The 72,089-nt window shown below is 37.7% G+C and overlaps 3 protein-coding genes and 1 long non-coding RNA gene across 4 annotated transcripts; 2 read left to right on the top strand and 2 right to left on the bottom strand.

The window, feature by feature from the left end:
• Nucleotides 1-6,580: 6,580 nt before the first annotated feature.
• Nucleotides 6,581-8,189, bottom strand: LOC114539734. Its single transcript, XR_003688932.1, has 3 exons — nucleotides 8,134-8,189; nucleotides 7,219-7,553; nucleotides 6,581-6,638 (listed from the first exon to the last, which is right to left on the bottom strand). It is a non-coding gene; the product is annotated as an uncharacterized LOC114539734 (long non-coding RNA).
• Nucleotides 8,190-8,349: 160 nt separating this feature from the next.
• Nucleotides 8,350-11,082, bottom strand: LOC114539736 (protein mono-ADP-ribosyltransferase PARP14-like). Its single transcript, XM_028560342.1, has 5 exons — nucleotides 10,607-11,082; nucleotides 9,946-10,354; nucleotides 9,625-9,858; nucleotides 9,212-9,521; nucleotides 8,350-8,567 (listed from the first exon to the last, which is right to left on the bottom strand). Exons 1-5 carry the CDS (start codon nucleotides 11,080-11,082, stop codon nucleotides 8,350-8,352), a joined length of 1,647 nt encoding a protein of 548 aa, XP_028416143.1.
• A 14,167-nt stretch (nucleotides 11,083-25,249) lies between these two features.
• On the top strand, nucleotides 25,250-28,161 carry LOC114539737 (focadhesin-like). Its single transcript, XM_028560343.1, has 6 exons — nucleotides 25,250-25,312; nucleotides 25,892-25,963; nucleotides 26,121-26,284; nucleotides 26,375-26,461; nucleotides 27,084-27,185; nucleotides 27,957-28,161. The coding sequence occupies exons 1-6, from the start codon at nucleotides 25,274-25,276 to the stop codon at nucleotides 28,159-28,161; spliced, it is 669 nt and encodes a 222-aa protein (XP_028416144.1). The 5' UTR covers nucleotides 25,250-25,273.
• Nucleotides 28,162-37,468: 9,307 nt separating this feature from the next.
• LOC114539723 (focadhesin-like) lies at nucleotides 37,469-57,947 on the top strand. Its single transcript, XM_028560332.1, has 32 exons — nucleotides 37,469-37,505; nucleotides 37,874-38,008; nucleotides 39,037-39,087; nucleotides 39,353-39,436; nucleotides 40,446-40,614; nucleotides 40,901-41,083; nucleotides 41,990-42,108; nucleotides 42,233-42,325; nucleotides 43,247-43,335; nucleotides 43,505-43,546; nucleotides 44,358-44,589; nucleotides 45,342-45,481; nucleotides 45,774-45,857; nucleotides 46,213-46,231; nucleotides 46,845-46,915; nucleotides 47,247-47,403; nucleotides 48,062-48,181; nucleotides 48,273-48,395; nucleotides 49,331-49,396; nucleotides 49,600-49,653; nucleotides 49,741-49,843; nucleotides 50,113-50,193; nucleotides 50,269-50,391; nucleotides 50,713-50,825; nucleotides 51,519-51,632; nucleotides 52,525-52,656; nucleotides 53,320-53,397; nucleotides 53,513-53,618; nucleotides 54,034-54,170; nucleotides 55,895-56,092; nucleotides 56,830-56,893; nucleotides 57,233-57,947. Exons 2-32 carry the CDS (start codon nucleotides 37,937-37,939, stop codon nucleotides 57,307-57,309), a joined length of 3,294 nt encoding a protein of 1,097 aa, XP_028416133.1. The 5' UTR covers nucleotides 37,469-37,505; nucleotides 37,874-37,936; the 3' UTR covers nucleotides 57,310-57,947.
• The last annotated feature ends 14,142 nt before the right edge of the window (nucleotides 57,948-72,089 follow it).

Genomic DNA, 72,089 nt, shown 5'->3' on the forward strand with positions numbered 1-72,089 from the left:
CTACAGAAATTGCTAACTGTCCCACAACCGAGATTGCTTAATAATTACAGGACATCTGTCTCTCTTCCCTGGAAGTCGTGCTGGGTTTTTTAACTTTGCTGACCGATCATAAAATTTACTTTGTCACAGTAGCTTAGTATGTTTTTTTATTTGCATATTCTTTATAAACATCAGTGTAGTTTTCTTGTAATTTTTGTCTCGCATATTCAACCCGGGATGCCGAAGCAGTTGGGGCAGGAGGGGCAGCTGCCCCCTTGCCTTTTGCTAGCAGGGACAAGGGGAACAAAGGTGTTTACCATTTACATGGGAAACCTATCCGGTTTGAAATTGTGCTAATGGTAAGCAAAATATTTGTTAAAAATCCCATTCGGATTATGCGCTTTCCATTTATACCGGAATCCATTGAGTATTTAACAATTCCAAGATAACGGCTTTAATTTTTGACATCTTTATTTTAAGTCAATGGTGTCATTTCTGTTGTAAAAGGAAGCAACTTAAAAACAAATTCGTTAGAATTACTTTACTTACCACGTTCATTGCCACGCAATCGTATTGTACCAGTAAAGGAAGGTCTCCAGTGCTGAAGAGGTATGAATTGCACTGAAACGATACATTGATTTTTTAAATTACCGCGTAAATTTAATCGTGAGGAGCCTGGAAGTGGTAAAAAAAATTGAGACGGACAGAATTAACCGCTTGAAACTTCCCAATCGGTATGAGAGGACAACCTTTTCAAACAAGCCGTTTATTCCGGAAAATTTCTGGTTGAGCCTTCGAAATATGCTTTTTCCATTTATTTTCCATATGGAATCACCGGAATTTCCATGTAAATGGTAAACAACCAAAGTTGCCCTTTCATTTTAACGAACCTTTCATTTTAATGAACAGTTGCAGGGAAAAACGCGTCAACTACAGTTCTTCCGGCAGGAATCAAATTTACGCATTTGCGATGCCGGTGCGATGCTCTTGCCACTAGGGAGTTCACGATCTACGACGCGGTTAGCTCGACGACGCTAGTCAATTAATTTGCTGGAAAAAGGCTACGAGAAATTAATTATGCTGCCAGGGCTTTAAAATATTCATACAAACATCTCAATAATGCTCAGAACCTCTGATGTCTAGCTGATATTGCAGTTTCATATAAGCTATCAAACAGCTAACACGTTGCAGCTGCTTTATGTCGTCGAGAGGCCGTGAAATTGCCTTATTTCAAGGCGTCGCTGGGATGGCAACGCTATCGTGGGACCACAAATTATGCATACCTATTTTCTCGCGTGTTGAGTTTCTCTGTTTCGCAAGCGCGTCGTCGAGCTGGCAACGTCGTGAATCGTAGACTACCTACTGAGCTGCAGAGGTAGATGGCAAGAGCAAGCGTGTTTATTTAATGCATGTGTAGGATGGTAATGCCGGGAATGGTTAAGGGTAAATCGATTATGATTTTTGGCATTCACTCGATGTAAGTAAATTCTAGAGGTTTTAAAGGGTGTTATTATATGACAAGCGTCACTTCAGGTGAAATGGAGCTCAGTGATTAGCAGTGTCAACTATATGTCCTCCGGCAGTAATCGTACGTACGCTTTTGCAATGCCGGTGCAATGCTCTTGCCACTGAGCTACAGAGGTAGCTGACAAGAGCATTGCACCGGCACTTGAATTTGCCCTCCATTATCGCGCTCCCTTTTTCGACTGATGTTTTCGATACCAATGCCTCCTCTAGTGTTATTTATAATCTCTATGCTTGGAACACTACCGCAGAGAAAGGAAACGATACAGAGCTGTTTTGTACCTGCTTTTTTTAGTGCACGTGAGTTAAAAGTGACCAATTGCGCATGCTCGAGTTTTACAATATCGTCATCTATATTGCATTTTACACACTTAAGATGAATTGCAGAATTGTTTCTACTTTAAATCTATGGCACTTGCCAAGCATGCGCATAAAAATGTGAGTACACTGGTTCCAGTTCTGTATCTATTGTTTAGTCTCTGACACTACCTTGTTGTTATTTTATAAACAATTACTTAATGGCTTCTGCATGTGTTCGGATGGCCTGGTCCAAACACTTGGGAATGTTGGGAGAATTAGGAAAAGCTCGCAAAATCACTCACTTTCGGCTCCTGTTTCGCGCACTTTTCTGAACTCTTGAAATTCCATGCAAGAATATGGTTTACGAGCTAATTAATACATTTCTTAAGTGCGCAATATTTGATAAAAAAATAACAATGTATTAAACTAGACTAACATATGGACATGTATACCTTATTATTATTCTAACCTGTGGGCAATAAAATAGATAAATATACAATGATTTAAGGTTTTGGACTTTTGGAAGGAGATTTTTGCTAAAAGAGAAGAAACGTGCCACATATATTAACCAATTCTCAGAAATATGACGTCATTACCGCTATTATCCATCAATTCACACATTTTACTCAAGACAAATCTCGTTAGCCCAATTGTTTGCCTATCTCCGAAGTGTTGGGAGCTACGGCTCTCTAAACGGCTGAATTGGGCGTGCTCTAATTATAATAGGAACTAAGGTCTAGGTCAAACGTCCCTCTTTTCATGCACCGAATTCGAACCTAATGAAAATGAACTAAAGTCTTTGGTTGAGCTCCTTTGCATTAGGTTCGGCGCATGAAAAGAGCGACGTTTTTCCTAAGTTTCAAATTGTTTTCTTCTAGAAACTAAGAACGCTATTTGCTTTATTTTTAAAAGCTACGTATATAGGTCGAGCACAACAATGTGAGTTGTTTTTAAAACACCTGAAGTTTGAAAGAAGCTGTATATTTGACTCGATATTTTCAATAATCTCTGAAGTTAGGAGCTCCTATTATTACCGGCTATTAGCACAATCTTTAAAACACGCTGCTTCTAAAAGCTCAAGTTTCTCCAATGCAGTGTATAATGGTAAACAGATATATAACCCATTTTTCTCCTCTTGGAACACAATTCCTCCGTCATCGCTGTCTTCACTCCAAGGGCTACTGCTGCCGCTTTCACAATCACTGGAACTAATTGTTTGTTCTTGGGAGGTATGATCGGGCGCGGTAGAAATCTTTGTTCCGTTATGCCTCGGCGAGGCTTGTTCCAGTGATGTCGAGGGTACTGTGATGTGCTGTTTTGAAACGGCATGCTCCCGCGATGTCGTGACTGCTGGGTTGAGTTGTTCGGAACACACCTCTTCCTGTTGTTGGCTGAAACTTGTTTCTTCCGCCTGTTTTTTTGAAGCAAGTTCTTGCGATGGGAAGGCGAAACCTTTCTTTGGTAATAAGTCAGCACTCACTTCGCAAACACCATAAGCAAATACTTGCTTCGCATTTTTTTCATCACGAAAGAACACAAGAGAACCTGAATCACCGTTTTTCAGGAAAGGAGCACCACCGTATCCTTCGACAACAAATCCATCCTCAAAAAGCGGTTCCTGTCCTATGCTGTAGCTGAAATCATAAGGAACGATATATCCTTTCGTTAAGGCTGAAGAAAAACCGTTTTTTTCTACATGAACTGGACTCGTTTTCTTTTCAATAACTCGCTCATACAGTTCGTCATCAATCGTATCCCAATCCGGTGAGGTTACACCCGAAATTGTACAAAAAAGTTGAACGTCATTCGGAATCTTTAGGGACAATATATCACATTCTGTATTAAAATGCGCGTTTTCAAAGTCACCAAGTCGCAAGTAGTTGCTCCCATCCCCAAACGAAATGGCCTCGTTGTTGGTTTCTCCTTTGCTTTCGGTAAAAAAGTATTCTTTTTTTACGGCTTGAGCTTGCAAATATGCCAGTTTGCTGCGCATTTGTTGGATACCTTCTGCTTTATTGATTGCAGCATTCAAACGAGCTTCATCAGATGCACAAGCAACGTGAAAGCAAGTAAGTGCGTAATGCTGTCCGTTTTTGCAACAAAACATAGTTAGCGTTCCTGTTCCTTCCACATCAGGTAAGTCTCTCTCGCCTTCAGGTACATGACATGGGTTATGATTACTTTGTCCACTGCAAGCTAATACACCACCACCTGGTGCTGGAAGGACTGGTGTAGCGGACGATGAAGTTTCGACTCCAACACTCGAAGTATTTTGATCCCGAACCAAGAATTTGATATTCGGATTTTCTTTAGGCTCTTGCAGAAGCTCAAAATATTGCTTTGCGTCAACATTGAATTTTTCTTCAAGGTCGCGTCGTACATCGGATTTTTTCATTCCTCTTTTAATTGTGAGGTAAATACGTGGGCGACAAATCTTCTCGTTTGGGCCAGAAAGGCCATATGCTCCACACAACCACGGGAAACTATATATAAAATATCAAATATACATTATGCATGGAGAAGTAACTTTAAAGCTTTAGAGAAGAGCCAACCTCGTATAAGTAAACTATAGCAAAGTTAGTTGTACGGAACACTAAATACCTCCTTAAAGCTTCGTGAATTTCTTTTTTTAGCTTGCGTTTTGAATTAAGAAAAGTGTCTTTAAACCAGGTGTTACTTTCGTTTGGGCCAGGAGGGCTATGTGCTCCGCATAACCGCGGGAATCTATAAAGTATAAAGAATATTAATTTATGTGGAAGCAAACACCACTTTAAAATGCGTTTAAATAGAGAAATGTGTACAAATTGTTGTTAAGAGAGTTAGGCGGAAAAAGCATAATTACTCGTACCTGGGAGCTTTAGCCCCGCTGGACGGCCCAGGTTGCGAAGGAGATTTAAGAGGAACGCTATAATTTGTATAATATTATATAATTTTGAAATTCACTCTCGAAAAGTGTAATTTTGTGTACAAAAATGTGATAAAGAATCATGACAGAAACTGTAACAAAGCTTTTCAGCTTCCGTTTCACATTAACAATAACTTTTTCAAACCTGGAGTTTATATTTTCTTGAGACATCTCCGCATGCGCTGGCTTGGTATCTGTTTTTGTAGAACATGAAATTAAAACATATTTTAATTAGTCAAAAATGTCAAATCTTAGAAATATCCCCCATCGCCCCTTCGTTATTGTTGGTTCAACTAGAATTTTGATCTCTCATAAACTTTGTCGCTGTGGTAAACCCCAGAAGTGTTCGGAATTATTTCATTTACATACGAGGTTTTCTCGACTTACACGAGACTCTGCAGTGTTGCGGTAACTCATTCCTTGGTTTTTCCTTAAATGTAATTAAGTACTCAGGGTAGTGCTGATAGTCGTAAAAAACAACGTGGATCAGTGGATTTCTGACATTGTCAACAACAGAGTCGTAACTATTTGGATTGCTAGCGTCAATTTGTGGTGGGGCAATCAGACCTTCTTTTCCTTTTGTGTATTTACCGACTAAGACCTTGGCTATATACATATACTGAAGGCTCTCGTTATCAGGAACAGCATATTGCCTTCTGCAGAAGTACCAAGCTTTGTTGGAAAAACACACACCATTTCCAAACTTTAAAGCTGTAATATAAATAAGAACTATATCATTACAACCGTAATCTGTAATTTTCTCCTTCAGTTAGGGTTTCATGGATGTGGAAGATTGTTTTGATTAAAATAGGTGGATAACGTTGTTTTTGAGAATGGATGTGGATAAATGAAGAGGTATAGGTGGTGTTGAATTGATAAAGGGCAGTAATGAGTTAAGGAATGCTATTTGGGAGCGAGGCATTAATTAGTGATGGTGCTTGAGTGTGAATAAATAATGCTTTAAAGTTCAATAACTCATTTTCTTCAAAAGGCAGTCGTACAGTCACAAGTTGCCCAGATTGTTTCTTTGTAGGTAGAAACAGGAATAAATAAACTACGTTGTGGCGCACCCAACGAACATGGTTGTTCACAAAGTTGCCATTACAGTTGTTAACTTAACAAGATGTTGCAACTTGCTGGCATAGTTACTGCTACGGTTCATCCTATTCTCCTCAAATGAGAACAATTTGAGCGTTTTATTGTTGTATAGAGGACCATTTGTACAAATATCAGAAGTTAAATTTGTCGAGAATTTGGTCAAGTTACCGTTAAATTTTCCAGAACAATATCTGTTAAAACCAGTGCAGTTAATTCTTTCCATAGCGTCTTTTGTTGTTCCATGATACAGCGACATTTCATTTCCACCATTGCTCATTTTCTGCTTTTTCGCCTGGTACAATTGATACAATCCTGGATTTTGAATTCTTTCAATCTTTACAACCTCCGTTTTACGTATGTTTGCCCCTAGTGAGAGCGATGCTTGAAACATGTCGTGGAGTTGGTTGTATTCTGTGTCTTTATTTGCAATATTGAATCGAAACACTTGAAGTTCCTGCCCAGTGGAACCATCTATTGGCTGATATTCCCAATTTGAAGGGAGTGGAAATGCTTAAAAGATGTAAATTAATATGTATCTGTATCAATCAATGCTTCGGTATTTTTAAGTATGATTAGGTTAAATGTCTTCAAAAATATTATCAAATAACAATACCTTCACACGGGCGTCTGAAAACTTTCATTGGATCTTCGCTTGAAGTCAAACATGTCTCTGTCATGGTTTTGAAATCTATTTTATATTTCGACTCAACGTCATCAAATTCGACAGTTCCTAAATGATTTCTTGTACCCGTCTCTATCTTGCGCTTATTTCCTTTGCGTACTTTTCAGGAATAACAACGCCTCTATTGCCCTCGTAATAGAACCATTCAACCTAAAACAAAGTGCATTAAGAATATTTTTACATGTGATGTTTGAATTCCTAAAGATTTGCTCTTTGGGAATTACTGATAGTTAGGTGAGGAAAACGCTACTAAATGAGATGCTACTAAAGTAAAGCCTGTTTTCCGCTCTTTGGCGGTTTGCCCCTAATAAAACCCAACAAAAAGCGTTTTAATTTTATGAAAGCACTCGCAGCAAACTTGCGAGTTGACCCGGGGTTGGGATATGTGAGTTAGAGAATATGCAAAGCAAAAGAGCATACCGTATTTACTCGTTTGAGCGCCGCAACGCTCTTTAAATTTTTAGAACTTTAATCGAGGGCTCTGCTCGATCGGGGGCGGCGCTCCTTGAATAATACTTTTTGTGAATTGTAACAAGAACTTTGAACAAAAATAATTGAAAGTTAGATGCAGCCAGATGTCCCCATTTTGACAGAGTCAGCGTTTTACGCTTTTATTATCCCATCAGTCCATGCATTCGGAAAGTGGAACAAGCCTCATTGGTTGGTCATGTTTTTTGAAAGTCAATATAACCCTTTAATATGTATAAGTAAATAAGAAAGTAAGTCCAACCTCTCGGACAGTCACATCCGTGTGGTGTCTCTCTCGTTCCCAGTCGTGGATTATTTTGTGAGTCTTCCCCACAGCAATCGCTACATTCCTTGCCAACCCGGTGATTCTGATGTATCCAAGAGCGGGTTCACACTCAATACGAACTTCGTGGAGGTCTTGTATTTCCATAATTTTTTCCAGTTGTCTCAAATCAATCTCCTGTTGTGTTTCGATGGTCTCAGTATGACATTGTTCTGTCTCGACCCGTTTCAGTTCTTCTTTGATCGTTGCGATATCGTTCGAACTTTCTGCTGCAATTTCCAGAGTAACTTGCTGTCTCGTCTTACCTGTGTTACCTATTGGAGAAAACACTGGTTCGGTAACTGTGGTATAAAAAGATTGATCAAGAATCCTCAAAACAAGTAATATTGTTTGTGTTTTATTGGCATTTTCCGTGCTAAGGAACGAACTTCGGTCCTCGGATCGTGAAATTCCTTTACGAACTTATTCTAAAGGCATCATAACATTGATTAGTGAGCCCCTTTAACTGAACTCAACATTTTGCGACTTCTTATAGGAGACCCCCTGAAGCTCGGAGGCCCAGTTACGCCACTGGAAGAAACAGTTTAGAACTAAACGAGCTATCAATCAAAACGGGAAAATGTATTCGTTTGTAGTCACACGAAATCAATGCGATTATCTTCGCTATATATATCCACGAGGAAAAGGTAATTGGGACTGATAAAACTATCCAGTATATATGCTTAAGGTTACTTCTATTGTAAGGTATTCCGTTGGAATAATTCGATCAATACGAGATGGCTTTTTAATGGAGCAAACAGAACAGAACCTATACAATTACTTAGTATGGGAAAACTTTTCAAACACCCTTAACTATCCATTTACGAGTCAACGATAAAAAGGTCTCTTTGTTACCTTGAAATGCCTCTTTGCGTGCGAAAGTTCTACTGAATTCCTCAAAAACCTTTTCTTGCAAAATAACAAATACGAATGAGCTTCAAGGACTTGTTATCTCTCTTTACGATATTCCCTAATGCAGTGGTGCAAAATCTCGGCTGATTGCTTGCCATCTTTCTGCAAACGACACCGGTTCCGATCGCGGGAAGAGACAACGAGGTGAAGCCGTTCATGTCAGCGTCGATTAAACACTTTTGTCACCACGTTTTGAATCATGAATTTGTCGGTTTCAAGAGCGCGCACATTTATAACCATGTGAAGCAATCTGCGAACCTTCAAATTTCCTGCCATTGTCATGACTACCGCTCCAGGATAAATCCTGCTCAATCCAATGTATTCTTGTCTTAAAGCTTCACCAGCCTCTTTATAAACCGCCGTTCCAACTTGCCCTCCTTATTAATAAAAATATCACTATCATTTTGATTCTGGTCTCACCCATGGACGCCGGAACGATGCGAGAGCAAAGTGGGCAGATTTTGGTAAAAGGGCACTCCTGTAGCGGCGCATTAATAACAATTAATTATATGAGGTGAGTGTGTGTCGGAAGAAAATATCCAAGCGGAAGTTTGCATTAATATTCGCTGAACATAAGCTGAGGCGGATAACGCAAACTGTCTAGACGATTATGTTATTCTTGATAGCACTCCTGCTTCGGATATAGAATGTAATTAATCTTTTAAAATGAAAGCGCATTTTTGCCCCTCTTTCCCCTGCTGGTAAAAGGCAAGGGAGCAGTTGCCCGCCCCTGTTCCGACATCCCAGGTCTTACCGTCAAAGGAGCTCAGTATTTGTATGCACCCCTGATGCACCCATGCATCTTCTCTCTGAAATACTGTTAATGTCTTGCTATTATTAACCACACAGCTAATATACTTGTGTATTTTTTTCTGAAACCAGAAATCCGATGCATCAGTGGACTCCTCAACAATATTTCCTTGAACGATTTTCACCTCAATTCCGTGTGTTTTATCCTTTTCCTGGCTCAAACTTCTATCGAGGGCACTCGAAGACTTTTTACGTGTTGTCTTAAAAATACCTGCATCACTCTCCGAACATCGTTTTGTTTTTCGTGTATTTGCATCGGCAGTTGGTGAATAAACTTGAAATTGTTCTTTGAATGCACTAACAGCCTTCGAATTTCCCTTGTAAACGACTACGTTAAACATTTTGACTTTTGAGGAAGGCTTGTCATTTGAACTGAATTTCATGGCCTCTTCAAACAAGATTTTTGCGACCAATTTTTCCGAGAATCCGAGAATCCCGGTACCGAGAGCAGGGATTGAGATGGAGGTGAGCGAGAGAGCTTCGGTTTTGCATAACAGTTTTCGCACAACCTCACGGAGTTTCTACAGAAACGTAATGCAATATGTTTCGATATTATACACGGATAAACCGCACAGTTGTTTCTGGTTGATGCAAACAGGATTTGATAGAATTCTATCTATTTACCTTCTCTCCTTGATCAGTTGTCCACCTGGGGCATGAAACATGAAAGACTTTCTTACATTTCAACTTGGCGCCATCTGTGATTGCAAAGTCTCCTTCGTTAACCTGGCCCTTTTCTTTTATCCATTTCTCGCAAAAAATTTTCATTACGCTTCCAGCTGCATCAAGAATTGCTTTTGAGCAAGGATTCTTCCTAAGGTTCAGATCACTTCCAACCGTGTTCACAATAACATCGGTCTAGGGAATGATTAATGTTTCAAATTAGCTTGATCTCATTTAGGATGCTTGCAAAATCTCGCAGGTTATATGTCATAATTTACTCACCGTGGATTTTGCAATGTTTCCAACAATTAGACGTATTACCATTCCCGCGGGAGTTTTAAATGTCAAACCATCACTTGCTGTGGGGGTATACGGTAGCGAAACTCCACTAGTTGCGCCTAGCAGCGGTCTCCATCTATCTCGAACCGGCTCATTGATATGTAAGTTTGAGTCATTTCTAAACCTTCTCGCTATTTCTTTCATTAATGCCTCTATTGCCAAGGGATCATTATCGACAAAATGAACTTGTTGTAAACTGTGGAAAGGTTTTTCTTGTAAGAATTCACAAGTCGCTGTTACCAAACTTTTTGCGCTGATATCGTGGGGTGTCCTGCAGACTCCTGTGCCGAGCGCTGGAATTGCAATAGTCTGACCATTAGTGGCCTTCTCCAAGACATTAGTACAACAATGTCTACAAAGGAAGTGTAGGTAAATTTAGCTGACACCATCATTAACAAGCACAGTCATCAACACTTCTAAAAACACCCTCGTCCTTACCATGACTAAGCAGCACAGTCTCTGATCACTATCCTAACATTTACCATAATTAACCATCATAGTCACAACTCTGTCTTCACCACCATTAACCAGCAAGCTCACTGCTAATTAATCACACATCATTTTACTCGTTCTTCCCATGCACGATAAAATAACATTGACCCACCTTAAATACTTCCCTCTCCTTGTTTCGACCTCATCATGAGCACTAGACGGACTGTACGTTGGCACCACTACATGAAGTATTTCTTTACACATCAATTTCCCTCCGTCAGTAGGGACAACTTTTCCAGGTAAAAGTTTTGCCGTTCCCATATCATTTAAGGCACGATAACTGTCCTCCTGGATTTTACGCCCTCCTTTTTCAACTATCGCCCCGGCAAGTCCGCCAGAGTGCTTGAGCTCGTCGTTCGCAGAGTTCACCAAGTAGTCTACGGCATGGTCGAGGATGTCACCTTGATGTACCTCAATGATCTTACCATTTGGGAAGGTGTATCGACATTGCATTGTACGCTTTCTGTCCTCCTTGATACTAACAGTGCTTGCATTTTGTAATTGGAATGAACTGTGTCTTCCTGGCTGATCGTTGAGTGTGACTGCAATCCCACATCGATGTTTTCTTTCGATGCTCTCAATTGCCATGTATGCCATTCCTTTTATACTCGACGCTGTTTCCGGTGTTCCGTAATTTATCTTGTGCACCTTTAGATCTGAAAACATGTTTTTATTGTTGGTACGTCATTTGCGTAAAATTAGCGCGGCGTAGCCAGCATTTAGGATATACCCTTTCTCCAAATAGCAAGCATTGCATGCTTATGCGAAAACCCGACTTCCAAACCTTGTCACGCGCAATTTGCAGTTGACTAGTTAAAATCTTATTCTCTAGTCAGAATAGTGCTTTGAGAATGGCTAAACGATACCCGAGGAATTTTGTTGGTATTCCTTAGTATACTAAATGCTTCGCGAGATAAATATTACATATGCATGAGAGTTCATGTATATAACTCAGAGTTTCAGCCTGAGCCTGTTGTTGTGCAAGTGATTTATCAGATCAGCACCACCTGTACTAAAAAAAATGTATTACAAACCTTTTGTAAGATCTTGTATGCTAGTACAACAATTCTCGACTACCAGCTCTCACCAGATAGCACCAAGGCTTCGCTTTCAAACTCTATCTTCAAGTGAGGTGATGAAAGCCGCAAGCCTTCTAAGGTAGTTCGCCCGTAAAACCAGAGATAGCGTAGAACTGCCTTTTGAAGTGGAACTCTTTGTTCTACTGTTTTCTTTTGTTCTTTAAAATCGTCGATTTTCTCGTTCAGGTTTCCCAAATGCTTTTTAAAACAGATGATTCGTGGAACGCTATCTTCTCTTTGTAATGTGAGCGGAGTCGATGTTCCCAACTCGTTGAGCAATTCATCCTGGGATGATTTCGTTCTCAAACCTGAAACAAAAGGTATAGAATTGAGGAGGTGGGAAGCGTGATTGGACTCATTAGTTTATGTTGAAAGATTCATAAGCGAAGATTCACAATAAACATTACAGAACTACACGCTACTTTCAGGGAGTTTTATTTCAACCATGGCGTTCACAATAATATCGTAGGCTCCGTCCACGTGTGTCTTTTGCATACCATACAGTGTTACCATTCCTTGTTTATCGACTACAACTTCCACCGTGACATTCTCCGCGGTCAACAACGACTTTACGTGTGAGATAGCTTTGTTTGCCTACAACAAGGAAAATCTGTTTTCATTCAAGGAACGTTGTTCAAAAAGATCAACAATTTCTTGCATTTCAATTTTAAAATTTTCTATTTGGATTTGTGAGCCTTTCACGGTTATTCTTTCCGTTTTTTCGTCTTTTATTATTTCCAAGCCCTCTCGCTTTGACGAGGTTTCCAAGCTAAACAAATAAGGCGGAAAAAGTCTCAGTCAATGGACGAATTGCGCTTTAGACTAATTTCTTACGTCGGTGAAAAAAGGATATTTTCTGAAAGAGCTTACTAAAATTAGTAAAACTGCCAACTTTGGCTGCGAATTGTTGTAAATTACGGAAAATATAGGCTTGTATAGCCATGCAAAGTTCACGAATTTTGTATACTTTTGTATTACAGCCGGAAGTGTGTAACTAATTTAATTACACGTTTCCGCACATAGGATGCAAAAGTATACAAAATTTGCTAACTTCGTATAGGGCTACATTTTTCGTATTTTACAAAATTTCGCAGCCAAACTTTACATTTGCGTGCGCTAATCTAAGTAAGATCTTTCTAGCTGGTGACTTTTTTTTCTAGTTACTTCAATCAAAAGTTAGGCTAAAGCTGAAGTCGTCAATTGTTATATTTTATAATATGACATTAATTTATAGTACGCGCGTGCTGATTGGTCGAGAAGCGTGTTTCTATTTAAAATTAGACAACGAGTCTGAGTTGTCTATGAGCGAATAGTCAAAAAGGCGACGCCTGAGTTGACTATTCGCTCATAGACAACGAAGGCGAGTTGTGTAATTGTCTTAGTATACACCATGTACCTAGATATATTAATTTCGAGAAAATAATCGATACACCGCATATAAAACCGAAAAATAATTTAATTAATTCAATTTTATATGGTCGCGCAACCGAATTTTTGCCAAAAGTTCACCATCACGAATAGACAATGGTTGAGTAGCCAATCAGAATGTAGGATTTGTAATAGACAATAGTCGGGTGTATACTAAAACTGTATAGAAACACGGAGAATGTTTTCTATTTCTTAAATACCGCATGCGCGAGGTCTTTAACGAGAAGTATTGGACCGAGGTCTTTTTGAACAGACCGAGCTAGAAGAGCGAAGTTTGTACAAAAATGTCTGATATCCGATATTTCTCGGTAATGACCGAGCAAGCGAGGCTAATAAAAAGTTTATTATATGGCATAAGGAATGTATTTGCATGCACTTGAAACAAACAAGAAATGCATGAATTCGTATTAGTAGCCTGGTACGCATTTGATAAAAAACAAAAACATAATATCAGTGAATTATTTATAGTCTACCTAAACCGTCTGGAGACTGTCTGGAGATTATTAATTTCACAGTAAATTAAATTTTCCCTTGAACATTTATTTGTGCCTTTTTCATTCAGAATTTCTCTGTTTTTCATCTCGGAATGGAACGCCGGTAACGCCGGCGGGAAAGTAATAGACAACTGAAAATTCTTCTCAGCCAATTACTGAGCTCCATTTCACCTGAAATGACGCTTGCCATATAATAACTAATTTTTTACCGAGAGTTAGGTCTGTGCTGCGAAATATCAGACCGAGGCTCTTTAGTATGCAAAAAGCCTCGGTCTGATATTTCGCAGTCCAGACAAGCGAGGTAAATAATCTGTTTATTATATGGGTGCATGAGACATCTGGGATACTGGTCCATATACAGGGGGTCCGGATATTGGTTTTACGGACGGCTCGTCAACCAATCAGAATATAGAATTTTGAAAAGCCATATAATAGATTAAGTCAGTTATTTATAATGCTACTTACTGTATATAGGTAAATACTTGCCTTTGAAATTTAGTCGAGCGTTGAAGCAACTTCAGATGAACAGCTAATAATTCTATCGTATCTTCGTGTCGAATCGTTCGTTCTTCGATTTTGGCAACACACTTTTTCACCTCTTCGTGGGCCGTAATAAACACAGACATTGCTCTTCCGACAAGCTTTAGGAAACCTTCATCATATCTCTCGATGAAGGAAACTGATTTAGCATTGTTGAACTCTAAGAATACTTTCTGTAATAATTTCTTTAACCCTTGCTCGAGCAGAGCAGGCTTAATCGGTACGATTTCGTATTTGTATTTTTTGAGACAAGTTAGAAAGTGTTCTTTTGTTTCCTCGCTGGAAAATGAGAAATGTACCGAATCTCCTCTCATTTCGATGCTCGGCTGTGGTTCTCTCAAGGCATAGGATAGCTGGGCAGCATGATTTTGTTTCAGGTAGTCATATAAGTCACTGTCAATCGCTGTAACGAAACCTGTCGTGTTTGGACGCTCTTCTTTACCTGAGAAAATGTTTAGATAACACTATATATAATACTGTACGCTTATTTAAGTTTTTGACATAGAGCCCATGCATCAGCTGATCAGCGCATGCATACACAGTTAGCCAGGGCCGCAACTGCTTGTGATCCTCTGAATTTACCAGAGGATACAGAGTTTTTTAATCCCGCGAAATGGGAATTTGATGATTATCCATATTCAAAATTTTCTAACTGTGTAATACAAGATTCTTTTCACAAAAGACCTTATATTTGTGTAGATTATTCACTCTATCTATATTTTTTACATATACGGCTTTTGTTTTCTGATCCGGTTCGTTTAACTTTGCCAACTCACCTTTTTGAATCTGATGTACTTCGTTTACATTCGTTTCAGCCAGTCTCAACGTCTCAACGACTTCCCTGTCCATTAATTCTTCTTTTTGTACAACTTTACTTTTGCCAATCTGTGAGTCTCGATCATGTTCGTCCGCCGTACTTGTTAATCGTTGAACAACGACATTCCCCGCAGTTAAAATACCGTCCATTGCATCTTCTTTTACAATTTTACCGAGGACAAGATCTTTGTTTAGTGCAGCTGTCATGTTGCAGACGAAATGACTTCTTCTCAGGTCGGCGACATGTTTGTCCGGATCGAGTGTGAACATCTCTCGACAATTTGGACACGGAAAGTCTCGAATAGTTTTTCCTTGGGGTGCTTCCTGACGACATGTTTGCACAACGCCTTCTAAACAATCTTTACAAAATGAGTGGAAGCAAGGAAGAGTTCTCGGGTCTTTTAGCGGTTCCAGACATATGGTACATTGTAGTTCTTTTTTCATTTCAATAATTGGGTCAGTTTCCAAAGCACCATGGCCAGCCATTCAGAAATAAACTTTGTTATTCAGGAAACCAAAACCTGGGGATTAATACTGCTATAAACACAACTCCAAACCTCAATGTGTCTGTGACGGTATCTCTTATATTCTCTCATAAATTATGTTGCCATAAAATCTGTGCGGTCGTATGAGTAAAATAGTAAAATCTTTACCTTCTATATTAATAGGTAAAGAAGTAAAAAACTTCTTTCAATATAATTATTATTATACTATATAGGCCAGATTTAAGCCAGTCTATTTATAAACGCATGACTGAACTTTCGTTTTTTACCTCATTGAAATAGATGATACGTTGGCAAACTCATCTAACGAAATTACAATTGTAAATTAAATGCCACATAAAAAAATCTTGACTTTAGTTCCCTGATTGTTTTCTATTCACAATACTCTTAATGATATGCAAAGACTGATAAAGGTATAATAGGCCGGAAATGCGTTAGGAGAAGCTGTCACGTGCCTAATAGAATGGGAGGATTGTTATAAATAAGGCAGCATGGTTAGAACACTCCCTTCTTACTCAGTTACACTGGCAGTGTAAGGTTCAGCTTTGTGATTTCTTCGTACGATCCCGCGAATTTTTTTTTCTACGTTGGGAGAATGGATAACGAGCCGGAGATACAATACGTGGCGCCCGTGAATCAACAACAAGAGCAAGCTGTACAACAGGAACCTCAACAAGCCGGGGATAATCCTGCAGCGCTAGCACCCGTTCGAAATGACGATCAACAACATGAATTGGAGGTAGGAAGTTTTGTCCTTTGTTGCTCTAACGCCACGATTGTTAGTGCCGTAGATTACTCTGGGTTGTTTAACTAAACTAGTTCTTTTACTTGTGTTAATTTTGTTCTCGTCACTTAGATTTTGTATCAAAATGCATAGTCGACCTTCCCGCATTGTTTATCTATTCTATCGTCTTTTGTTGTTGTTTTTATATCCCATCATAGTTTACCGAAGTGCCGAACGGGCCGTGTCCGTGACAATTAAGCCACTTCGGTCTCTGTCGTTACGCATTACATGTACGCATTACATTTATTGTACGTATTATCTCCAATTTATTTTTTTACTTAACACACATTCACGGCGTTTTGGATTCTACTGCTGAATACATAGCTGTTTGTCTCACACGTATTCATGCCCGTGTAGTTAGGAGGTATACTATTGTCTTTAATCGCTGGGAAAGGACAATCGCGCCCTTTGTTCTTCCAGGGGGAGTCAACAGTAGTTCCACTTGCATGTTATTGTCTTGTTTTTATTAATGATCTAAATAGTCATGTAGTCCCATTCTTCTTTGATATGGAAATCGGTTATAAAATAGCCTAGCTTTCAATGGGCTGTCAACATTTAAGATGAAGGATGGGTGATACTTCACCTTGAATTATGGGTGACAATTCTCCGCAAAGTATGGTTGAGAATTCACCTCAGAATATGAGTGAGCATTCACCATAAAATGGGGGTGAGAATTCACCACGGAGTATGGGTGAGAATTCACCGCAAAATATGGGTGAGAATTCACCACAAAATATGGGTGAGAATTCACCACAAAATATGGGTGAGAATTCACCACAAAATATGGGTGAGAATTCACCACAAAATATGGGTGAGAATTCACCACAAAATATGGGTGAGAATTCACCACAAAATATGGGTGAGAATTCACCACAGAATATGGGTGAGAATTCACCAAAAAATATGGGTGAGGATTCACCACAGAATATGGGTGAGAATTCACCACAAATATTATGAGTGAGAATTCACCGCAGAAGACAGGTGAGAATTCGCCATAATTTATGATGCGCATTCTTCATACAATGGGCACCTGATTAGTCGCATGCAACCCCGGTGTGGGGGCAACTATTTATTATTCATAATGTTACCCATAATTACTTGGATAACTGCCATGTGAAAAAAAAAAAAAAAAAAAAAAAAAGAGAAGTAGTTAATATTAAGTGTAATGGAAATGGTCACTCATAATCGTTAGAGGTTGCCCATTTAGGGTATAAACCCAATGTTAACGGGTCATTATTTGTCACTTATAGAGATTACGACAGGATTTGGCCAAGTTGCAACAGTCGATCAATGACCTATCTGCCTTGTCGGTTCCCGTATTATCCAAGAAAGCTCTGGACTATGCCATGCGCCCTGCTTCTGAATTTAACAAGTATGACGCTTTGGAAATTCTTGACACGCTACAAAACTCTGCGAGGGATAGTAAACATGAGCGGGCCGAATATTTCAGACTGGCCTTCCAGATGGCTAGATCCAAGATTGACTTCCCGCATCAACACTTCCAATCCCTTGTTTTACGACTTCTTGGTGATAAGGACCAGCAGAAGGTTTTTGATGCACTCACCAAGGTCGAGAAATCTATGCTCAAAATACCGGCCACATCACGGACGTCCTATGCTCGGGGCAACGCTGCCCCTTATAGGGTGTCTCCTAGGGAAAGCACAACCAGGAACATCCGCTGTTTTCATTGCAATAAATATGGACATGTCTGGTCGAAATGTATGATGAGAAAATCTGAGTTAACTCAGTCTATATCCACTCAGAACACGCCGGAAAGACAGCCAAAATAGACGCGCCTATGTTTAGTAAGGCACCGTTTGGTGTATACTTGCTGTTGTTTCCTATGTTTGAATGAACTGTTCAGGATATTTATTGTATGTTGTGTGTGAATAAATTCTTCTAATATTTATGATGTCAATCCATTATAGATGTTGGTATATATAGTTGTGCTTCTTTATTGTGGGTTTTCCTCTTATATCGAAACGGAAGGGACCGACTCTGCCGTCTGTGGAAGTTGGCACTTTGAAAACGGGGCATCTAAATCAACCCTCCCAGTCAAACTGGGTCAAAGCTTCTTTCTCTCTGCTGGCGGTCATGGGTATCCCCTTGGTGAGACCCTCTGTTTTTTTGTAGAATACACCTTATTGGCATTGGGAAAGATCCGAATCGTTCGATTGCCAGGTTCGAACGGTCTCATCTGTGAATCATACGCAGTGGGTCAACATCCGGGGGGAGCCTGTGTCTGCCGCAGGAGGGAGGGCAGCGAATGACCATCTCCTCCAACACATTCGTTCTGTCGAATCAAATAAGGAGATTGGCGATGCCCAATCCTTAGTGTTCCCAGATCCAAATAATTTCCAAGCGGGTGAGTTGCACCGCAACATAAACGCATGGGAGGACTTAGCCAACCGTTTCCCAGCACAAGAACAACAGGAAGTTTTATCCTGGATACGTAATAAATTTCTGTTACCGGTTATTTTCGGCCCTTTAAGGGACAGTTTAAGGGTCAACATTATGATTCGGAGCGTCCACCCCAGAGACAGTTTAAAAATAGCACCTGTTGTAAGTCCTTTGTGACTTTTATTCAACAAACACTTTTGCAACGCCTACGGAATGGAGCAATATCGCTGCTGGGCGTGTGGGAGAAGTCGATCCCCCATATCTTGTATTACCTTTGACGGTTGAGCCGACAAAGCCCAGGTTATGCCATGATGCGAGATTTCTTAATCTTTGGATACAGGACAGACCTTTCACCCTCGATAAATTGGCTGATTTACCAAGATACGTTTTCAAGGATTCTTACCAGACTGTTTTAGACGACAAGTCTGGGTATGATCATTTATTACTCACCGAAGAGAGTCGCACCTACTTCGGCATACAATGGGGAGGTTGGTACTTCACATATAACACACTACCTTTTGGCTGGAAGTTGTCGCCATACATCTACCAAACTACCGGTCTTATGGTCTCCAATTTCTTTCGTTCCCTGGGAATCCCCTGTCTCCTATATATTGACGATAGACATAATGGACAATTGAATATCACCCCAACTCAAGGCGCATATGCAATGTTAGCGAACTTGGATGACCAATGCTTCGCAGCCGCAAAGTCCGCTGTCTTCCTTATAGCCTATTACCTCATCCGTCTCGGCTATTTTTTGGGCCTCGCTAAGTCAATTTTGGAACCGCGGAAAGAGGTCCCGTATCTCGGCTTTTGTGTGAACTCGTCTCAGGAAACGTTTCTCATGATCCCAGAAAAGTTACATAGGTTTCTTGCGCTTATAAGGAGCACACTACAAAATAAGGTGGTTTCTGTGAAGACATTACAGCGTCTTTCTGGTAAGTGTGCCTCTTACTCCTTGGCCGTCCCTGCGGCACAATTATTTACGCGGGAAATGAACGCAGCAATTTCAAAAGGCCAGGGATCCTTGCGACCTCTTCCCCTGCAAGGTCCCTTGCGGACTGAACTTGAACATTGGCTTTCCCTAGAAGTCTGGAACCGTCCCCTTAAATGGAGAGATGAGCGACATGTGCGCGTCCAAATGGCAACGGATGCGTCGCAATCAGGATGGGGGGCTCTTATGACTGCCCCATCCTACGTTGAAGCGTCTGATTATTGGACACCACAGGAGCAATCGTGGGATATTTCAACGAAGGAAGCGATGGCCATAGATCGGGCTTTGCACGCTTTTCATGACCACGTTCGAAACGCTCGCGTCGATATACAGGTAGATAATCAGGCAGTCATTCTCGCTTGGCAGAATCGTGGGGGCAGGAGCCCTGTTTTGAATGATGTACTAAAACGGCTGTTTTTCACTACCATAGACTTGAATGTCTCACTTAGTTTAGCCTACGTCCCTACAGCGGACAACCCTGCCGATAGTCCCTCTCGACGGTCTTCTTCACTTGACTCGACGCTTACCCCGGCGATCTGGGAAATGGTCCAGAAGGAATTTGGGGGTAGTAGCGGCCACACCTGTGATTTGATGGCACTCGACTCGAATACGATGAAAGATCTTGACGGGAACCCTCTTCCTCACTTCACTCCACACCCTTCCCCATCATCGTTAGGAGTGAACTTATTTGCACAAGATCTCGTTTCATACGCAACGTACCTCCAGCGTCCTTATGCCTTCCCACCATTGGTTTTGGTTGGCCCACTCCTTCGTTTCCTTGAACAATACCTTCAGGCGTGTACTGTGGTAATTTTAGATGTGTATCCTCGTAAGTATTGGTGGCCCTCATTACAGCGTACATCGCGGAAAGCATGTATGTTGGCGCCCAAGGGAGACATGCTCGCACTCAATGTCCCTACTAAGGATGGATGGCGCCCCCACCCGGGACTTCCAGGAGACCTTTGGGCATTTGCTTTGGACTTTACTACATGAGTACTGTAGACAAAATTATACTTATACGTTGTGTACTGATGGTATCTTCAAATAAATATTCGTTAATATATTGTTGTCCCATTTGTTTTGCGGCTAGGATCTCCCAGCTGTTGCAAAGTTATTCCTGCCGTCAGTTAGCTGTCCAACGTGCAGCCATGCGAACGACCATGACTTCAGATTCTGCCAACGATGCGGTTATCGTAGGAAAATTGTTCAGATACGATCAGGTTCTTCGGTGCCAATTGATCTTGCTCAAATTGACGATCGCCTTAACCAGTTATTGAGCTTCGACCGTGCAACTAGCTACTCTAAACAAAAAGATAGTCTACGCAAAGAGTTGGAGTCTTTCCTGTCGTCCCTACCGGGACACATCACAGTAACCACTGTGACCCCACGTGATATTTGCCGTTTCCTTATATTTAAAGATCGTAATGGTAAAACGCAAATTCACCGAAATGGTTGCCCGCATTTGGGACTCAAAGGCAAATTTAGTTGTTCATGCCCGTTCCGCCTCTCGTATAACACAGTAGATTCCTATATTGGTAAATTGCGTGCCATCTTCCACTCGTTAGGACGCGACGGGGAATGGGACAGACGGTTGGGTTTAGGCAACCCTGCCGCAGACAAGTCTGTGAAGGATTATCTCCGCTTAGTCACCGCAGAGCAATTGCAGGCCAGGATCACCCCTAAGCAAGCTACGCCATTTTTGTGGACAAATTAACACAACTCTGTACTCATTTGGATCGCAAATTGCAGACCTCTACCGATTCGGTTGAGCGTTTTCTCCTAGCTAGGGATCAGGCGTATTTCAAAATGGCGTTTTTTAGTGGTGATAGGCCAGGGGATTTGGGACAAATTAAGGTTTCGGAGATCTTGCGATTTCCGAATGACGATGGATTACTATTTAATCACGTGTGGGGCAAAACCCTACGCGACGGCGATGCTAATGTTTTTGGCATTAGGCGTAATCCACAACGCGTTATCTGCCCAATACAAGCCATTGAGCGTTACATGGACCTTGCTCGCCAGCTGGGTATTGACTTGACGCGGGGTTACTTATTTCGCCCATTGGCACCTAATAAGGGAATTCAAGACTCACCACTGAGTTCCTCGGCCGCCGAAGCGCGCCTTAAGGGTTATCTGAAGGAGATGCATGCAGATCAAGGGGAGACCCTCCATGGTTTCCGTGCAGGATGTGCCATCACGCTTGCGCTTTCAGGGGCCGACCTGGCCGAAATCATGGAACACGTCGGATGGTCAAGAAGACATACTGCGGTGTATTACATGCAGTTAGCCAAGGTGCTTAACCCTCAAGCCGCTTCAGCTAGACTTGCCTCTCGCAGTTCGGAGGAACCAGTTCAATCGTGGAATGATATCAATGAATTACGGCGTTTTGTGTGCGCTTTTCCACCCACTATTCACAATACTCTTAATGATATGCAAAGACTGATAAAGGTATAATAGGCCGGAAATGCGTTAGGAGAAGCTGTCACGTGCCTAATAGAATGGGAGGATTGTTATAAATAAGGCAGCATGGTTAGAACACTCCCTTCTTACTCAGTTACACTGGCAGTGTAAGGTTCAGAGCGACCCTCCCGACACCCACCCAATTCGCCGGGATCGTCCTCAGAACCCGTCTAAGCCATTTTTTTTTTTGGCTTAGACTACGCTGACCTACATTTTTACCCATACCTGAATCCAACTGAGCATGAATAGAGTGTTAGGGAATAGAATACTATTGAAAGACGACACAATTAAGTTTACAAGAGTTATACAGTTAGCTGCAAAATTTGAAAATATTAACTTGCAGCTGGCAACAAACGTATCGGTTTTCATAATGGTGTCAATTCGCATTTATCACGTTACCTTTTTTAAGCTGTTTGTGATATCCACTGTTAAGTAAAACAATAACGAAAGCAGTGGCGTATAGCCTAAACATAGCTGCATGAGGTCAATTTTTAAACAATACTGAATAGCCATAACTTGCATCTTTCATCAAATGTTAATATTTATTTGCAGTGAATATATGACCAATAAATGGAAAAATGCATGCAGTGTCGGTAGAAAGTAAACTATATAATTATATTCATTACGGTCAAGATTACACTATACCAGATCATTTTGTTCATTTCTACCAAAACTACCGGATGTACGTCTTTTCCCTTTGCTCAAAACACGGAAGTTCTTCTTATTTTCTCAAGAAGTCGGTATTCTAATAACTAACGTCACGCCGTAGTTTAAGTATGGGTAGGGATAAAACGCGGATACGGATTGCGGATGGCAGATGCGGATGGGAAAATGCGGATGGGAAAATACGGATGAGGGGATAAAACGCGGATGGGAAAATGCGGATGAGGGGATAAAACGCGGATGGGAAAATGCGGATGAGGGGATAAAACGCGGATGGAAAAATACGGATGAGGGGATAAAACGCGGATGGAAAAATACGGATGAGGGGATAAAACGCGGATGGGAAAATACGGATGAGGGGATAAAACGCGGATGGGAAAATGCGGATGAGCGGATAAAACGCGGATGGGAAAATACGGATGAGGGGATAAAACGCGGATGGGAAAATGCGGATGAGGGGATAAAACGCGGATGGGAAAATGCGGATGAGGGGATAAAACTCGGATGGAAAAATACGGATGAGGGGATAAAACGCGGATGGGAAAATACGGATGAGGGGATAAAACGCGGATGGGAAAATATGGATGAGGGGATAAAACGCGGATGGGAAAATACGGATGAGGGGATAAAACGCGGATGGAAAAATACGGATGAGCGGATAAAACGCGGATGGGAAAATACGGATGAGGGGATAAAACGCGGATGGGAAAATGCGGATGAGGGGATGAAACGCGGATGGGAAAATGCGGATGAGGGGATAAAACTCGGATGGAAAAATACGGATGAGGGGATAAAACGCGGATGGGAAAATACGGATGAGGGGATAAAACGCGGATGGGAAAATATGGATGAGGGGATAAAACGCGGATGGGAAAATACGGATGAGGGGATAAAACGCGGATGGGAAAATGCGGATGAGGGGATAAAACGCGAAAAAAGGAAAACGATTTTTATATGTGATTTCCTTATATAAATATATATGTCTTTCCTTCTTGTGTTTCTCCCGTCTAAGCTTCTTTACCACGACTAGCTTATCTTTCACGTTTGCCAAAGAAGCGTCCATAAAACTGCCTTTTTCCAATTTTTTATTTTTACTCCGGCGCCAGCGACGGAGTTGAAAATTCGCCTCGTTTTTTTATCGTCGCAAGTGTGTAATGTGTATGTGACCGTACTTATTTACGTCCCGTGCACGATTCGATTTCGCTCGCATGATACGGCAATTCCTCCAAGAGGAACAAATAAACAGTTCTTTTCATGCTGCTCGATTGAATATCGCCGCTATTTATTTTTTTTTATTATTATTGTAGTAGTTCCTAGTTTATTGTCGACGACTACCATATATTTCTTTCACGCGATGCTCATTGCCCCTGATGCACTTTGATATCGCCTGGACCTGAGTCCAATTTTTCTATGCAATTGACCCGACTGTCTGATTATAATTTAATCTCATCTAAAGGTGAAACTACTAAAAAAAAGTTGCGCAAATTTATAACGCATACCGTAAATGATCGATTAAGCACCGCTACTCGAATAAGCGCCGCACCGGAATAAAAAATTTAATAAGCGCCGCTGTTGAATTAGGGCCGCGGCGCCTATTTAGGAAGACATAAATAGACGCAAAAAATGTAGAAATAAACGATTCTTTATTTAAACGCGTTAATCCTAACATTTGAGAACGACGGCCAGTATTGACACTTTAAAGGTTTATTGTCGAATATCTCTTACAACCGGGCTCATATGACAATTCTTTCTTTTCCCTGTAGCCTCTACCAAAAGTTTATTCGATTCATCGGCTGATCGGCCTTCAGAAAATAGTGTATTTGCTCACTTTGAAATAAGCGCCGCTGTCGAGTAAGCGCCGATGTCAAATAAGCGCAACGTCTTTAAATCAATATTTGCAATAAGCGCCGCGGCGCTTAATCGATCATCACGGTAAGTCAAACAGAGAAATGTGAAAACAAAAAAATGGTTTTTTATTGAGCTTTCGACTAGGTACTTCGAGTCTTCTTCAGAATATCTAGATTATCTACACGTGTCTAGCGTTATATATTTAAGAATACAGAGTCTTGAATAGCCTGGGGTATATATACCCCAATATATAGTCTGCGTTGCAGGCTAAGTCTTGAACGGAACAGCTCGAAACTCAAATATATAAAGCTAGACAAATGTAAATCGATTTAGATATTCGGAACAAGACTAGAAGCACCGAGTCGAAAGCTGATGGAAATTAGATGATGGAAATTTATGTTGGCGTGCTTTCCATTTGGCGGCCAAAATGGTCAGACCGGTCATACTTTTAAATTTAAATAGAGTATTTCGTTAACGGAGAATATATAGCGGTGAAAATGCATTTCCCGTGCTAGGCAGATGTAAATAACTATATATTTGCATGCAGAGTTCTTGAAACACTCTAAAATACCAGTAACCTGTCTGTACCAAACTACAACAGGACCGGTCTGGCCGTTTTTTCCGTATCACAGATCACAGATGTTCGCACAGAAGAAGCGCCCTGGCACACACGAATCAGCGTCATCTTCGCTCTTTCGAAACGTTATGTAACATCGCTTAAAAGTGCTCGTTGGTAGTGCAAAGGTCTTAAAATTGTATGTGACTGATGAATGATTATGGAGTTACCGAACAATTTGATACAAGAACAGGTGAGAATTTTTAAGAGGTATGATTTATTTTACGCGGAAAATTATATGCTGCCTAAATTTGAATAGCTATTTGCCGTACTACAATTTGCTGTATATGGATTAGTAGGATTACTATATTCAACCAAATTATCCAAATGTGGTATTATCTATATAAATGTCTTATATTAAAGATAGATGAAACTAATTCGTATTTCTATAGGTGGTCTTGCCCCAAAATGGAGATAAAGCCAGATTATTCTATAGAGAGTTTTTTTAAAGATTCTCACTTCAGAAACCAAATTTATAGCTAGGATATGAAAATTTTCATGCATATAAACAATTTGTGTGCATGCCATAGGTGCATGAGCACCCAAAAATGACCCTGCCCCCTGTAAAAAGTTAAATAAACAAGTATAAGTGATATACCAAACTGCAGCGGTGGAAATTAAAACACTATCTTAGCTATTTTGTCATCAACACATTGTGCGAAGGGAAGGGGGAGCACAGAATTGTTTTATCAGTCGTGAACTGTCATGGTGCTTGACAGAACAGGATGGTATTTTGTTATATGTATACTACATAACCTAATTATATTTTCAGGATGTTTGGCAGCTTCTACCTATCATATTGAGCAAAAAGACGTCTAGAAAGCATGCTTTGTCAGATAAAGAGGTTTGAAATAGGGCACTTTACAGATATTATACCGATATAATTTATACCTGGTATACAGATATAATTTATATATTATATATAAATTTGATATGGCATCTTGAAAATGATTACAAAATGGTCCAATAGGTTTATGCAAGTTTTATATTTTATGATAAAGTGCCAACAGATTAAAGAGGTTGGGCAACTGTGGACTAAGTGCTGTGATCCATGTTGTGTTATTTCACTTGCGGCTGTTGATGTTTTGGTACATCTGGTTGTGAAGAATGTTTTGGATTTTAGCTATGTCATGCATGGTTTTGTGGCTCAAACTTTGTCAACAAGGTACATATAGATTTAATTAAAAATGGCGAACTTCTCAGCCTTTTAACTAAAGTGTTGAAATTTATAAGATCCTACCTATCTTAATTTCAGGCATATCCTTGGACCAATTCATGGTGTAACAAAGTTATTATGTTTTCAAGTGAAGTCCACTATAGAAGTTGACTCATACACTTTGAGGTCAGTGGAACACTTTTAGTAATTGTAACTTTTAGTGTAGTAGGTACCTGGTACCTTGACTACGCAATCAGTCGATGCATTGTGAGTCACCATAAATTACTGTGTGTGTAAATTATGGCTGCATTAGTTTTAAGAGAAAGCCATATGCCAATATTTATGTTTATTTAGTACACTGACTATCAAATTTATAAGTACCATACTCAATAATTTTTTGAACCAGTGCTGCATGATTCTAGTAGGCTTTCTCCAAAATATAATTTAAGCCCCTTAAATGGCCAGCCTTAAATTATGCTGTATGTGGGTAGTGTGTTTACCTGATGCAGTCACATTCAAACTGTTACGTGAACAACCTTACGGCTTACTGTAGCCGACTATAGTGAGAAAAGTAAATTATTGAAGGTAAATATTGATAATGTTATAGGTTAACTGACATATGAAAGTGAAAATGTTTTGCTAGAGCAATTCATACAATTACACAATAAAAACATAGCATTTTTTAATTGCTTCATTTGTCTGTATGCATCTCTTTACCCATTCTTACTGATTAATTTTAATGCTTTGTAACTCCCAAACAAAATTCTTTTGTTTGAGACCTCAACGTTTTTGTTTTGTTACCTTTAAGCTCAAATCTGCATCCATATACTAAGATATTGGCTAACTGTCCTTGGTCATGGCCAATGCTTCTTCAAGAGGTTGAAAATATTTTCCAGACAACGAATAAGAGGTAATCTTTTGATGGATATTTTATGACATGTGTAATGTGTAATAAATATACACCTTTATTGTTAAGCTATATTGCACACCTGTAGAGTCCCAAGAAATGTGCCTACTCCATGCTACTATGCTGCAGCACCTCTACAGGTGTCTTCATATTATATGAATTTTTTTTTATTGTGGTTTTATTCAACCTTACTAAAGTTGATATATACCACATTCCTGTATATATGCACCATATCACGGATCATTCGACCTTACAATTACCATCAATCATCCCAAATATTTGACATCATCAAGATCGAAATTGCATTCCGGTATATTTGACCTTACCAAAGTCGAAAGTACCATGTTCCGGTATATTCCTTTCCGTAAATCTTTGTGCTTGTTAAATTTTGTTATGAATCACTCTGCATCCGCCCTAGCCCCCAGCCCACACAGCAAGCTTTGCTGTTAACAATGATCCTATTGTAAAGTTGATCTTAACGCTAGCGTTAGTTCTCATAAAGTGTTCCTTTGATACGTACGTATAGACGCGCCTCCTGAAATGTTTCTTGTGCATCATTTTATTGACTTCCATAGTTCCATACAGAGGGTATAGGCTCGTAATATATTTATAAATGCGGTATGCCATTCTAATGACGTAATGGACTGGTTTATTAAACCTTTCTTGCAATATCAGTCAATCTGGTATCAAACTACTGTATTACAGTATCAAAGTATCCAAAATACAGGGAAAGATATTTTAATTATATAATAATCGCTAATTTTGTATTTACAGGTTTATTTCGTCATTTGTTGCAATATTTGAAGCTTTCTTCCAACATGTTTTTTTCAACCCTAAAACTGATTACTCCGCTTGCAAAAGTTTACACGTATTGTTGTTGGAAATATCGTCTGATATGATGGAGGGAAAAGATATAGTTGTATTCGATAGGATTTTGAAATTGATTACTAACCATCTTCGATTTTACAAGGTGAGGTAAATTGATAAGTTTAAAATATTGCTCAACTTTGTATGTTAGGCGAAAAAAATGCTGCGTTTAGCGTTTAGCTATTAATGCAATATTTTATCTAATAGAACAGTATGGAATCACTTGGTCACAGTGTTTCATTGTGTCATCAAACATTACGATGGTTTTTGAAATACAACTGTGAGAAACTTGGTATGTACCGTAGACAAGATACTATACCACCAAGCATTGCTTGTTAAAGCGAGGTTTTTTGAGCCTTTAAAATAATGGTATTAGGGAAAACCTGTATAATTGTATTAAAACATAACCTCGTATCCAGGATCTTTAGAACTGAGGTGTTTTCATAAGCATAAGGGCTTACGTTATAGAGGCAGACGAGTAATTCAGCCATCAATAAAATGCCAAATTGCAATGCAGCATTACTGTCCATAGCACGAACCTCCGTCACCTTCCTCCATACGTCACGACGAGTTTAGAGTTCGAAGAAACAAATTCTGGGATATATTTACAGGCAACAATTTAATAGTTTTGACCAAGAAACGATCTTACTCAAGGATCATTAAAATTGTCGATTATAGTTGTCGTAAACTGAAATAACGAAAATATAAAAACTAAGTTCATGCATTCCTAATTACTATACCAGCTAAAACTACTATAACTATATCTTCAATGAAAGGATAATGAACTATACAGATTATGAATACATATTACATGCACTAGAAATGCTCTAAACTGCTCAATCTTGTCATGCACTTACTATGGCTAACACATACAGGATAAACTGCTAACTAACTAAATTACAATCGTAAAAGATAAACTTACATAACAGTCCCGCTTTGTCGAGGCGAACGATGCACAAACCGAGATGTTCGACAGCTGGATGGGTTACGAAAACTTGTTCGAAACTTTTATTACAAGTTTTCTCGAGGAATGCATATAACCAACTGAGCGAAAAACAAGATTGTGCAAACCTTTACCTGTCCCAAATCGGAACTATAGTTACCGAAACTAGTTATTTCGTCATCACTAACCACTAACTAACCAAAAATTTCCTGCTATTGTTCAATCGATCTGAAAGCCGTACAGGTACCATACCAAATGATAAGTTCTAGCTGCGCACCCAGGCAGGAATAGTGATAGTCGACTAATTGTTCGTGTTTTATCGGTAGTATACACTTTTTAATATTCCTAAATTAAACGTTAATATTCGTAAATTAAACGTGGACTCGTCAGGTTCACGTCCATGGAGTGTAATGAACACGAAAATTTTGTAGTTCCGAAATTTACACCTCTCAACGTTACACTTCGAAGTTGCGTGAAAAATTGCATTTTGTACTAGGGACCTAGCCACCTGAAAGAAGGACGTTTGTATGAAAGCCGGATAGCGCTATCTACCGGATATTGATTTTTTCAACCGTTCTAAAAATGCTTGAAAAGCAATAAAATGTCAGATTTGACCAACAATTATTAAAGAGGATCCTCGATTTAGGAATACTAAGATTTAATCAAAGTTATACCAAACAACGGGCGATTTTAAAGCGATTGAAAAAACCACTATCCGGTGGATAGCGCTATCCGGCTTTCATACAACCGGCCCCTGGTGGATAGCGCTATGCGACTTTCATACAACCGGCTCCAGCGTGGGGCAAAAAGGGCGGTTGCGATCGTTCAAGAAACCATTTTTCGAAAACGTTGAGATCGCGATAAGAATTTTTGGGAGGGAGATTGTCTTATAGTGAAAGATGACCAGATAAAATATCCGTTTCCATCCACTTGATGCTCTCAAATTATTGTTACCCCAACCTCCAGCATGGGGGAACACCTATTTCAGACTTTTAGAAGCCCTAGAATTCTACATTTTGCCGGTGGGGATGACGATGACACTCCAATGCGCTTCCCCCCTAATGTAGTCTCTAAACTATGTATATTCTATTAACTGTGAACCCACTGAGCGATATATAATAATTCCCATAATCTCAGTGGTTCAACCTCTGCGGAAAAGAGAATTAGGAGTGGAAACACAGTAATTTCCTATCCTCTGTGTAAACACTGAACTGAACAGTGATCGAAGGATCGAAGTTCGTAAATCAAATATATTTTCGCCAAAGACCTATTTTACAAGTTGTTATTTTGGACATCATATACTTTCCTCCCAACGAGTGAAATTACAACGGATAAAGTAATGTTTGGAGGTAGAATTACCACACGATGTAATAATGTCTTGAAGGCGGCAATTGTTAATCGTCGGGATAGTTTTGGCGCGATTATTCAAACGTACCACGATACGAATGTGTCTCACGAAATTCCCTGTGAAAAGGAAAACATTTACACCACCGAGGATGAAAGAAAATTGCACGAGACGAAAGATGCCGCTTCAACGACAAGAAATGTTTTCAAGAGAGGAATGCAGCTCGCACAAGCCCCAAATACAAAGCAGGTGTTTTGAAATTTGAAAGTAAAGAGAAAGTAATAAAGGAGATGTTGAAAATAGAAGAGCATCATGTGATTAAAGAAATAAGGGATGCACAAGGGAACCTGATTGATGTATTATGGTGTCCTGTATACCTTTGTCCTGAAGCAAAAGGCAAGGCAAGAGGTGGAGAAGAGATACCACATCACAGGTGTAAACATGTGGCAAAATTGGACTTCATCTTCTGAATGATGGGCAAAAATACAGGCCATGCTTAAGTTGTGCAGGTTGGAAGGGGAATGAGATACCCGGCTGGTATTATCATGTGAAATGTTGCCATTGTGAACATACTATGAAACATTAATAACATGTGCGAATGAAACTGTGTTGTTTTGGGCAATCACAATGATGTTAAATACGGAAAGCCTAATGTTACTTTTAATAGCTCGGCAAAACTAACCAGATAATCAAACTTTGTGTAACATCAGGCTTTCCATGTTTGTTATCATTATGTACAAAACCTTTGACAATTGTCTTTAATTAATAGGCAAAATAGATTAATTTTAGATGGATGCTCTCAGAGTTTAAATTTATAGATTGCAAACTATTGAGATTTCTAGTACCCTGGTACGTAGTTTAAGTAAGTATAAGTGTTTGCATATGAATGTGTGTATGTATATTAACGCAATATCTAGATTAAAAAATCAGGTAGCACAGATTGGTGTAAGCTGTTGTTTTTGCCCTGCCAGTTGTTCATGTCAATTATCTATATGTTATATTGTGTCTGCCTGGCAAGAGACCTTGGAACTAAAATCCCAATTTCAACCCCAACATTGCCAGCTCTTGCAGTTTACCATGAAATACAGTTTTAGTGGTCTTGAAAATTTAAAGCATAACCATTTGACATCCTATGCTGCCATATTAAGGGCACTTGGCTAAATTCATACCCCTGCCATGGGGACATGGATCCTTTATTCACTTAAAGTGGCTCTGAGGATTATTAAAATATTTTTGAATGATTTCCCATGGGCAAAGACTCTAAAACTCGTTCCTGAGGCTTTCAAAAGAGAGTACACGCAATACAACAATATCAACAATTTTGGCGGCCAGCTTTGTTGGGTTTGGGGTGGGGTGGTGCAAATTCGCATATCCGTGTTCATTGCCTGCAAGAACAATTTATTTTAAAATAAAATTAAAACATACTGAACGTGAATATATCAAACCAATGATCTATTATTTACCTGGATATACATATACCCCCATGTGTAGAGCCGAAATTCAACTGAAATGTAATATTTTTACATCTCCATAGACAATCATATGAAGGCAATGACTGTACTCCTCATTGAAATGGTACACAAACAGTTGTCTCTTGGGATGTCAATGATGTCATCACTTATTTTGTTAAGGAAGATAACGCTAAGAAAACCATGGGTAATGTTTCCTAGTTGTCAAATTAAATCCCCGAGTGCCTTTTTAATATGCTCTTGAGAAATTCGAATCCCCAAGGTGTCTTTCCAGTTAAAACCAGGAATTTAAGCCTTCCGATTTTTGGACTGTTTATAATTCTGTACTAAAATGTGTGAGTTATGAACATGAAGAAAATCTATGTCACATCTAGGAAGGGAATCGTCCAGTCCACCCGCACCCGTAAACTAGCTGCCCAATTGGTAACTGTAATTTATTTTGCAACTTCTAGATTCCACTTGGGAATGGCACCATGTTTTTGATATCTCATCTTTTACTTAGCTGTTCGGGATATTATGTTGAAGAACTTATCCATGCTGGTAAGAAAATAAGGGGAAGAAATAGAATATCCTGAATAGCTGTTCATGTCTTAAGCTGCTTTCCATTTAAATCGTATCGTAGATTGAGTATTCCGACCAGGACTAATGACTTTAAAAGAATGAGATACGCTACGTTTCGCTACGATACGGTTGAAGTGGTAAACGGCCTTTAGGAGTCTTGTTTTTTTGAAATGATCTGCCCCTTCAATGCTATAAAGTGCTCAGACTGCACTATTCGACAGAAATCACACTATGCTGAGAATTCTGTTCGCTGCCAGTGGCAGTGTTCTGATCCGCTAGTCACATCTTGATGTAGCTAGTCACTGATCTTGGTCTTGATTAGGCAAAATATGTTAATTACGCCAACGATGCTAGTATGCAAAGTGATATATACTGTAGATTAGGGGGACGTATATAGAGCAGCATTCTATGTTGTTTAAATAATATCTTGTGTTCTCGTTCAGCTTCAAACTTGGCCCATTACATCCTGTCGAAAGGTGGCGATGACACACAGAAACTTTCCTTTTTGATACTTCCTTTGCTGCAAATTCTCTCCTCATCAAGACACCGAGAAAAAGAAACCACCGTTTTCACTCTTGCTTCTAAACTTCTGAAAGATATTGAAGATGCCCTTCAATCTACAAATTTGACAAATGAAAACAAGGTCAGAATTATATATTGGCTAATATCCTGTGATTATCTGTATTGCTTATTTTTTTTCACATTCCACCCCGACAATGCTTAGTCAGTCTCTAAAGCCACGACTTAGGTCGGCCACTGACTGGGCGAAGTAGGTTTCACGCAAGGCCTGGCCTAATTTCGTCGACTCCCTCTCTTTGACTTTGTCGTCGTCTTTTTAAAAAAAACAAGGCATTTTAGGTATCGTAGATTCCATGATTTTGTGATTTTTGTCATTCCACGGGAGTCAAGGTCTCAAGAAAGATCGTAATTGCGTTCGACGAAGAAGAACGCTTTCTAATCGTGACGTCACGGCTGGATGCTATGTCGTTTTGAGATTTTTGTGTGGCATTTGTCTCGCTTTCGTGTTTTTGCGCTTGCTTCACCTGCATCAGGAATCTATCTCGCAGTACTTTACCGATAAGAAATCCGATCACCGAACGCACTTGCTAATCTTTGATTACTTCTGGTATATAGTCTTTATATGTCACGTGTTTTCATTTCAGACAGAATCTTTTCCTCGGGGGGAGTTATTGAAGAAGTGCAGTATTTGTGAAAACATTTATATTTTATGCCGGTGAGATAGATTGCTTTCACTTTCCTTTTATTATCGTAAATGGCAGATTTACATATACAAAGTACATGGAGTACATATCATTGCCGGTATGCATGATTTAAACAAACGCCTCTATACATACAGTTAACTTTAAGGCGATGGGAGTGCATTGCCCAACAAGACGCCTGCTCAAGGCGTTCACTCTGCCTGCATGCCAACTGATGTACATAATTCATCCGTGGACCGTGTAACCCAGGGCTTCTCGGTCAAAAATGAAGTTGTTTTGGGTTACCTGTAGAAATGCCAACTTCTGTCGCTCAAAACTACGACTACTAAAAGGAAAAAAGACCATGGCATTTTAAGACTCCGCTGCGCATACGCAGGCGGAGTAATAATCATAATATACTAATAATAAGAATAATTAACTACTCAGTGCAACATCATAATTTTACAAATTTCGGAATGCTCTTTTCAGCTCCTTTAGTGAATTTCTCTAGACCTACTTTATAAATTGAGTTAAATAGGGAAATTCTCAATTTTGTTCTGGTGAACTTAAAAACGAAGTACATTTTTCTGTTCGGGCTGCATCTAAGGAAAATTTTCTTTAGTAAGAACCAGCGAATAGTTTACTTGGGCGTGCGCGGAGGGTTACAGGAGGGGTGCAGCAAACTAGTTTGGAAGATTATGTACGAGGTTGAAGTATCCTCGGGTATATTTGGAAGTTTAGTGTATTTTTTCGAAGCCCTGACAATCCGTCTTAGTTTTATAGTTTTTCCAACAAACATACATTCTAATATTCAGTTGGTCACCCCACTCATGCCTGGCAACTAGTCTTTACCTCCCCCCCCCTAACGCCCTAGATGGCTTATTGTATGTATATCCCTGGCCCTGGTTAATAGGAGTCTTTCTGTGCTTCCCGGACTCAGACAAATAGAATCTTGATTTTTTGCTCTATCAATGCAGGACAGTTGGTTTGATCGGAAACTAGCTTTTTTTAGTATCTCAATTAAGGTGGCTCCCTACAGTTTCTCGAAAATTTTAATGCACATTTTAAACAGGGATATTCAGCATCTAAACGTTTGACTATATAGAAGACTAAAATTTTACATAACTTTCAGGCAACATACCTAAATCTATTCAGAACTTGTGCCTGGCAGTCGTTGCTATTAGCAACAGAGACGTTTCAAAATGGCTGCTAAAAAGCATTTAATCGAGTTTATATCGCAAATCTTAGGTTACGTTGACGTTTTACTTTCATTTTTATTCTTTAGCAATGATGAGTCAGCACTCCTGCAATGGCTGCGTTCTGTGGAGACATCGTTATCTTCTTCCAGCCAGATCAATAAAGAATTAAGTTTCATCTCATTACTTCTCTCAAGTTTCTTGTTGACTTGTAACAGTTCGATAACTGTTCATGTTCTGACTACCATAGTATCGGTATGCAAAGCTGACCCAACACAGGTAGTTATTATTGTTAATTTCGGAGGTAACAATCAGCACAACCAAATTTACTCTGTGGACAACTAACTCTTATGCATGTTATCAAATCTGGCGACTTGAGACTTTCTCTATGACTATGTAGAGCAGGGCTGGTGTGATACTGAATAAATATAAGCCATACATTGTTATATTTGCGGCTCTTTGATTCCTTTGTTTTAAACAAATAAAACAAATGTTCTGTCAATAATATTTGGTTATATATTTTTATTCAGAAAACCTACCAACCCGATCTAGAGTAAACAACTTTTTATAATCCCCGTTCATAGGCACCGTACTTTTTTCCATTGATGCTTTTTAAAATGGAAAGATGCTCAACACCAGAGGAGAAATTTCATTTGCTTCAGACCATTCCTAAACTTGCGACCCATAAGGTTTGTTAAAATATATAGAATAAATCTATACCATAATGTACACATTAACCACCAGATTTTATTAATTAAAGCAATCTTATTTACGAACAACTGAGGAGAAATGAACATATAGTCTAACTTGACAAATATCAATATGTCAATAGTCTGTTGGCAGTGGCGTAGCCAGTTTTGCGATTTTGTCCCGCCATTAAATTTCGAGTTATTTTAACTATTCATGTCTTTAGAAATTTATTGTTTTCACAGTCAATGAACACCGAAATATTAGCGTAGCGGGACAAATCGCCAGGCTGCATGGTCAGGCTACTGCATGCATGTCTGTTCGCAAAAATCACGTAAGCCAACACCGCTCACATTACAATTCTTTTAGTGAGACAATGAAGCATCCAGGGCCAGTTACGATAAAGCTATCCAGCGTAATAGTGATTTTTCTAAAAGTTCATTATTTAAAGTGACCAATGTTTCAAGCCATATTTCACCCAACAACGAGCAATTTTAAAGCGATTGAAAAAATTACTAATAATGTTATGCAGCTTACGTATAACCGGGCCCTGGAGTACAACCTTTAGGAATTATGACGTCAGTGAACTGCGTCTGTGAATTCGAACTCCTTAAAACAACTCTCAGTTATTCTGCTGTCATATCGGCTTCAGGGCTCTTGCACTTTGGATATAATTAAACTCGCGTAGGCCTGAAGATCGACCTTGTTTTTTGACGGCAGCTGTTAAGTTTTAGCCTTACTTTTGCATAGTGCATGGCTCTGATTAAATGCAATTTAATTTGAAAGTTAGCTCACCTTTCTCAGGCGGGAAAACTCGTACGTATTAACGTGACGTTTTTTATCGATATATAGGTTTGCGTAAAACAAGTCTTGGGTATATTGCTGGTTCTTAACAACAATTCCGAACTCAAAGCAATTACTCTTAGATTAATGTTTAAACTTTGGATGTCCCAACCACGAGTTTTTAAGCATCTGCACCCCATGCTTCAAGAAAAGACACTATCTTTAAACCCGGAGTCCTGGGCCGAACTTCAACTGGCTAAAGCTGTGACAATAAGGGATATCTGTAGAGAAAGGTTTGTTTATGGTTTAATTTCTTCAAATTGTCGCCAGGATTAATTACTTGTTAGTGAAAAATTACGGTTCGCAAGTTGGTTATCAGAACAGCACTGTGTTCTGCCACTTTTGGTTGTTAAAATGCTCTGCATGACAACAAAGTTTAACCTATAACGTATGCAGTATATATCTTTGAAATCTAATAAATCACTGGAACGATACCTCCTATTGTTTTTTGTGAAGCCAAATTCGCGGGACTTTACCTCCAGACTCGCGAGATTACTGCAGAGCGAATTTAAAAGAAATTGGCCTAGAATCCTAGAAATCCAGCCTAGAATAATCCCTGGGGAATAATCTACTATGGGCGGGTTAGATCCAGACATGGTAACTGTTATTTCAGAATCAGGCAAAGTGGTTTAAAAACTTCCAGTGTCAACGCATCTGTCGTTCCCCCATAAATGAAAAATGAGGAATTTGAGGTAAAGCCCATTAGAATGCCTGAATATTTGATACGCATATAACCAGGTAAATAATGTGCTTTTTGACCGGAAATATAGTCAATTCTATTTGGGTTACAGAAAGTGTAAATAAATTGCTGATTGATCTAATACGAAATTTCTCCATGTTCCATAACCGGAACATTTGTAACCGGTGTACAAAGGTTTAAAAATTTGGGGTTATGCCAGTGTAGGTACAGTGGACGAGCTAAGCAACAGCTTTTGTGTACGAGCGCAGTGGTCGATGGGGGTAACAGGTGCCGATATAGCTCCAAATTCGTCGTTTTGTATAGTTTTTTTTTGGGCTGGCCTGGAAAACGTTTTAGCATTATGTTGGTAAGTCAGCCTGGAAATCTGTATCATTGTATTTTTAGACCTTCTCAACACGCGGAAGATCTCGTTGGCATGATTGATGCGATTATTAATGAAAATGCTGATAAGGATTCGAAAGTGAATATTATTGTCTTGCTTTGGATTCCCTGGAAACTTTGGTTGCAGCAGAGGTAAGGGTCAAGTGCGACCATGCGTTAAAACTATTTATTAATTACAAAAGCCAAATTTAACATGAACAAAATTTCTATGCATATGCTCATACACGAGAAAGCACTCTTTTTCGTTTTAATATTATTGTTATTTTTCTAATTATTCCTTATGACAATTTGTTTATCACGTGAAAAGTAGCTTCACGGAAGAGTAAACTTATCATCATAATTCTTGTTTTTGCTTTCGAAGAGCTAAATTAGAGAACTCTTTTTATATAGAGTGTGCAATATTCTTCTTGGAGGCAATCGTAGTGATTAAAAATCTCTTTTCACACCCCTCATACTCTCGCTGTATTAATTAATTCAGTGGATATAATTACCTCGTATAGGTTATAAATTTGGCAACGATTTGGGAGGTTTTTAAGGCTAAATTGGAGCATCATTCTAACCCAATGGTCCTGCGTGGCCTGTGTGATTTGTTTTCTCTCGTACCGTCATCGGTTGTTGATTCAAAGCAATATGAGGTTAGTGCTATATAGAGATATTCCCTTACACTGATGTTAATCCACGCACTACATAATAGCTTTTCTAATTGAATTCACGAATCTACTTTGTTGGAGGTTTGCAAATTTTCTTGATAGGATTAAATTTAGAAATATTTTAATATATATATATATATTAATATATATATAATATATATATATATATATTATATTATATTATATATATTATATATATATAATTATATAATATATATATATTATATATATATATATATATATATATATATATATATATATATTTATCAAGAAATGTTCTCCGGATTTAAAATTGTTTTTTATTGAGCTATTGAGCTTTCGACTCGGTACTTCGAGTCTTCTTCAGAATATCTAAATTATTTACATGTGTATAGCTTTATATATTTAAGTTTCGCGCTGTTCTTTAAGACTCTGTATACGTTGAGAGCGTCTGATTGGTTGTTTTGAAGTTGATCTGATATGAGTGGTAGTTGAGGGATGCGTTGTCATGGTTGACAACGAAATGCAGTCAACCATGACAACGCATCCCTCAACTACCACTCATATCAGATCAACTTCAAAACAACCAATCAGACGCTCTCAACGTATACAGAGTCTTAAAGAACAGCGCGAAACTTAAATATATAAAGCTATACACATGTAAATAATTTAGATATTCTGAAGAAGACTCGAAGTACCAAGTCGAAAGCTCAATAAAAAACAATTTTAAATCCGGAGAACATTTATTGATAAACAAATATGCCTGGATTACAAATTTTTAAACATGTATATATTATATATATATATATAATATATATATATATATATATATATATATATATATATATATATATATATATATATATATATATTCCTGCACGAAATCCAATTAGCCGCTGGAGTCCTCCAGAATGAAGAGCGTCAATTTAGAGGTTTTTCCAGTTTTGTGCATGCGTAATTTTGTTGAATTATTACTCTGTAACTATAGTGGTTTCGGAATAAATGCCTGATGTTTATTCCTGTATTTCGTTTAGAATTTCAAAGAAAACGTATTGTTGTTTCTCTGGAGATATTCAGAGCATGAGGTATATAACCGTTCTACACTCTCTAGAACACCTATTAAAATTCAAGATAGCATTTTTCGAACAGATATGCATCAAAATTATGTACGGAAATGCACATGATTTGACAGTGTTTTTTTTCTCATGGATAATTGCTAACAACTAGTGTTAATACTTTTTGTAAAGAGATATATATTTTTAGTCATCCTTTGGTATTTTGATATCTCCGTTTATATATGTTTGTTAAATCTAGGGTATCTGCTCATTCTAAAAGAATTTCGTTTTGTAGAATGAAGATATATCAGATGCAGCGTACAAAGCTTTGTCAAAATTTGAAACTAAAGATTTTTTAATAAGACACCTTCCAAAGCAGGTTAGTTTTAGCGAGACTTGTATATGTGATTGAATCATTTTCACGCCGTATACCGCACCATGCAACGGTTAATTCAGTCGAACTCGGACAATTATTTAAACAAGAAGGAATTTGTTTTAACTGAAAAAAACAATGAGGTTTGTTATGGACATAGGCGTTGTTTGGAAGCCTGGCATATTAATGCGAGTCTTTGTGCCCTTAATGGGGATGACGGAAGCTATTTGCCAAAAGAATATTTACATCTGATTATAATATAAGTATGAGCAATTTGATTGGCTACCGCGCGTGCATTTTGAGGCCATAATGCACGCTTCTGGCTTTTGAAGTTTTTGTTGCTAAGCAACATCTTAAATAACATGTAAGGAGAATTTCATTATTGATCAAATAAATAAATTTTGTTGTTGCCCTATAATTTCTTCTTATATTATAAAAGAATTAAAAAAGCTCGTCGCGTGCCTTTATGGTGTAATAATGCACTCGGGGAAATGTTGGGAGAATACTCTACAAGCTTCTCTCGTATTCTCCCAACATTCCCCCATCGTGCATTATTACACCATAAAGGCACGCGACTCGTTTTTTAATTCTTAATTAATAGATGACGTCATTTTGAGAGTATATAAGGAACCGAGTTTCAACATCAGATCACCCCAGATGAAGACACTAGACCGGAGTGTCGAAACGTTGGGTCGTGAAAGTTAATCTTTGTGTGGTGATTACTTTCATTTACTAAAACCAGAGTAGCGATAATTACGATGGAAAACAAATGATACAAAAAAACAAATGAGGTTTTTTTTGCCCTCGATCGCCCAGTCTCTACTTAAAATTAAGACAGCCTACCTCCTATCTTGCTTCTTACTGCCCATAGTAAAATTGAAAAAGAACCATGTCTGGACTTGAATCAAATTGAATCTTTGGCTGCATGAGTGAAATGTAACGCCATTTTCGTGAGAGAGACAAAATTTAAAATGCTTTACATGCATTACTAAATGTTACACTATGTTTTCGTTAGACTCGTCAGACAGTTACCCAGCGTCTTCTCTTAACACCAAAGATTAAGAAAATGATGGAAGAGTGTTTACAAAATGAGAAAGAAATGGACATCGAAACTCTACCGATTCCTGCATATTTTTATGTAGAGCTCTTGCAGAGAAAAGTAATCTTCCCTGGTTGTTATCAAGGTAACACTTTTAGGTCAATGCATTCGAGATAATGTCAACTAAGCTTAACGTATTTTTTAAGGTTTGAAGCTCTGCGAAGTAGTGAAAAAAATCCCTTAAAGTTTATATCTTAGTGATGCTTAGCTTTCTGATGAAACCGTCATTGGCAGCGAGGCCTTGCATAACAGCGCTATACAGGCAATTGCTGTTGTTTATGCAACTAATCTGCCATGCAGTGTTTTATCTGTCGCCTGTGAAGTTTATTAAAGTTATATTATTAGTTGCAATATTGTGCACTTCTCTTTAGGTTTGGAAGAGTTTTTGAAAAGCATTGTAGCCCAGGAAATCTCAAACCTTCCACGAGGCGTGGAACATAGCAAGATGAAAGCAGTTCAAGCTAGCGAAAACAAATCAATGTCCTCTATTCCCGAACAACTGAAAAAACAATACGACAAATGCAAACAACCATCTCTAAAGTCCTCAATTGCAGGTATAGAATTTTTTATCATTATCTTGGACCATTCGTGTAATTAAGTCAACTAGACGTCGTTGTTTAAAATGGATTTTAAGTTTTATTCTTATGAGTCATGTGAACGGATGCAAAACATCCTTCTTTAACATCTGTATGTTTTCTTTATTTTGATCAAAATTTCGGAGAAAATTTTACAACGAAAACGAGGATCAATGTTTTGGCCCTTACAGCCTCGTTTTAGCGTAACTAAAGCATATAAGCCGAGAGAGAGAACAGCAAATACATTCCATTTGAAGCGGTCCTCATTTGTAAACAATGAACGATGCTACCTGGTTTTAAGCGAACGAATGCGACAAAAACGTCGAAGCAAAACGAATAGATTGCTTTTGCCGTTTGAATCCTACGGTTAACGTATAATTAGCAGGGTAAAAATAATAATTTTTAACTTGTCTGCATCAGGGTATCGTTGTCACTTGCTAATTTTTCTACATTATCCACGAGGACTTTAATTGCCCGCGAAGATTCCAAGCCAACAAATAGGCGATAAAAAATGCGACTTCTTATACGCCATCGTGTGAAATCGTATGGAAATTTTGGCCGTGAGAATATCTCGTAATGGCATGCAATCGCGGTTGTGCAAATATGAAAAACAGGTTTTATCTAGACTGGAAATCTTGCTAAAGTGATTTGAGGGATTTGACAGAGTGTAGCCAACAACACTCAAGAGAACAATATAATAATTTGTAACCCTCTATTATAGTTGTTGAAAAAATTTAAAACAGTGCTACCTATATATAATTATGTATCCCATGATTTCATATCCCATATTATATGTCAGGATGTCTGAACTAGCTTCGTCGATATCGTTCTGCGTAATATACACAAAGTAGATTGTTTTGCATATGCAATGCATTTTGTTTCTAGTATCTTTGTTGTATTCTTATGAAATTCATGCCGAGAAGAGATCCGGTAAACCAATAAGAAGTCAAGTTGTAAACAATATTAAATTATATCGTCAACTGATTAATCAGTTGGTTCAAGATGTACGTATATGTATGATTTTTTTTCATTGCCTACCATTGTTACCCTGCTATTTTCTTCTCGCATCGGCCTTTTGTTATCAATCATTCTTTAATCATAGTTTCTGCACTTTCTATATTCCTAAAGGTTCCTGTCAAGTCTTCTGATTGGCGGTCAAATATTGAAATTTCTCATGCTTGGATTTTGTTTATGAATCGAGTTTTTGATTCTTATGTTCAGGTATGAATAAAGCATCTGTGATAAAAAAGAAAAGTTAGGCTGCCTATAGTTTAATCGCACTTTCACATCACCTAATAGCACGAGATGTTCTTGCTGCTAACAATTTAAAAATGCGACATGATGGTGGTATTAATGTATAGACAACGTTAGATTTTGTTTTATATCTTACATTTTGTGAACATCAATTTAATGGGTACGAAGTCTTCATTTGACAAGACGTCTTTGAGCTTGCGAAGATGTTTTCGAGTTTGTATATGTTCTATACCGCAGAGCATTCTTATTTTGCTCAATCCTGGACATGCTGGACATTCTACATTTAGAAATTCTTTAGCCTTGCGCACTGCCTATCAATCAAAATTTAACATACCCAGCATAATTACTGTTAAATGGACTTTGATATGAAATAATAGTGCCTATACCAAAAGATTATAGTAATAATAAACTGACAATTATAATAGGTTCCGACGATTGAACCGCAATTTGTACCGCTGCGCGATACATGAAACAAGCCGATATAAGTGAAAAGTACCAAAAGGAAGCAACTAGTTAACTTGACGCCAGAATAATTTTTCAGTGTGTTAAGGCTCTCAATACAATATTTTCTTGTTGTTCCTGTTAGAAGTCCGCGATGGATTTGGAGTAAAGCATTAATTCTTACCAAAATATAGTGCGTGACTAAATCAACGAAAATATTGCCCTGCAAACTGGAGAATCTTTCACTCATGCAATTTTTGTTGCCTGTATATATGTTTCGAAATTTTTATCCGAAGCAAAACATACACATGCGTTAAAAAACAATGTCATGTTGTGTTTTACACGAGATGTAAACGCATGGATGATTAACGCATATGTAATGTTGAGGGACTACTGTATTTATTTCATTGTTTACCTGAAGTAAACTTATACCTTTACTCTTATTAGGGACGGAGAGCCGAGTTAGAACTACAGAATGAACGCGGACAAATTGACGAGAAGGCATATAACGAAGGCTTGAAGAATGCGTCGTCCTGGTAAGCTTATCATATTATATGCTTTATATGCAATCAATCAAATAATCAAATATCCGGACAGAATTATTTTAGCGAGAAATTGATATAATAAGGGTTAAGATTCTTTGGTGAAATGATTGCACGGCAATAGTTCCGAATGAAAATCAGATTTTTGCCCCAATTCTTATAGGACCAGAGATGCATTAACAGATCTTCTCAAGGCTGCATCAAAGTAAGGAAATAATATTATTAATTGAAAAGTCTGCCTTCAAATTTCGGGTACTTTATAATTAGTCTTTATTCATGCATTGGCCGCTATCTTCTTATATTTTATGCTGTCCTAATTATGCATGAAATGTATAGGTGATTAAAATCCTTGATTAATACATACCTTGATTAATACCAAAGTAAACTCCATGGCAAAAATTGTATTCATCCATCATCATGCATGCAATCACGCACCTAAAGCCTAACTGCTTCCACTCAGTAACATCACTCTCAACATTTATTCGAGCCTTAACAGCCAAGAGCGGGGCGTTTAGTCACGCCTATATGGTTGCGCCAAAAAGTTAACAACTTGACAGAGGCTGGAAGCAGATTTAGGCGCCAGGGCACATGATACATACGATAATTAAGTAAAACATCAGTGGTTTTTGCCATACAATTAAGCTACCCTTGCATTTGTATGCTATCGTTTTACGAACCAAATCAACAAATTACATCATATGGAAAATTTTTACAATGAATTGAAAGGGCATCTCCCGCCGCACACTTCCCGCCTAATAGGGTAGTTTTGCAGCTTCTCGTAAGAATGATTTTCATTGGCTGGACTTCACAATACATTTCTGTTTCAACCAATAGAATAGCTTCGTTCTTTAGAAAGCATAGAAAAGCATTATCCATTTGAACGAAAGCTTCCGAAAGCTGCGACATGACCCGCGTAATAAAATGAACCAAGACAGTGGCCCGCCACTGGCTTCCCTAGTTCCGGTATACCTTGTTATATTCTAACCACAGGTATTTTGGTTTTCATATAATTACAGAGGTAGCCAAATTATGCATTGCAATTCCTTGTTAGCATTGGCTGCTTTGGCAAATGCTGTCTTCGTTCGCACAAGCGATGATGTCACGACTAATCAGGAACTGGTGGCAAACTACAAGCGTGAAGGTTGTATTAGCACCGAGGAGTGGATTGCGTGTGTCGCTGACACATTGATAGTTACACTTGACAGAAAATTAAAAACAGTTGGGGTTCCACTGTCTTGGGGAAAGCAGGTAAGAGTGAAAAATTAAAAATAAAAATATTGCACATTGTTATGTTGTCTGGAAACTTGGTTACGCCTCTTTTAAACGTTTTTTTTTCAGTTAGAAGTATTTTAAAGCCATATATTATAAGGCTTCTATTATCTAAAATATATGACAGAATTCGTAAAACTATTTAATAACGTATTTTAAAGGTTTCAAATCTGTTTATTATATTTTTTGTTTCTAAGATTCACTTTAGGCTTCATTCACGTCCGCCAACCTAGCCTCCTCCGCAGGCCTTTCTACACTGCTAACCCATGCCTAATATATCTCATATAAGCACATAAGAGATTCCTGCGGAGGAGGCTAATGCCTCCCAAACAACTTCATATCGGATCTAACAGCTATCGGATATTGCAGCTAGTGTTATCGGAACCACACTTTTACTAATTAAGTTAGTAAGAGACTAACGAATGACTAAAACAGTTACATTGATTGTGCATGGAAACGAGTGAATTTTCTAGAAGTATATCAAATATAATAAACAAATGAAGAATAGATAGCTGCATAAGAATTTAATTAGGCTTTTCTTAGTTCGAGTTGTGCTATCACCTGCCTATTCTTGCTATTGATATAGTGTATCGAGCTATTTTCATTTTAATAAATCGAAAGAGTATGTAAAATATGATAAAGTATACATAATTTGAGTACATATAGTCATGGCTTCCAGATCTCGGGTGTTGCTTTTTATAGCTGAAATAACGTCCATTTTAAACATGCAGGTTTCATCCACAACATTGTTAGCTCAAGCTGCAGCTGCCATTGCATTGGCTCAAATCACACCATGCCTAATTGATGCTGAATTTGAGCGTTTCAAACAAGTGCTTGAAGTATTGCAGACGAGAATGTCAGAACAGGCAAAGTATATTAGACTTTGATGTTTTCAATAGCTATTTTGTATACTATATATTCTTGTATGTTTGCATGGAAACATTCTGTAAGTAATTTAGCGTGTAGGTACACCACTTTAGTATATTTAATACTGCAAAGTAAAAGTTGCCGTATTAAAAACTTATGTGTACCTACATGCAAGCTAAATTACTTTTTTGTATACGTTGCTGTAACACCCTCCCTTTTACACCATTTTTATACATGCTCCGAAAATGGAGCCACGAAATAACAACATTAAAAGATACGTGCTGTTTTTTTACCAGGGCAGACAGTCAAACTGTTGTACAAACACATTGTTGCATAGCGTTGGGAAGTATTGTACAAAAATTATATGACACAAATATCAGGTAAGAAAAACTATACCAGGTTATCCGTTTCGGATCTGTGAGTTTGTATGCATTTTATTTGGGACAGGCAATCTGAACTGCTTTAGTAGTGGCGTAAATAGAACGATAATTGAGGAAAGGTGTTTCTTCATATATAATCAGTTCTGCATATCCCCCCCCCCCCGAATTATCGTTCTACGTACAACCCTCTGCTTTAGGCAGGTTGACCATAGCGTCCTTGTAACGCTGCCGGAACCAGAATGCAGGGTGAAAAAGACCACTCCTTAAAGTGATGCTTCGGGTATCTAGGCCCTATAACAAGGTTTACAAAATTTAGCCTATAATTTTATTTATTTTTTTCGTCGTTTTTCTTTAGTGATTCTTTGGGACAGGAGGTATAGTATATTGCCCCGGTTAAGTACTGTATCGATAACCTTTCCCGCTGATATCCATTCATCCATGCCACGTATTGCTGCTTCAATTAAGTCATACAGGCCAAAGTTTATTATTTTCAACCGCTGTTTTTCATCGGAAATCCCCAAACCGTCGCGATACAAAATAAACCCGGCATGCATGGCAATAAAATGACAACGATGCGAATATTCTTTCGGCTTCTCGATTTTTTAAAAATTGGGCCCAAATCTTAGTGTCCAGATATTTCGATTTGAGATACGTGGCATCATGATTTTATGAGCTAAAAGCTTGTTTTGCTGAAACTCCATCGAGAAAGGATTGAAGTATAGGTAGAAAATAATGTTATTGTAGATTCCGTGACCATGTATTGCCGCAATTTTAATTTCACTATACATATAGCATTCCATATAGATATTTATTGGCTTTAGTCAAAATTAAGTAACCCGTTTGCGCTCCCTGATATGGAATGGAGAGAACTAAGTAATGCCGCCCGTGCACTCCCCATGCACTATTGTAGTAATTCTCTCCTTTAAAGAAGGCGTTTATCGAGCAAAGCAACTGTATTCTAAAAACTGGCACTGTCTTATATTTTAGGGAGATATACTAGTTGCAACAACCTTTGATGCTTTAAGAAAAGAAGCCTTATCCAGTGAATCAAACAACACGTGCGTTTATTGTTATTTTCCCTTGTTCTACATGAAGTTCGGCTATCCCAGCATATATATACCATTTGAAAAATGCGTGTTAATTAACTACCACCATAATGGACCCTGTTATATTTGCAAAGTTATTCAAACGATTAGTATGACCATAATGCCATATTGAACCTAGGCCTAATACAGCTATATATACTACCGATTGTTAATAATTTCATTGGCGTAAACTAGAAATCGATAGGTTACATAATTCCATGGAAAAAAGTGGGCTATATACCTCGACACCCGAGTGTTATTATTTTAGGTCGTTGCTGAATTCTATTTAAACATTTCTTTCTAGAGAGGGAGCGATATACGGTCTTGGTTTGGCAATGTCTTCACTAAGTAACGATACTGACGTTTTGGTAAATGACCGCGCTAAATCGTTGTACTCCAAGATGGTGGAATGCTTTAACAACGAACGTGTCGAACGTGATCAGGATTGTAAGACATTACAGGTACAGCTGTGTTGTATTTTGAGTCACTTCCCGTGTTATAAGGAATATGATATACCTTTTACAACGTAAGTTTTCAATATCAGGTGAAGTGTTGTTTATGAATTTAAACTTTGGAGTACAGATAATGTAGGTACATAAACATATATGGTCCAGAGCATAAGGCCAGGTCAAACGCGTGGCACTCCTCATGCTCCAAACGCATTTCAAACTAATGAAGCGCTAAGATAGCCCTGTGTATTTTTTCACTTTTCGATTGCTAGAACATTTTTCCTTCTTGTACAGCTCCTGTTATTTTGCGTGCTATGGCACAATATTACAATATTCGAAAATATCATGTCCCCAGCTAATTCAAAGGTGTTGCCTGAAACGTTGAAGCTTAAAACAAAATTTTAAGCTCACCAAGTATGACAGCTGCTGATTTAAGAATATTTTTCAATATTATTGTGATTTGTGAGATAAAAGTTTTCATTGGAAGCTATTTGCCTTAAGAAATAGTTTTGTTCCTAACATGTTTAGCGCACTTGCAGTCTGAGTTGGTTCGAAGCTCTACATAGCTCTACATATAGAGATCAGTTATTCTGTAACTTTTTATTAGTTACTCTGGGCAAAAAATCCAATAGTTGTTATTATGCAGTTATATTACCATATTTGTTTCAAGGAACTTGGAATTGCTTTAGCATGTTGTACTGTGAGCCGTTTTGCTACAGATTGCCTGGAGGTTGAGTCTGTACTGAAGACATTTAATATGATTAAGGAAGTCACAGAAACATTTCCAGAGGTGGGGGTTGTTGATAAAATTTATATACGTATATTAGAGAAATTTCACAACAGTATCCAGCAGATCGTTAACAGACCTCATATTTTCACAGAGCGTTGATTTAGCCTCAGCATTTGGAATGCTGCTTTGCAACTTAAAAGGCTGTGGTATCATCGATAATTCTGAAGTCGTTCGTGAGTGGACGGCACACTGGAAGGCGATTGCCTCGGACAAGGTTAGTCTATCTTTTATTACATTTAGAGAAATGACCTCCCAATCGAACGATAATGTTATTTTCGTATTTAAGCCCCTTAGTTCAAAACCCAGTTGTGCAATGGTCGTTACCCAATATAAGTGCAAGGAACCAGGCAGAAGTCTTAATCGTAATATAAATATAATAACCCAAAAAAAACCCCGCATCCATATATGAGCTAACGTTTCCATTTTGACAAAGTGAATGAAATATAATATGGGTGACACATTTGTAAGTATGAGATGTATGCAGGGTATACTATGGTATACAAGGGTAAAACCTTTTTCATCATACATGCAGGGCAGTTCTATTTCTCTCCTTCTACTCTAACACAGTCCACTCTAGCTGATTCCGTTATGTCATGCAGTGGTAGATCCAAAGGAAGTCAGAATAAATTATTCAAGCTCTAACTTGCATTCATATTGGTGAATTTTCTTTTTAAAATATTTTAAATTCGAAACTAGCCCGTGTAATTTATTCCGACTTACCCCTAATCTACGACTGAATTATCATTTGTATTATGTTTCATTCGCTTTGAAAATGTCTTTGGTTAAAAACAAAATGCTATCTTTTCTATGAAATAAATTTATTGAACAATGAATAATTATAACTATTCACAAAGTAAATTTACCAGTATGAGAGTGGACTGGCCTATAATTTCCTTGTTAGAAAAAAAGACTTACATTTCTCAAAAACATCGACTACCCGTAGTTTGTTATATCTAATTACGTCGTATTTAATCACGCAATTACGTCAAAGTAAGTTTGACGATTTAATAATCATAGTTACTTCCATGCGTTTAGAGCGATGTGTGTGTGTGTTTTAAAATTATCCTGAAGCTTCGTGAATATGAAGTTGTCACGTTATGACGTCATGCACTTTATTCATCTAGGTCCATTGTATTTTTATTTTTGTAGTCGCTTTCGTTGAACTCTCGCATTGCAGCAATTTTTGGACTTTCATTCCTCTTTAATCAGACACAGGTAAGCCAAGTTATCGAAAAACAGTCTGAACATTTTTCCTGATTATTTTTCATCAGAATTTTTTGTATTTTTTTGCCGCTTACGGCCGTTTCAGACGACAAACTTTTCATTTCGATTACAGACAACTTTTTAGATTAAGATTAAGCTCATTGACATTCGAAGTTCCAATTTTGTCAAGTTACAAAATGATGTTATTCTTATAGACAAGCAATTCTGCGGGGATTACGCCTGAAGACGGAGTTAAAATTCTAAAACAGGTAAACACATAAGAAATTTTGAATATATTTATAATGATAAGCACATATAACTTATTCAATAATACTATTACACATTTTATTGTAAAGCTGCTCAATATCCAGGGTGACTACAATTTAAGCGGAACTGTTTTCAAGAACCTCGGGAAATTATACTATGCCAGCAAGAATCGGTTATGCAATCAACCAAATGGTATGTTATTCGGCAAGTACCGTTTCACTATTGTGCAATGGCGTGCTAGAATTTCTGTAAATGGGAAATGATTCCTGTTCATAGCATGATCAAAAGACATTCGCAGTGAAGATAGCTTTATTTCAATGTAAAGATATATATATTTTGCAGAATCACATTTTCTGTGTACAAGCGTAGTTTATATTGACGTCATTCGCTTTTTTTTAGCAATTGAGTTGTACTTAAAAACCAAGTTTAAAATCAGTACTATTTAATTCTCTTTTCTCAAGTTCCGGATACATTGGACTACCTTGGAGAGGACTCTGTGTTAAACTGGTTAATTCAACTCATGATCAGTTTAGGGAAAGAAGGTTGGCGCGAACGTATTTCTCTTTATTTTCCACAGAATACATTTTTTTTCATTTTTTGCGTTCACTATGTTTTAGTAACCAAAGAGTCGGAAGAAGTACTCAATATAATACTTCAAGTGCTCACTTACGGTCCAAAAGAAACCTTGCCTCCTGTAGACTGGAACGGAATCATAACTCCTTTGATAAAAATTTATACAGGTTGGTATGACTGTATAGTAAACTTGGCACTTGGTTGTTAAGCAGTGCCAGTTGTATCGATTATAAATCGGAAAGGAGGGAGAGCGGTACTTCATACTGCCTCCTTTTCAACCTATAATATACATTTGCAGTCATGCATGGTCGTTTTGGTGCATTTATTCGTATAAGAGCAAAAGTCGCTAATCTAAAAAAAGCTTTAGTGTCAATTGTTAATATAATTATTGCAAATGGGACGGACTGAGTCCATTCTGCATGTTTACAGGATCATTCTTTGCTCCCCTAAAATTCCTAACTGGATAAATTTTTGTTCATTCTTTGAAGGAAAGAGTACAACTCTCCATTTTTTGGAACTTGCATTATGTTCAACACCATCGCCAGCCACAGCACGTTTTCTTCCAAGTTGGTTGACGCAATCGGTTTACTTATCTTTTTCTGTAAGTTCCATTGTATATAGTCACACAATCTATATTTGTGTTTAAATTATAATATGTTCTTCTGATATCATCGAATTGAATCCGTGATCACATCACTTTACAAAATACACATGTATATAAACGTTTCCATGGTAAAGGCCATGGTCATTTACAGTATATAAAGAAGCTGCAACGCCGTAACATGATTATCATAGTCTAATGCATTTAGATTTTCCTACTACATAGCTTATTTTTTATAGTGTGGCACACCTTACATACGTAGAATTTAGCTCGTTGAAGAAAGTTAGATCAAAACTGACTCCTAGCTCTGTTCGATAATACAATATACAAATACAAATACAATACCACACGTAAAGCGCGCAGGAATATAATTGATGCCATAAAAGTACAACAAAATTGGAGTTATAAAGCAAATTACGGTACCTAATATTTAAGGGAATTTATATGTTACTGATTGAAGTTCTTTAACAATCACGAATTGTCTTGCTATTCATAAAGGAATAAATGATATCGGCACGTGCCAGGATACAGTAAATAGTAGTCTTCAACGATGTTCATTATACTTGAAATACTAAATTTCCGTGGAGATAAATTAAGATATCCGTTTACCTAATGGATCATGATTGTTGCACCTGTTTCAAAATTTTAGCTTGTGTGATTCTGACTCATTGTTTGCTCTGTGTTCTCTTTTAGACTGATTGTCAAGTTCGACTATTTTCGTGTTTGCCTCAACTTTTGAATATTCTTTCTGCGAAGAAATTAACAAATATTTTGGATATTGCGGCGAAATATTTTTCTAACGACGAGGTATACTGTATCATCATTTCTGCATATTTTTCTGTCTTCGTGCATCTTCTTAATTTGTTCGAAGTGATGAAATAAAAAAATGTTATTGCACTGTTTGCTTATTGTCCACTCTCCATTAGATCATAATATTTCTTTGACTGTGTAAATAAAACAGATTGCCTGAGGAGCGTTTCATAGTGCTTAGCTGTGAATGTGAACAAAACGATAAAAAAACTTTTCTCGACAGGGCAAAGGAATGTCGGAAATAAAAAAATATCTAGAAACTTCATAATTCGATTTTTACGCCTTTTTCGCCAGTCAATACGTTTTAAATAAATTTGCCGTTATTTAGTCGCTATGGTAACCTAGTGTACAACTGCATGATCTAGGCTACAGAATTTATAATTTTTATAGTTTATTTGGTACTTAAATTTGTTGCATTTTGTTATGTTTGGCCTCGGGCACAGTTTTTTACATCCACACCTCGCAGCCGGTTCCGAGAAATCATGTGTTGCACGAACATGCTTAAACACATTGTGACAGTTTGTTTTAATTTCATAATTTAGTTTCAAAACAGTATTCCAGAAGAGGTTTTTATTTTTTATTTCAGTAACGTTTCGAACAGTCCGTTTTCAGGCTACAACTTGTTTGTTTCTCGACAAGACTATAGTATTGTCCACAACCATCTTCGTAACAGCCGTATTCGCGAAATCCAATGAGAGTTCTTTTGAGATCATGCAACAAGGGCGAAACCGCGCGTTTGTTTACGTTAGGCTGTAAGCCAATCAAATTGATCATTCTGGATCTACATGATTAAATATTGTTTTAATTTATAATTGTACTCGGTTGAGTCTTGTGTAAAATAAATGTATAGTGAAGGGAAGCGTTCTAATACGATGCAAATTCGTTCAAGGTCGACACAAGAATAGCTGAAGCAATCCTGGATGGTCTCTGTTCTGTAATGCAAATGCCCGAGCCTCCAAAATCCCTTTGTATCAAGGAGACCATAGAGAAGATATACAATTATTTTACGGTAGATTTGAAGGTACAAATGTAAATCTAATTCTGATTCCCTGTGTCCTCGCAGGTCCAATTTCCGCGAAATACAATGTATGTTTACAAAACTCTTGAAAAGAGTAAACTCTTTTAACTATCTATTTCGCATTTAATTCGTTGTTGATGTTAAACTTCAAATCTAGACGAATAATTCCTATCACAGATCATAACGCAAGACAAACTATATATGTAGACGAATATGTCAGATTAAACGAAATAGCGCTGGAAACGAAAATGCATGGCAGGGAAATCCAAATTCAAAATGAGTTATTCATGGCAGGGAAATCCAAATTCAAAAAATAGTTTATCCCCTCCCTATATTTATACTGATAGACGAATGATGCGTCTATAGACGAATTACCCCATTCAAATTCTTGTAAATACACGAACTACAGTATGACGGATGATCTGTCTGCCCGTATTTACACATGCACAGACGAACTCTCTTTTCATTTTTTGCTTGCCCGAGTTCGTCAAGAGGGATGATTTATCTCTACTCTATGATTAAGTTCAGTTACGCGGTTCGAAGCCTGAATGGAAGTCGAGTATGGAAAAAGCTTAATTTCTCGGTTAGGTAGACATTGTTTGGTAAAAGTCTTTGGTAAAAGGTTAATTGGCAAACTGTTTAAATATAATTACTGATTCATTTTAGATGCTTGTACCGAAACTAGTAGCTTGTGTTCAATGTTTAGAATCTCATGAAATCGAGAGTTTGACGGCACCAACAGAGGTTAAAACTGTTTACTATATTTTTTATCTATGACGTACATCTTTCTTTCTCTTTAACTAACATATGCCAAGGTTATAAGCAGATAACTGATTTCGCGACGATGTTTTATGTTTAGGAGAGTTTTGCGAAGAGCATTGTGTTTAGAAGAAGAATAATTCTGCAAAATCCATCAATGTTGAAGAAATTATTTAAGCCTTGTATTGATTTTACTCTCTTTTCAAGTAAGAAGTATATTTTATTAATATGTTAATTGATTTATAGGGAATGAGTTTATATTCACCGACCCTGAGGTGAGGAACTGTTTTAAGAAGGTGATTTTTGATTTCTTTATCTGTGACTTCGACAGAAACAACTGTCGCCATTTTGAAAAACCCACTTATAGGTGATTATCGGCGTGATAATCCAAGATCCTTCGACCAATCAGTGGTCAGAATTTTCAATTATCACCTTTGTGAATACACTAATTATTGATATTCAACATAGTAGCTGACAGATAACGTCGACATGTGTCTTTTGTCCCGAGATGCATGGTCTTAAAAAATTAAGATATAAATTGAATCGATATCTCTTCATGAACAAGTTTTTCCCGGCAAATGTTTATGTTTCCTATTCGTTTAAACTTTGTCACTTTTTTAGTGGATGTAAAATACGATGCAATGATGTCTCTTGTTTCGACAATATCTTGTGTGGAATTAAAGAGTGACAGCAGGCTTTCAACGGAATGGATCTTGCAATTCTTGGCAGAACTTTCGTCTACAAAAAGTGAAACTAAGGTAGCGATGGGGTACTCCTGTTGCGTATACTTTGATAAGCCCATAATATCCCAATGGAATGTGAAGTCGGGGTAAATGTTTTAGCGAAAAAATCACGTAATATAACATGGATCACATTTCATTGTGTTAGGGTGGTATCTTAATTCACATGAAAATGTCGTTACATTAACTCATTATATATTCGATTCAATAATCGTGAAAATCGGCACTCTTTGAAGAACATTAAATTTAAATTAATATACAATGTTTGTGCATTGGCCTACATCTACTCACGCGATTGGTCAAAATCAATCACGTGGTTTTTTGTTGCCTGGCGACAGATCATGGGAATCATAATTTATTCCCAATTACCCATGAAATTTTTTTTTCGCAATAACCCATGAAAATCATGGCCTGACAGCCTGCAACGAAGCTTTGATCTTCAATGCAGCAATCAATTAACTGAGATTGTATATTAAAAGTGTTAGAGACTTTATGTTCGTGTTTTGTTTACAAATAAACGCACTTGCTGAACATACCATGAACTCGAAATTTCAATATCGCACTTGGCCTACGGCCTCGTGCAATATTGAAATTTCTCGTTCATTGTATGGTCAGCGCGTGCATTTACAGCATTTGCATGTCATTTAAAGAAATGAGAAGAACATTAAGATGATTGGTATTTCAATACCGCTGAAAGAACTACAATAGCGTTGATTGAACATCAATTGTAGTAGTGCGAAAGTTCAACAACAACACCTTATTATATATTCCGTAAAGTGAATATCAATAGAACGAAACGCAGAACAATTGCGTTAACTTATTCATCATTAACATTTTCGAAACAACAATAGCAATAAATCAAACGACATTTAGCGTAAAGAAATACTCATTTACACAAAGTTCTTTCATCTGCGTTCTAATATGTATACATAATTTACAAACAAAAGATAGCTATAAAGGCACAGATGAGAAGACGTTGTTCACTTCAAAACGTTGAATTTCAAAAACAAATTTTGATAGCAGCTGTTGAACGGAATGTGCACTGCCTAACCATTGCGAAATGTACAGCATGGGGCAGACTTATGCATGCAGACCTACTTGCAAGAGAACACATCCAGGGATAAATCATTATATTGCTGTTGTGTGAGCAGACAAATGAATTATGATAGAATGCTAGAATGCGAATTCTAATATTTACTTTGTACACCTTTACATTAATGAATATTTCTCTATGCTAAATGTCGTTTCATTTATTGCTATTGTTGTTTCGAAAATGTTAATGATCAATAAGTTAACGCAATCGTTCTTCGTTTCGTTCTATTGATTTTCACTTTACGGAAAATATAATAAGGCGTTGTTGTTGAACTTTCGCACTAATACAATTGATGTTAAATCAGCGCTATTGTAGTTCTTTCAGCGCTATTGAAATACCAATCATTTTAATGTTCTTCTCTTTTCTTTAAATGACATGCAAATGCTGTATTTGTCAACAAAACACGAACATAAAGTCTCTAACCCTTTATCATTACACGCCACAAGTGTCGGACGCATGGGAGAAGAGAAGCATGGGGATAGAAATGTCAGAAGTTACCATACTATACTCAGATGTGCCTAAAACACAAATGATCAGTTATCAGAGTTGCAAGAAAAAGAGTTGAAATTATCGATAATAATTTTGCCAAAGATTTTTATGCATTAAGAAATAACTAACATACACACCATTTACTTTGTTCAATTTGCAGACAGTTTTACTTCTTCTAACTACGTTCACACTGGCAATATCTGGATACGACAATGGCATTTTTCAGATAATTTTTGCACTTCAACAGGACAACCTGTTCCAGAATCATCAAGCATGGTTTGCTTTGATCAAAAATCTGTTTCCGTATAGTTTTGCATTCCTGCTTGCACAGCCGCAATGGAAAGGACGTCTTGAAGAGGTAAGCTTAGAGGTGCCCAACAACAACCTGGATTATTATAATATCCGGCCCATCGAGAGTGAACATATATTCATGGGAATATACTGGGTGTCTCATAACATCACCCATAACAATGTAATTGTTATAGTTTGAATGACTAAGCACTCTGTTGGGATACAGGTGTATAATAAATGTTTGCCACAAGCATTTTTATGCATGATGCAGTAAAATTTCCTTTGTCGATTTTTTTCGAAAAACTTTTCGCATGCACTTCCGTTGTACTTTGGCTTCGCGTTTAATTTATCAGAATAAACACTCGTTGTTCCGCGGTCAACTGTACCATTTTCTTTCGAAGCAATAACTATGCTAATTTAAATTTAATTACATTCGCAATTTCGTGAACACGGCATTCAAATTTTAACAATGAGTGATTTCAATAGTTTTCGGGGTTTTTTGAGACACCTTGTATATACCACCGTCTTGGTATTTATATTCGTAGCTTAACCGGATGCGCGATCCAAAGGTATTCATATCCATTCTTGCGCGAATGAAAAACTGTCTCTGATTCATCGTGAGATTACAATGTCGCAGTTTTTTACAGGAATTTTTTGTTCGGAGATCCTCATTCTACTTATAATTTACGCCTCCGTTGTCGGAAAAATGCATTTTTAATAAACCCGTAAATTTTTCTAATATATTTTGTGGTTGATATCTAAAGCTGCCTTGATATGACCGCCCAATGACCGTTTTGTTTTCAGACAATCCAAAAACTACTGGCGACGTGCAAGGATCTTGATATAAAAGAGTCCTCTCTTTTGCTAGGTATGTCTCATTTAACGATTATTCTCAACTCGTCCCCGCCTAGGCAATTATCGCGTAATAAGATTACTAATCTCGCAGACAATAGTCAGCCTTTTATTGCTCACTTCCCCTCCCCAAAGAAGCCATTTCCACCCTACTAAGACTTTTCTAATCTATAGCCGTATCCCAATTTTTCAATAGACTCTCCTCTGGTCGGGAGAATGTTTACATTTTTCAATCATCATTTCAGAAATTTTGCTTAGCACCTCCACTTCAATCTCCTATAGACACAGGCTTTGCCCCTAACGCCATATCAACATGTCCACTCACCATCCTCCACAATATTTATTTTATCTCTAGATTTCTTGCTCGAAATGCGGAATTTTGATGTTTATGAGAAACACTCAGTTTGGAGTCAAGTGGTTTGTTGCATGTAACAACATCATTACACACACCAAGGAACGTTGGAACGAATGCAGCTATCGTAATATTTTTACAGTCATGTTCACGTCTAAGACATAATAAAGAAATTAAGATTTGGGACGCGAAAAAAACGACATGAAAATGGTGAATAAATTACGTGGCATGTCCATAATATATAGGCGCAACACGTCAGCTATTCGCCATTTTCACGTTGTCTTTGTAGTGCATGTCGTAAATCTAAATCCGTCTAATATAGAGACTACGACGCGTACGTGAAGTAATACTTCCCTTTTTCCCACAGTTTGACAACATGCGTACTTGGTCAAAGCCGTACGATAAACATTCAAAAATGGGCTCCTGACACTAGCAGCTGTTTTCATGTTCGTCCACGTCGTAGATTTGAGCATCTTAAACTGCTTAAAGGTGGAACGAGAAGATAAGAGAACTTGACTAAGGTTGTCGTCATTGTCTAGTTAGAAACTCTGGCAAAATATTACACCATTCGTTGCTTAAAGTCTATCAATTCTTGTGTTGAAAAATCGATTGAATTTGAACTTCATACCATTGAACAAGATATGTTATTTTTTGTGACGCTTTCATTTCAGGAAACAGGCAAAATCATGGTAAAAATATACATGCTACATTACGTAAGATTTGAATAAAATACAATATTCGATGCAAAATTTATAATACAATAACACATCCTTGAGATACAGCAAACGATCTATTCAGGCAGTTGATTTTTTTCAAACACTTCCACTTCTTCCTCTGGATTTTCCTTCATATTCATCAAATTCAACTTTGAAAATCGTAAGTACCGGCAGTTTTTCATATTGTTGATATCCTCAATGCTGACATTGTTTGGAGCGTAGAGCCCTGACCAGGGATATGTTCCACCACTTTCAACTTCCAGCTGCTCCTTGTAGTGCGGATCTGTTATCATTCCCTTTAACTGGCACACTTGGTGTCGGTCCCAGTGTAATTCATGATCGCGCGTTCGTGTATCAGATTGCTGGGCACTATATCCAAAGCTTCCGATCGTCGAATGGCGTCTTCCGTAATTCCGATGTCCAGACCCATTATGATGCATCGGATCGTGTTGGGATATTTGTGGCTCGTTGTGGGTAAATGATTGCCGGGAGTATCTTCGTGGGGAGTTGCTGGGTGTAAATTTTGCAGCATGGTTGCCATGGTAATCATGTCTTTGATTTTCGCTAGCATGTCGATCTCCAGTGTGTTCTCGTGTGTGTTGTTTATGATGGGCGCGTTCGTGCAAAGAGGAATGGTGGCCATGGTGATCTATTATGTGTGGTCCTTGCGCACCGTGCATATTAATAGTATTTTTCTGCACGTGACCTCTATGGCTATTCGCGTGCTCCATTTGATGCTGGTGACGATTAAAGTTATCGTGATGTCCAGTATCGTGATGCATATGAACATGATTGTGCACGTGACGATGAATATGTATGTGATCTTGTTGCTTGTTCAAGTGGTCACCAGAATGTTTTTCATCTTTTCCTGCAGTTAAAAAACATCGAAACGCGTGCTGGTTACTGGTTATTGCCGCTGGTAGCCACAAGAGTGCCTGCGACGCAATGACAAGTATAAGAATCATTTTTGTTTAACTGTCACTCGAAGGAAATACGTGTTATCCAGACTAGATATAAGTGTAATATCTAGGTGGGAAATCACGATGACCTCTTCGTAGAAATAAATCAAATCCACGTCCCCCGAGTGTAAATATCCTTGTACAGAATGATAAACCTTGAACTTTTCACAGATATTCGCATCAAATGTGGTATAACAACGGCCTAAAATAGATAAAACACTTATCGACTATTTTAGGTAATTGTTATACCACATTTGATGCTAAGTTGTTTGAAGACGTTGCCACGCTGCTCCCTGATTATTTTGGAACGTGTCACATATATTAGTTCAAGTTTAACATTCTTATGGAAAAAAGTTATGAATTATTGGTTTGTAGAGATGATTTTCACTAGCTCTTATTTTTGGGCAGGAGCGTAAACGTTTATTATAATGTCAATCGCAATACATGAATTTACTACCTGTATACCCGTGTTCAGGTGGGTGTGGTTGGTGCTCGTGTTGGTTTTCATTCAGGCGAGCCATCATCAGGCTATGACGTCGTTGACCAATCTGTATCGGAGGGGGAAAGTTCCGTGCGCCGTGCGCTTCGTATCCTGTCGTGGTATACCTTCTCGTCAAGGATTTCATTCCTTCGTGATCGCAGCAGCATATTTCCTCGCCTGAGGGCCGACCATGAGACCATTTTGGTAACTGACATATGAGGCAAATATTTGTGTGAGCATCGGTACGATGTAATGCTCTTTTGTCCGTACCAGATTTCACCGGAGGCAGTATTGCAGTTGCAATTGGTGTGACCGAAGGCACTGGTGTTGTATGGGGATCCATTTCTAAATTTTTAATTTATAATTTTTAACTCTATCTTTAAGGCCGTTTCTGAAGGCGTGTAGACTGCATGTTTCTGGTGGAGCAAGGAATTTAACGATGGCGTATTGTTTTTTTTTCGCTTGTTTTTCTTTTCAATTGTGAACCGGTCATGATCAAGGGAACTCTCACATCAATCTGCGAAAAATTTTGTTCGATCGAAAAAACTAGCCTTGAAGCACTTTCAGTACGTTAAATTAGTTTGAGTGCTTTTGGTCGTGTACTGTACAAAACCTTCCTGGAAAGGGTCTGAATTGCGGCACATCTTTTACAAGTTCTTCGGACTTGTAAGTTCTTTACTGACTTTTAAGAACGCTTAACGAACAGGAATTTAGCCTTAAAAATGTAAACAAATTCGCCGTTTAGTTTAGAACGCAATCCCTTGTTATAAAACACTTACTTTTTGACTTACCAAATACACCATTAGAAGGAAGTCTTGTTTAAATACCCGGGTTTTATGTACCGTATTCACTATTTTTGAAATAATAGCGGGCCTCAGGTTTGATTCACACTGGCACTGTCGCTACCTTTGGCCCGGCATTTAATTTACAGAAATGAATGAAAGGTGAACGCAATAGGTCAACCAGAGGTGATGAAGATGACAAATATGAACAAACCTATTAACGTGTGGGCAATATATTTTACCTTTTGAAAGAAATCGGCGAGGGGATTTTACAACTGTGAAAGTATTTCTTGTATAAATTATAGTTTAAAACGAACCTTCTGTACTGTGTCTCCTGGAAGGCGAATGTACACTGGCGTTATCAGCCAAGGGAATTGGATCTTGCGTACTGTGCCTTCTTTGCGTGGAGGCCTGACTTCCCCTGACGTGACCACTTCGTTCCTCGTCCAGATGATGCAAATACTCTTGCTGTTGCTTAAGTTTGTCCAGATGATTTAGCAACTCTCTCTCTTCCTTTCTATAAACATGATTCCGCGATTGTTTCCAACATTCCAAGTCATGTATTTCTTTATCTAAATTGAACTTTTGCTCTTTGTTCTTTACGAAGACCGTGTTGTGATTGCCATCAGAAATTTGTCGAATTTGCGAAAGCATTTCGTGTCGATGTTTTCACCTTTTGTGAGGAGAGGAAGCGTGTAAACAAATATGTTTTTGTGGTGCCATGCTAGAACGCGTTCGTTTATAATTTTGTTTGGTGACGAAGTAAATTAGGTATAAGTGAAGATCTGTGAAGACCGCGTGCACCAACTAAATGCTGGCTCGAATGCGCTTGCGTGCGCTGTCAATTAAACAAAGGGATTTCTTTGAAGTTTTGCATGGTGTTATTAAATAAAGTTGTTAATTGTTTGTGGTTTACACCATTTAATTGATTAGATTTCTAAGCTTTCGGCCCGTGAGCACGGGCCATTATCAGAGAAAAGTTTAATTACAAACAAACTATGTGCGCAAGTTCAACGTTTTTCATAAAAAAGGAAGATATTGCGAGTTTGATACAGATAAATATAAAATACTATAGTTTGTAATTTTCACGGATGTTTTTATCGTAAAAATGCTGTGGAAAATGAACTTTATGTCCTCTAAAAGAACTTTTTAATGCTTGCTTGCTTGTTGAAGTATTATTTTTAAAGTTTGAAAAAAACGTGTGTTTATTTGCGTGAAAAGACTGCGCATAACCTCGAGATTTGGCTTCAAGTTTCCAGCAGGCTACAAGATGTTTGATTCGCTCCACAAAACTAATGAGCCAATCAAACTTGGAATAACATTAGGCTTTTGCGTTTGACGTACGTAATTATGCCAGATGTCTATTGCAACAATCACCGCCATGTGTGAAACCAAGTGTTAGGCTCCACGAGGCAAGTTGTCATTTATTCATTATAATAGTGAAGAAATGAAGAAAAGTAATTTAGAGTAAAACAACGATGAAATTGTTTAAAAAATAAACTCAAAGAATATTTCATATGTGACCTTCCACGGGAAAACGTACGTTAACGATATTTCGTTGAAACGGCAAAACGAACGGATAACGAACGGGTAGTGAACGATCTGTAATAACGTTTCAACGAACCCAGAAAACGTTTTGACGAATTCAGCTAAAAATGTGAACGTTTAAAGTCGAGAATACGAACGGATAAATAAACGTTCAATCTGAAGCCGTTTGAACGATTTATGTTTATGAACGGTTTTAACGAATTTGTCTGAACGCCTGTTGCGCGTATAATTGACGCAAGATATTATTGACTAATTTATCTAATTAAAAGAATAGGAAATATTTTCAAACAAGTAACATGTGTTGTTCCAAGTATGTGTGTACATAAATAGCTATACCTTCATTTGAATGTTTAACTAAAATTATTAGCTATACTACCTAAATCTCATTATTTTATACTTTATATACATATATACATTGGCGTTTTGCATCAAAATTCGGGTTAATCGTTAGAAAGCCTTCAGTTATTAGTATATATTATCATCGTTATGTCAAATTAATGCATCATCTGCAACTATACCCATCAAAATATTCAGCGCGTGTTCATTTGCAACATCGTTACAGGTTTTGTAAATTTTTCCACGAACAAACTCTATGTATGAGTGGTTAAAGACATATAAACAAAGACATACAGGCGATACAGCATGCATCCGTTTTATTAACACGGCTGTAAACCGACAGTAAACAAAAATTGCCGTCCTCAGTTTGGTTGAGTTTCAGCTACTGGATACATACTTTATGTTAAACTAAACACAAGAGATTTCATTGTACACTTTTGTTTATACTCTTTGACGCGCAAACGATTAAATTAATTAGCGCAAGGATCAAGTTGTTTACCGATGATAACCAAACATTAATACAGAATATCGCATACGCAAAGTTCGTTTGTATGCGAACCAGCGTAGTAACGTGTGCTTGCATGCTGTCAAAACTTATTTGGTATAAATACTACATTAAATATCCACACCATTTATACACATGAAATCCACATTTCAATTTCAGCAATGCATTGCGGTAATAAAATATTTAAAATATAGGCTTGGATATTTACCTAGTGCACACAATATGTTCCGTGCAGCAACACCAGTAGCCTAGCTTTAGCCGCGGTCAAGCTTGTCGCGGAATGTCGCCTATACACAGTACTGTCAGTAGCAAGTCACTAGCAACTAAGGGCATCATTACCTTAAGAATATTTTAAAATTTGACAATAATCTATTTTGTCGATTGCATGCACCATCGCTATATTTTCTTCGCAAAGCTAAAGCTGCAATGTCGCTATTTCTGCCGCCATATTTTTTTCATATTAGTTACATATTTTGTGACCATACGATCACATATGCATGTGTTATGATTTTTAACCAGTATAACAAGTCGCTAATTAATACTTGTGATCTAACTAAATTATTGGTGGTCACTATATTCATTCCCCCCATATATTCGACCATCTACATAGTTAACTGTGTAAAATGCCTAAGCTAACTGCATGAGCCTAACAATAGTGACCTAAAGAAATAGAACGCATAAATTAGTGGGATAATTTTCGAAATCTTCATTTCAAACGACCGCGGCAATCCGCAATCCTAAAGGTCCGAAAATCCGTCCTGCAAAGCAACTTAATACTCAACCCCGGCAGCAAGACAAAAGTGCACATTATTTTTACTAAAGCATATAGAAATAGCACCGGCCCATATAGAAACCGAGTTTTTAAATCACAAAGAGTGCAAATAATTTTTTCTGCAAAGCTTATAGCAATGCTGCCGCCCATATAGAAACGACAATGCCAAATGCATGCACAGGGGAGTTTATACTCACCATTTTAAGAAACACCCGATCCTTAACATCTTCGAGACATCTACTTGTGACACAATTTGTGCCGCCTGCTTACAATAAAATTAACTAATCAAGATTTCCCCAGACAGATGATTAAGGCATGCATCAAAGCATCAATCCATTTTGTCTTGCGAAAACTTTTTATATCATATAATTATATATATTTCAAGGTAGCATCTACCCACATATTTTTTGACAAATGTCAGAAAAGTTTGCAAACAATTGTTGTTTCAATGTGAGTAAATGCATCCTATTAAATTGTAACCACCAAGCTAACAACTACTCTAACCTCAGCCAAGCCATTTTAAAGGTCTGGCAACCTTTCATGTCATGTTTATTCGGAATGATTGGATGATCGTGGCCCAACTCGATTCCACCGGCCATGGCAAGTAATCTAAAGGATTATATTGCAGTGCGCATTTATATCCGACTCCATTTTACTCGCGTTAGCATATATACATAAAATGCAATTGAGAACGTCTTGTTATATACAATTGCATGATCATCTATATGAAATCTTACTTCGAATGCGTGTCATATTTCGATATATGCATGGATCAATAGAGAGCTACAGTTTAGCCAGGCAAACACACTCAAGGAAAAAAAACTTTAAATCGAGCCAACCGTAATACGAATTCTGTTGATGATTTCATCGATAAGCCTGATTTCAATGCTGGGAGGGAAATAATGCAAGCGCGCCTAATAAAGTATGCCCAGTCATGACTTGCCTTATATAATAGCTAATGTTTCGTATAGTCTCATACCTTTATATGCAGGGGTAAAACGCCTTGACTTCTCCATATAGATGTTAATATCCAGCAAATATTTGGTTTAGTCTTCGCGAAATTACTGGTAAAGATCTTTACCCGCGCGCTCATATACGCATAAACAGTTGATAGGCGCCATTTCAAATTTGTTCATTTTGCCGCTCTAGCTGGCAGGCTTCAAGGTGCAATGACCATGCATAATTGCAATTTAATATCCGGAATGTAATTTCCTAATAAAGGAGCCCAAATCAAAATTAGTGAATATTTTCCTGTTGCCCAAGCAGCTGATATGTTGTCCAAGCAAGATAAATTCTAATGTTCGTTTTCTGATGAAGTATGGCGAAATATATATAAGCGAAATATCCGAAAGGTCAAACTTAAATGTTTGTACACGTTAGCTTGGCAACTTGCCCTTGGGCTTGGGCCAGTTGTGCGCAAGGCTGCACGCACTTGGTTAAAACATAGCGCTAAACTCAATCTCACAAAACACGGAATTTGTAGACGGCGTCTTTGATGGTTTATGTAGTTTAATATCAACAAAACTTAAATGGTATAATATAGATCATAATTTCTGTTTTGTTATATTTTTCACACGGGCCACAGCTCTAATTATGTTGACCAGATGATATTTTGTGCATTATCAAAGCCTATAGGCTAAATTTCCCTGAGCAATATTATGATGTTCATTGTACGACACTCTTGTTTTTTTATTGTAATAAACAATGTCACACAATGAACATCATTGATATAGCTTCATTACTTTCATACAGTCTCTATGATTTGTACGATTTGAGACTTTTCCGCGTTCCACGTTTCCGATTCGAGGAGCTAGTCGAGAGAAATCAAATCACAACCAAAATATAGCTACATGCATGGGGAGTGAATTGTGCTGAAATGTGCATATATATATCAACATATATGAAGTAATTTTTTTGTGAATTAAGAGTCTAAATAAACATTTACAATGCATGAGTTATATTTATGCCATAAGTTATATTTATGCCAATTGATACCTTTCAACATGCCAGCAACAATCGAGCCAGATGGCTTAGATCTGGTGAGACAAATATACCCTTTTAAGGAAATAAGACAATTTTGCAAGCGGGGCACTGCTCCAGTTTTAGACTAGATGCACGCGTCATATTTAAATTGCTTGGATATTCATGCAGTGGCATAACGAACAGAGGATGGGGTCTTGAGATATACTTGGTACTGCCGGGTCCCTTAATTCGCTGTTTGTCATTGATCACGTTTTGCTCATATACTATGATGTTTCGTTATCTATTCTGGCCCCCAATAACTGGGGAACCTTATTTTAGTTCTCGTCCTAACCCTACCGAACGCGCGTTAGGTCACTGTATTTATGTCTTCAAATATTAGCTAGGGTATTTCAATTGTTGTATATAATTTGCATGTCAGACTGCATTAAAGACAACGAGCTGAAATGCTGAACCGCATTCTCGTCCTAGGATGCGGTCCTTTATTTTGAATACATTTTAATCAGTAGCTGCTTCGGACGGAGGCCCTGCTATCAGATTATCAGATGTAAATAAATTAGCTTAAATTTATCGCACTTTGTAAATAAATTTACAAGTGCGATAATATGTAACACGCAAAATCCCTCAATTTACTGATTTTAAAATCTGGTTTTGTCTGTTTACATACATTACAGACTTCCGACAATTATGCAACTTAATTAGCACCTTGCCAAGGCATATTATGGCTCGTAATGCTGTAATATATGGCTTGCGACGTTGTTTGTGCGCGCGGTGAACTTTGGCTTTATGAAGCTACAGAAGTATATTAAAACACAAATTCTAACCATTCAGTGCATTACCGAAGCACAAAAACGATAAATTTTTAAAAGAAAGCTTATAACGTGAAATTTGTCGCTAATGAAATAAGAGCACGCTAAGCATAAACCAGAACATGAAGCGCAAAAAAGCATTCGATTAGGCTAAAATGATATAACCCTACTATTTCCTTTACAAGCCTTCTACTAAGGAACTGAATACATTTCTGGGAGTATTTCTGTGTAACACATTCTGCGCTTCTTCTCTAAAGTTGTAACATTGCAAATGTTTAATCGAATGTTGAACCAAATCCAATGCGATTGAACGAAATTCCGGCAAACGTTTCAACGAACGGTAAATCAAACCGTTGAACGCTTTTGGACCAATTTTCGAACGATTTTTCCTAAGCGTTCGAACGGGCAATTTCGAACGATGAACGATCTCGAAAATCGTTTCAACGAACGCTTGAAGCGTTTGAACGGCAAACGAACGGATAACGAACGATATTTTTGAACGAACGAAATAGCGTAAACGTATGTTTTCCCGTGGAAGGTCACATATGGTAGTCTTTACATATGTGATGTCAACAGTTATTTAACACAAATGTTCGCCTATACTCGCGCGATTCTTTGACGTTCATATGGTAACCGTATTTGTTTCGCATAGGTGGCTTGTTTGAGTAAAAACGAGCTAGTACACTGGCTAGTACACTGTTGGCTTGTTCTCCCTGGATTTCCTGTTTTACTTGCTCTCATAGATATTTAATGGAATATTTTTCCATAATCGCGGGTTAGGACGCGCAGTCAGCAATCGGGCCATCGGGCCTAATAGTGCCATATAAGGCCACATAGGGCCCAAACGGGCCTATGAGCATATGCTCATAAATGTTCATGAAAAGATGCTCATCTGCTCAATGAGATATTTCAGGCCCAAGCTCCTCAAAGGGAGGAAAAAGGGGGTATGGCGAATGCAAAAATGTATGCATTTTTAGAGGGAAATATATATTGGTGTTATGGACAACGCGATGCTTGGAGCATAAATTAAGACACGGATTAACGCTTGTAACAATATAATAAAGTAGAACAATTTTACAAATATTTTAAACATATTGTCCGGGCACTACACTGTTTTCTTGTTTAGATCGTTTGACTTTGTCTTCCTTAAGCAAGAGTTTGCGTTGACAAGCCCGGACTTTTCCGGGGCTAATACGGGGCTAATAAAATACCTGACCCACGAAAAAATGAGCCAATTATTATTAGGAATTTGTTGAGCAATCATCTTAATATGCGTCGCACGCGTAGGAACTGTCCTGTATTTGGCTGTGGTAGTATAAATTTAGCAAGGTTAGCAAATCATCTCGACCAAGTACACGGTATGAGCACAGAGGAACACTGCGCACTGCGCAAAAGGTGAAGTCCGCCATGTTTTTTGCTTCGAAAAGATGGCGGCGAAGTTACCGAAAAATGACGAACCAGTCCTCCAGGAATTATAATATAGCTCAGTGTTTTGCACCCAAAGTTCTTACTGCAGATATATGTGGGAACATCTAAGGTCAACAAGTCCCACAGTTAGTTGAAGTAGAGTAGTACATGAACTGAAATACGTCTCCAATATTACTCCTATAGCTTCGACGATGTCCGGAATGCACTATCACTGTAACCTATGCATTAACTTTACATGTCAAACTCTTCGCTCGTTGATCAATCATCTCGGTCGGGTTCACAAGAGTGATCGGGATTTCCATGCGCTATGTGGCATTAATGAATGTCCACGTACGTACACGAACTATTTCTCTCTGCGAAACCATTTTGTCAACAAGCATAGTCAAGTACTTCAAGCAGAGGAAGTTGTTGAACGAGATCCACGTGCCAACAACGAGGGAGATGAACTTGACGTTTATAATGGTAAAAACGATGACGATGATTTTTTCGTCTTTGTTTGCGAGGTCGAGAGTAATCAACGATCAAATGTATTGGGCTTAATCAAGGTCAAAGAGGAAGGCAAGGTACCCCAAACGATTGTCAATTCGATGGTGCAACATACCACCCAGATTGTCGAGAACAGCGTCGATGCACTTCAGTCTGGTCTCTAGCAATGTTTATCGAATGCGGGTTTGTTTACCAAAATACGCATAAGTTTGTTTACCAAAAGTTGTTCAGTACAGTCTGTATATATATATATATATATATATATATATATATATATATATATATATATATATATATATATATATATATATATATATATATATATATAGTTGTTTCAACTCTAAGGGTAGTTTCGACTGGGGTCAAAACGACTCTACAATAGAGTCTTGTTACTCTACCAAAAGGTAATGTTACTCTTCGAAGGAGTCAATTTGACTCTAATTGCAAAGAGTAACCGAACTACGAAAATTACCGTTTCGTCTAATTTATAATTATGCAAACGTTGTTTTGTTGATTACTGGTTGCGCCCAATCACACTGATCAGTGATCACACACGGCAATAATTTTCAATTTCACTGAGGCAAACAGTTATACAGTATTTATATAATCATGCACATGCACAGCAAATCGAGAATTCTTACCTAGAATAATGTTCTTGAGAAATTCTTATTTTAAGCAAAATTTGCTCAAAATAAGTGAAAGGGGATAAATTATTCTTATCAAGAATGAATTTTACTTGAATAAGTAAACTTTTTTTAAGCAAGAATAACCGTTTCTTAAAACAAGTAAATGTTCTAGCTTGTATTCTAACTAAGAATTTTGGTATTCTTAAAACAAGGAAGGCGTCTTTGTGGATTCTTGGCAAGAAACATTGTTAACTTAAAACCGGCAATCAAAAACGCTTGTTGCCAATTCACTTGCCAAGAATACTAATTTCAAACAACCAATTTATTTCAAACAACCAAGAATATTTTTACATTCTTACTAAGTAACATTTAATAACCGAGCAAAGATTCGCAAGTTTCGTTTCATATGCAGACGAAATGAAGGTTTTAATGCCTATTTAAGCATTCTGAATGGACGTAGTTCGTTTCTTATGAAAATATATATTTTAAACTTCGCTAACTGCCAACTGGCGGAAAGAACTGTGGATTATTGTGGATTACTGTGGATAGGATTTACTGGACATTATGTCGCAAAATTTCCTGCAGAAGATTGCGCAGATTGTTTTAAAAGTGGCTGGGAATCTCAGTCTTCTAAGAGGTAAGGATTTAAAATTATACGCGCAAACAGACGAAAGCTATTTTTGAATTTGCCGCGTAAACAGTAAACGTATTTATAAACAATAAACAGATATATTCACAGTTTAATACTCATCATTCCCGATAAATGAACGACGTTTATATAAATATATTATAACGTGGTTATACTATAGGCACTATGCCATAAAAAGTGTACGTGATATTGACGTTAGCTATAAAACCATGGTCAAATTTTAGCTGAAACATTTGTACTCAATCTTAGATCATGATATACTGAATCTTGGTTACTGGATATACATAAGTTTTGATTAAGAATTAGGATGAAATAACTGTTATTGCCTTTTAAATTTTTTTATATGCATTCTTAGATGGTGGATTAACAAGTGGTGATGTTTATGTCTAAACCTGTAATGAAAGAGGTCTCATTGGAAAGTAATATCTGTGGTAAGTAATGCATTATAAGGAATTGTGCAATGCTGTTAGATTATTCACCTAAGCATATGGCTTAGTTTTTAATGTATAATATAATATACCGGTATTATATACTTATTGACCAATTGATTATATACTTATTTATCATGTAATAGATAAAAGGAAAAATCATTGACAGCTTACCAGATGACTACCCTTTATGCCTAATTTTATATCTGTCAGAGCATGCAAAACTGTGCATAGCATCCCCAATCATATATTTCACACATATTATGCACTGCTTAGTTTCTTTAACATTTGTTATCTTAACTCTGATTTCTCAAGTATGCTTGCTTTTTTGTTTTATTAGGAACATGGATTGAGGTAGTGAGCAAGAAATTCAGTGGAAAATTTGCTATACGAATGGTTAATTGGACCCACAGTGTTTCAGCACTTAATTTTCAAGGAAAAAAATACTCCAGGTGATCTTATAAATATTTTCATGTTTGGCATGATATACAAAATTTAAGAACAGCTGGTCAATAATCAAAGGGAAACATTGCTCAGGAATGAATGACTTTAGCTTATGTGTAATAATTGAAGACATGCAGTGAGTTTGCATAGATGTGTTTGTCTTCTTCCATGAATATTTTTATTCAACTACTTCTGGGTTCATACAAGGGCTTAATTTCATTATCTGAGCTCTATCGGATACTTTCCTAAACTTGCCAATTGGCAATTTTTAATTAAGTCCTTGAAAGACTTGTTTATTTGAGCAAGGTATTGCACAAACCTAGCAGTACTTTGAAAAAACTATTTCTGTCAGATGTAAATGTATGGCATTTATATATTTAGTATGGCCACTAAATAAGTAGTTTTAATATTTTGAACTAAAATAATGTATAAGAAGAATGTATCTGTGATGTTTTCTTTTGTCTAAAAATTTTGTACTTATTATAAGTAAAATTATTCTTGTTTTAAGTAGTTTTTTTCTTATTTGTAACATTCTAGGTAAGAATTGTGTGAGTAGGTTCCTTAATATACAATAATAATTTTGCTTATTTCAAGCAATGTGTTACTTAAAACGAGTATTTTTTCTTTAGAAAATTCTTGTTGCAAGAATTGTTTTTCTTAAAATGAGATTCCAGGTAAGAATAATATTCTTGCCTGGATTCTTGCCAAGAATAATATTCTTACTATACTGACAAGAACAATTTTACTTGTTTGTATTTTTTTTCTTAAAATAAGACTCACGATTTTGCTGTGTGCATGTATTATGGATTTGGCTTGATTTACATGAAATTAGGTTATAAATTATACAGGGACTGAAAAGCGTAAACATGCAGTGCTTCCACTTCCAACTCTAGGCCTTTATGTAATGTGATTTATTTACGCATAGATATATTGCCAGGCATGAATTTTGCATACCCTTTCCGCAGCTCAGTTTTCTGAGCATCAATAATGACACATTAAATTTTACGCCGTTTTGGGATAATTTTGGCTAGGAGTAATGGTTCTCCTAGCCGCTTTATTTCTGTTAAACAAAACGATATTTATTAATACATTGCATTAAAATTCCAAATAGTTACGCTCAGAAAAGGGTGGAGGCAAATTACCGCCAGCACCTGTAGATACGGCCTACGACCATCACTAATTGAGATATAACGTTCCTCTCTCTATATATATCAGCTACGGTAAATCGTCCAATGTACATAATTGTTAGCGAAGGCTTTGGGGAGGAGGTGGGTTCAACTTTAAAGGAGATCTGTCTTTCGCGATGTCACGCTTAAACTGACCGTTTATGGTTTGGGTATTCGGTCTTTGTTAGTTTTCGATTTGCTGCTGGCCATTGACCACCTTTCCCATATTGCGTGCCATCCATTACCTGTCGGTCTTTTAGATAGGACAAAAAGCCCATAATATAAGATTTTTAATTATCGTCGGCAAGGCGTATCCCCTTGGGGGTACACCTTGCCTTAATAGTCTATTTATAAAATCACATTACATAAATTTCTTATTTCCTTCGTAAATATTTTGTTTTATGTAATGTGATTTATTTACGCATAGATATATTGCCAGGCATGAATTTTGCATACTCTTTCCGCAGCTCAGTTTTCTGAGCATCAATAATGACACATTAAATTTTACGCCGTTTTGGGATAATTTTGGCTAGGAGTAATGGTTCTCCTAGCCGCTTTATTTCTGTTAAACAAAAGATATTTATTAATACATTGCATTAAAATTCCAAATAGTTACGCTCAGAAAAGGGTGGAGGCAAAATACATTGCATTAAAATTCCAAATAGTTACGCTCAGAAAAGGGTGGAGGCAAATTACCGCCAAAACAACGAAGCAAAGAGAGTTGACCCCACCCCAAGGAAAGGGA

The sequence above is a fragment of the Dendronephthya gigantea genome, unplaced genomic scaffold, assembly GCF_004324835.1.
Source record: "Dendronephthya gigantea isolate DGI-Jeju-01 unplaced genomic scaffold, DenGig_1.0 000215F, whole genome shotgun sequence".
Taxonomy (NCBI): Eukaryota; Metazoa; Cnidaria; class Anthozoa; order Malacalcyonacea; family Nephtheidae; genus Dendronephthya; species Dendronephthya gigantea.

Coding starts and splice junctions, on each gene's coding strand:
- LOC114539737 (XM_028560343.1), top strand. CDS start 25,274: ATGATTATGGAGTTACCGAACAATTTGATACAAGAACAG. Junction 26,285..26,374: donor GCTCAAACTTTGTCAACAAG/GTACATATAGAT, acceptor TCTTAATTTCAG/GCATATCCTTGGACCAATTC. Junction 26,462..27,083: donor GTTGACTCATACACTTTGAG/GTCAGTGGAACA, acceptor GTTACCTTTAAG/CTCAAATCTGCATCCATATA.
- LOC114539723 (XM_028560332.1), top strand. CDS start 37,937: ATGGTCCTGCGTGGCCTGTGTGATTTGTTTTCTCTCGTACCGTCATCG. Junction 45,482..45,773: donor AGAATGTCAGAACAGGCAAA/GTATATTAGACT, acceptor TTTTTTTACCAG/GGCAGACAGTCAAACTGTTG. Junction 54,171..55,894: donor CTACAAAAAGTGAAACTAAG/GTAGCGATGGGG, acceptor TTCAATTTGCAG/ACAGTTTTACTTCTTCTAAC.
- LOC114539736 (XM_028560342.1), bottom strand. CDS start 11,082: ATGGCAATTGAGAGCATCGAAAGAAAACATCGATGTGGGATTGCAGTC. Junction 9,522..9,624: donor CAACTGATCAAGGAGAGAAG/GTAAATAGATAG, acceptor ACGTTTCTGTAG/AAACTCCGTGAGGTTGTGCG. Junction 8,568..9,211: donor ATGTTCGGAGAGTGATGCAG/GTATTTTTAAGA, acceptor TTTATTAATAAG/GAGGGCAAGTTGGAACGGCG.